The 71,833-nt window shown below is 48.4% G+C and overlaps 1 pseudogene; it reads left to right on the forward strand.

Annotated features, from left to right (window-relative positions):
- The first annotated feature begins 33,384 nt into the window (after window positions 1-33,384).
- On the forward strand, window positions 33,385-39,320 carry LOC113629164 (golgin subfamily A member 7 pseudogene; annotated as a pseudogene).
- The last annotated feature ends 32,513 nt before the right edge of the window (window positions 39,321-71,833 follow it).

The raw sequence follows: 71,833 nt of genomic DNA on the forward strand, positions 1-71,833 counted from the left end.
CTTGCACCCCCTTCACCTGTTCTAAAAAGCAGGATTAGGGCTTCCCTGGTGACGCAGTGGTTGAGAGTCCGCCTGCCGATGCAGGGGACGCGAGTTCGTGTCCCGGTCCGGGAAGATCCCACATGCCGCGGAGCAGCTGGGCGCGTGAGCCATGGCCGCTGAGCCTGCGCGTCCGGAGCCTGTGCTCCGCAACGGGAGAGGCCACAACAGTGAGAGGCCCACGTACCGCAAAAAAAAAAAAAAAAAAAAAAAAAAAAAAAAAATGCAGGATTAGAAAGAATTTGGAGTCAGAAATCTCTGGATTCCAGACCAGGCTCCATGACTTAGTAATTGTGTGAGCTTGGTGAGTGATTTAAACTCTCTGACCCTTGGCCTCTATGTCTGTAAAATGGGGCTGAACATACCTACTGCCTAAATAGCTATGAAAGCTAAGCGTCCACCCACCCCTGACCCTGTGGGTGTGCTCCCAGGTACTTAACCGAGGGAGGCGAATGTGCGTGTCCAAAAAGCACGGGCAGGGTGATCCTGGGGGTTGGTCACAATAGCCCCGAAATGGAATCAACTCTGGCGTCCATCAGCAGAAGAATGGCTAAATGAGGTGTGGTATCGCCCTGCAACGGAATAATACACAACAACATAAAGAAACTGCGGAGAGACGGATGCAGCAACATGAATGAATCTGACATGCCGTTGAGTGAAAGAAGCCAGGCGCAAAGAATAGGTATCTGTTATTCCATTAATAAGAAGTTCAAGGACAGGTAAAGCTAATCTGCGGTGAGAGAGGGTAAGATAGTGGTTGTCCTTAGGGGTTGCGGACTGCAAGGGGGCTTGAGAGAATCTTCTGGCATGTTGGAACTGTGTTTTGTCTTGATCTGGTTGTCACACAGGTTGATACGCGTGTCAAAGTTCATTGAGCTTGAGCTCCATGAACAATTTGAGATTCATGTGCCTCGTGCTATGTATATTTCAAGTAAAAGGTAAAAAGAAAAAAGTGCACTACCTGGAAAACTGGTGAAGAGTAAATGAGATGGAGAATGTAGTTGTGCGTGTCTCAGAATCGGCACCTGCGGACATTCCCTGCATCCCAGTGCCACCCTGAGGGGCAAGGACTGCCTTCCAGCACCCGTGTCCAAGCATTAGCTAGGCTCAAATGACGCCGTGCTGTTAGAATTGAGGGATGGAAGGGGACTGGGTCTTTTTTTTCTGTTGCTTTGCTTTGCGATGAGAAGATTATAGTCTTTATCATTAAATGTGGTAACTCACTGGTGCTCAGGTCCCCAGGGCTGCTGTGCAGTGGAGACGCTGAAGTGGGAAGCGCTTGGCTTTCCTGGTCGGGGGCCGATGAGACGGCATTGAGAGCATCCCCTCTATTTGCAGATGGGCAAGATTCCCCAGAGAGAGCCTTGAGGACCCCAGGTTCACCCAGCAATGGAGTGGCAGAGCCCCACCCTCACCTCTCATTGGCCCACATCCAAAATGCCCTCAGGATCAACTGGCTGGGGACAACTGTACCACTTCCATCCTTCCACCCTGTCCCGAGGTCACTGTCCCAAGCCCAGGGAGGGGAGTGACATCCCCAAGGCCACACAGCAAGTCTGCAGCAAAGCCAGGCAAGGCCACGGGCAGAGGGGAGAGTGAGAGGCTGAAGGCTTGGGCCGCCAACCAAGCTCTTCCCTTATGTCTGTGGGGACATGGCCCCTCCTGAGCAGAGGCTGGGGGTGTGTTCCTTCTGCACTGAAGAAGGAGTGCATCTATAGTATTAATGCGGGGAGTACTTGGCATGAAGGGGGCTTCTCTGCCGGGTACTGTGGAGGGTGAACCTCAGCCCCTCAGCCCTTCCTATCTTGGGGTCGTGATCCAGGATCCACCTCCCCTTGGTGCCACTCCTTTGCCTGCTTCCAGCAGAAATGTCACAGACTGGCCCTGTTTTCAACCTGCATGAACTTGGCCTGACACAGGCACCACGGTAGGTGTGAGGCGGGGGCAGCTGGAGGGAGATTCCAGAGATGAGTGACCCAGCCCAGGACCAGCCCGGGACTCATCTCTCACTTCTCACCTGCCTCCAAGTGTCAGTGTCAGTGTCACCTCCTCAGAAGGGCCTTCCCTCCCTGACCGTATGTCCCGCTTCCTGCCCTCTCTCACAGCCCGTTCTGCTTCTTCACCACCCTTGTCACTCACCTGTAGTTCTCTCTTCAGAGGTCTGTCTCGCCCCACAGGACTGTAAGCTCGTCCGGGGCAGGAGCTGGGTCTGTCTCATTCACCATTAGGCCCTTGTGCCTGGCGTATACGTGTAGCAGTAGATGTTTGAGGGGAGAATAAATGAATGCATGAGGAAGAACCGCCATGGCAGGGATGTAGACACCAGGGGAGGGAGTGCCAGGGAAGGAAGGGTTTGTTCCCGTGTGTGTGTGTGTGTGTGTGTGTGTGTGTGTGTGTGTGTGTGTGTCTGTGTGTGTCTGTGTGTGTCTGTGTGTGTCTGTGTGTTTGTGTGTGGTGGGGAGGGCCGCTTGGGCTGAGCCTGTGTGACTTCAGGGGTTTCAGAGGGAGCTGCCATAGGTGGGGGAGGGCAGGAGGCCTCTCTTGCAACCTCTGGAACTCAGGTCCTTCCTTTATGAGCCAGAGGCCCCCTGCGAAGCTATGCAGAGTCCCTGCATCCGAGAGAGGCAGCGCCTGGGTCCACAGTTGCAGGAAACCTGGGTCCCCTCCCTCCACAGCACTCCAAACTAGTGGAGCTGGAGAGACATTCCTCCTCCTGGGGGAGGGGAGGCAGCCCAGGCCTTCTCCCGCTGGACACACTGGCCCTTGGACAGGGACTCTCCCTTGGGGCTTCTCTCCCTGGGAGGCCTTAGAGGGCCCCTAGCCCAATCCTCAGAGAGGGCCAGAGGCCTGCCCTGGGTCACACAGGGAGGAGAAGCCGAGCTGAGACTCACTTCCGGCCTGGGGTCTCCAGCTCCCACCATCTATGTTGTGTAATGGTCTCATTCAGCTTGGTCAGCACAGAGCAGGCAGCTCTCTGCAGTCAAACTGGGAGCCCAGTGTCCCCACGCAGTCTCGGGGAGCAGGGCCGCTGCCGTCGAGGGGCATCTTCTCTGGCAGTGCCCCCAGCCCACACCTGCTCACCTGTACCGTGCTCAGGACGCAGTGAGGGCTGACTTCAGAAATGCCTGTGCTCTGGGCCTTGTCTTCTGACTCCCAGGGCGGGACCTGTCCCTCCTCCACCAGATCCAAGCCTCAAGGTCCCAATTCTCTGGCCCTTTGGCAGCGAGTCTCACCCAAGGCTGGCTAGGACCCCCTCGCATACCTCCTACTCCAGGCCAGACCCTCTATAGGCTGGGGGTGCAGGCCTGGGTCAGGTCAGGGTGGGGTAGATCTTCCAGCGCCCTCTTCCTGGAAGTTCCTGTACTCGTGGACCATGTCTTATTTGTTCCTGTGCCCCCCGCACCCATCCTAGAGCCCGGCATAGAGTGGGCTCATGTGACATGAAAGAGGTGGCTCGGGATGTCATTTGAGGGGCTCTAGGAAGAGATTCCAGGCCCCCCCAATCCCCCTCCCCCAACTCCCCAGGAGCCACAGTCTGGAATTCCACTGAGAGAGGCGCCTGGCTTGACATTCTCTTCATGGGAGTAAATGAGAAGATTAGTTTATTCTGCTCCTGGGCCCAAAGGCCTCAGGAACTTCTGAGAGCCAGACTGAAGATACGGGTGGGGAGGGGTCTGCCAGCCTGGAAGAGAAGGGCTGAGACCCCAGGGAGGGGCGGACCTGTGGAGACAGGCCTGGGCGGCAGGGGCCCTTGGGGCTGGCGGGAACAGCAGGGCCCGTCTGGGAGGGAGCCTCTGACAGACGCTTTATCAGGCCCTGTCGCCAGCGTTATCTGTGGCTTCTCAGCAAAGAAGGAGCCACAGTCCTCAGCCACCCTCAGACCACTCCAGGCCTGGAACAAAGCAGCCGAGTCAGCTGGCAGCCCCATGGCTCCACTGTTAGACCGTGGGTTCTGCAGACCTGGGGCCCACGTGGGGTGTTCAGGCAGGCGGTTGACCCGGCCTGGCGACGGCCCGTCTACTGGGACTCCCCCGCCAAGTACCGGCTGCTACAGGGACCCCCTCCCTGGAGCCTGTCTGCAGAATGGGGATGGGGCACCGGGTCACCCCAGCCCCTGCAGGGCTCGGCTGAAATGTCAGCCACAAAGGACGGGACACAGAAGGGCCTGTCCAGGAACAAGGGCCAAGTGTTGGCATGGGATGATGGCCGGGGCTGAGCTGGTCAAATGTTTACTTGGAACGGTTCAAGTGGACACCCTCCGGCCACGGGGGCAGCTGGCGTCTGGCATGGGGCCCTTCTACCCACCACCGCAGGGCACTGCAAGGGTTCAGACCCATCCCAGATGGGCTTGACTCCCAAAGCACCCAGAGGGGGCTGCCAGTCTAGGCCTTGGCATGGTCACTCCCCCCCCATCCCTCCCCACTGTGGGGGAGAGAAAGAGCTGGGAGGGCAGGTTCAACCTCCCTCACTCTGGAAGCACCCGCTTCTCTGGCCTCCTGCAGGGCTGCCGTGAATGGCTGGGCAGGTTGTGCTCTGCAACAGGACACCTTTGCCACCGAAGCAAGTGGACCTGAAATCCTTGCAACTGGGAGAGGAGCTGCATCAGCCCACAGGGTGCTTTTTTGCAGCTGTCTGCTAGGAGGGGGCACCTTTGTGTGCCGAGCATTGTGGACTTTAAGATGACAACATGGTTCTTTTGGTAGGACTAGCTCATAGTCTGTTACAGATAGAGTCGCCTGATATAATACGGGATGCCCAGTTGCAACTGAATTTCAGGTACACAGCAAATACTTTTTTAAAGGTATAATTGTGTCCCATGCCATATTGTAATGTCTGAATGTAATGGGTGAGTGAAGTCTGGTCAAATCAGACTTCCCCCCAAATCCCCCTCAGCACATAGGGTTCTAGGGGTCATGAAGGAGACTGTGGGAGGCTGAAGAGAGACCAGTGTGGCTGGAGAGGAGCCTGAGAGGTAGCAGGGGCGAGGTGGCGTGGACTTGGAGGCTGGGGTTCTCTGAGACGAGGATACAGGAGGGTTGGAGCAGGGGACTCACGTTGTAACAGGCTCCCTCTGGTGGTGGTGTTGAGAATCGTCTGGAGGGGCCCGGCCGATGCAGGCTGACCTGTGAGGTGATTGCAGCCATCCAGGCCAGATGACCAGGGCAGTGATCGTGAAGCTGGACAGAAATGGCTGATTCTGGAAACAGGAACTTTTTGTTACGGAAAACAGCAAACATGTACAGAAGTAGTGAGAATAGTACAAGGAATAATACAAGGATGTCCCCATCACCCACTTTAACCATCATCAGCTCACAGCCAATTTTGTTTCATGCAAACCTTTCACCCCTCTTGACAACTGGATTATTTTGAAACAAATCCCAGATATCATATTATTTCATCCATAAATATGTCAGTGTATATCACTGAAACATAAGGCCTGGATATATTTTGAGACAGGAGCCACCAGGAATTTGCCCCAAGACCTCAAGCAGCTATTAAGAGAGAGGAGGCCCCTGACCTCATGAAACCCATTGCTGTGCAGTTAGTTCCCCGGTCTTAAGACCACCTCTCCTAAAGCTTTCTCATGTTTTCCTCCTCAGGCACCCTGTCTCCCATCCTCCTGTCTGCGTGCACTCCTAGCATGATGCTCCTTAGGCTGGGGTCTTGGGACGCTGGCATGGACTCCCTGTTGAAAACTCCTGCCTTTTCCCCAGACCTCACAGCAGCCCGAAGCCTCTCCTCTTTCTGTTGTCTTGATAACAGGACTGTGCAGTGTCTGGAACTGAGGCTCCCTACGAACTCAGGAAATGCAGGCACTCCGGGCGAATGTGAGGGAATCACGGGAAAGTCACAGAGTGAGGGACAAGGACAGAGATTCAGACATCAAGTAAGTTCAGGGAGGCTCTTTGCTTTCAGAAGGCCAGCCCCCAGGAAGAAGCCTGGCTTTACCTGTAATTTACTTGGAGATTTTGGGTGGGTTCCTTCCCCTCTCTGGGCCTGTTCATGCAGGGCTTCTTTTTTTTAAAATTATTATTATTTTTATTTTATTTTATTTACTTTTGGCTGCGTTGGGTCTTCGTTGCTGTACACGGGCTTTCTCTAGTTGTGGTGAGCGGGGGCTACTCTTCGTTGTGGTGCGGAGGCTTCCCATTGCAGTGGCTTCTCTTGTTGTGGAGCACGGGCTCTAGGCACGTGAGCTTCAGTAGTTGTGGCACGCGGGCTCAGTAGTTGTGGTTCGCGGGCTCTAGAGCGCAGGCTCAGTAGTTGTGGCGCACGGGTTTAGTTGCTCCGCAGCATGTGGGATCTTCCTGGACCAGGGCTCGGACACATGTCCCCTGCATTGGCAGGCGGATTCCTAACCACTGCACCACCAGGGAAGCCCCCATGCAGGGCTTCTACCTTCTCCCCTCCTCTCAGATTCTGCTCCCCAAAGTCCCTGGGATAGGAGGAGTTGAGGGGCAAAGCTGGACTTGGGGAGAGGATGCTGGGAACACGCTAACTTTGGACCCAGCCACACACACATTGAACCCTGTGATGCAGGCATAGTAGCCCCACTTTACAGAAGAGGAAAGTGAGGTGCAGAGAAGTAAAGACACTTGACTAGGATCCCCTAGTTTGTAGGCAGCACGACCAGGACTTGGGTCCAAGGCCAAATGCTCAGTGTTGGTGCCCAGGCGCCCCCATGTTTTTTGAGGCCCCACCCCAGGGCAGGGCCCTCCTCAGTAGGCCTAGCTCCTCTAGTGCAATCCAGATTCTGGCCATTCTGCCACCTCTGAGCCTCCTGAAGCCTGGTGCTCCTCCCAGCCTCCTCATGGTGACACTGGGAGGCTGACGCACCTTCCTACTCCGATCATTTTCACTCACTGAGGCCTGCCGAGGGCTGGACTCCATGGACACCAGATACACCAACACATTTCTCTCATTTCATCCTCACAGCAACTGAGTGGGGTGTTATGCCCATTTTACAGATGTGGAAACTGATGCCCAGAGAGGAGCAGAGGCCTGCCCAAAGCCACACAGCCCCACTGTGGTGGAGCCAGGATTGAGACCAGAGTTCTCTGACTCCACGTGCTCCATCCACTGCATTGCAAGGAACTGGCTCAGAACAGTAACCCAGTGCCATTTTGTTGTCCTGGGTTCCGGCAGCCTTTTCTTTTCTTCCCCAGATAACTCCCCTGTCTTAGTTTCCCCTACGTAATCACACTCGATCTTTCTAATAATTGTGGGAGGCGGGTATGATGACTGGGTTTTATAGGTGAAGTGTCACACGTGTCTCCAGGGAGACTGTGTTGTGAAACTTCCTGAAATTTCCCCAAGGCTTGAGTTGCTCCCTTGAGCTGCCCACGGACGCTTATGTTCTTCTAGCGCCGCCTGCAGTCTTTCAACGACATTGACTCACCCTGCTGGGTCATTTAGAAAGCTTTTCCTGCAGTTATCTTTCCCCTTTTAAGGCAATACCTCCCACGGTTGCCACATCTGGGCCTTCCCCTCACAAGTTTGGACCCACCTTGTCCCTCCTTGGTCCCCATATTCAGCAACAGTTAAAACACATGTACTTTCTGTAACTCCGTCTTCAAGAAACTAGGATATTAACAAAGGCTTGAGAATCACAAAAGTGAATCTGCGTTTCCACCTACCTGGGAGCTCTTTGGGGTGAGATCTGTGTTCTCCCATCAGATTAGACTAATTGTCTTCCAGGGAAGGGACGGTGTCTCCCGCAGGGTCCCCATGGCCTGGGTCGAGGCCCTGCAGAGCAATGACTCTGGCTGTGGGTGGAGAGAGGTGTCTCTGGGCTCTGCCCGCCATCAAGCACGTGGGTGGCACTCCATGCCCAAAGGATGAGAGCCCTGTGTTTCCTGAGGCTCAGGCAGGACATAGGAAGGGCAGGAAAGACCTGGTGGGGAGCCACTTTTGGCCCCTCTCTGAGCACCCGCCTGTCTCAGAACTCAGAGGAACTTGAACTTGGGCAGCAGTGGGACTGAATCCTTCCACGCGTGAGCGGGTTTAGATTGAAGCTATTGTTCCTTTAGGTGGCAGCCAGGGACTGGGCATGCACTGTGGGGAAAGGGCAGGGTCAGGAGAGGGGAGGAGGAAAAAGGTCAGCTGATGTCAAAGGCCCGTGGTGTCGGGGACTCCACCCTGCATGTCCTGCTGCCCTTGGTCACCCCCACTCCGGGCTCCCATAGGTCCCCCAACCTCCACCTCAAACAGGCCCATTTCCACTCTCACCTACTGCTCTTTCTGGGTTCTCTTTGTTCACTCATTCATCTGGCATTCAATCAGCATTTAATCCATCATCTACCAAGTGCCCGGTTTTTATCTGTTTGGGGGAGAGTTTATTGAGGTATAATCCACATATTGTATATTCACCCCTTTTTAGCGTATGAGGTTTGGCAAATGTTTCACAGTAGTGTAAACACCACCATAATTAAGCTGTTGGATATATCCACCAATATTTCCTTCCTGCTCCTTTGTTATCAACACCTGCTCCCACCCCTGGTCCCTGACAGCCTCTGATCTATTTTCTGTCGCTATAGTTTTGCCTTTTCCAGAATGCCACGTAAATGGAATCACACAGCAGGTAACCTTTTGCATCTAGCTTCTTGTACTCAGCATAAGTGCTTTTGAGAGTCATTTGTGTTGGTCTGTGTATTCGTAGTTGGCCCCTCTTTTATTGCCCAGTGAGTTGTATTTCCATCGTATAGATGTACGCAGTGTATTTATCTGTTCACCCATTGATGAACGTTTGGATTGTTTCCAGCGTTTGGCAATTATGAATAATGCCACTGTAAACACTCCACATGTAGGTTTTTGTGCAGACGTGAATTTTCATTTTGCGGGGGAAGCTACCTAGAAATGGGATTGCTGAGTCATATATAAGTGTATGTTTTAACTTTAGAGGAATCTGCCCAACTGTTATCTGGAATGGCTGTACTATTTTCAAAGTAATAATAAACTTTTAAAGTCTAAACTCTAACTTGAGTTGTCAAGACTGACAAACGCCAGGAGGAATTCTATTCCTAACTGGAAGCATCCCTTCTGGGGCAAATGTCAGTTTTCCTTTCTCCAGGTAAATACCCAAGAGTGGGGTTGCTGGATCGTAGGTAAAGTGTATCACAAGACACGGCCAGACAGCTTTCCAAGATGCCTGCACCATTCTGCGTTACCACCAGTAATGTATGAGTTTCAATTTTTCCACTTCCTTACCAAGTGCCAGGTTTGGTTTTTTTTTTTTTTAACATTTTATCATGAAAATTTCTAACATCTAAGAAGGTACAATGAATAGTACTTTAATGACCCTGCACTTACTCACCAGCAGCCTTCAGCTACCTCCTCACCAGCCTTAGATCTTGTTTCCTCACCCCTCCCCAACAATGACCAAATTATTTTTAAAGCAAATCCCAGATGTCATTTCATTTTATTCATAAATACTCAATAGTATCTTTCCTGGAGAAAAGGGAACCCTCTCGCACTGTTAGTGGGAATGTGAATTGGTTCAGCCACTATGGAGAACAATATGGAGGTTCCTTATAAAACTACAAATAGAACTACCATATGACCCAGCAATCCCACTACTGGGCATATACCCTGAGAAAACCATAATTCAAAAAGAGTCATGTACCACAGTGTTCATTGCAGCTCTATATACAATAGCCAGGAGAGGGAAGCAACCTAAGTGTCCATCAACAGATGGATGGATAAAGAAGATGTGGCACACATATACAATGGAATACTACTCAGCCATAAAAAGAAACGAAATTGAGTTATTTGTAGTGAGGTGGATGGACCTAGAGTCTGTCATACAGAGTGAAGTAAGTCAGAAAAAGAAAAACAAATACCGTATGATAACACATATATATGGAATCAAAAAAAAAAAACAAGGTTCTGAAGAACCTAAGGGCAGGACAGGAATAAAGACACAGACCTACTAGAGAATGGACTTGAGGACACGGGGAGGGGGAAGGGTAAGCTGGGACGAAGTGAGAGAGTGGCACGGACATATATACACTACCAAACGTAAAATAGATAGCTAGTGGGAAGCAGCCGCATAGCACAGGGAGATCAGCTCGGTGCTTTGTGACCACCTAGAGGGGTGGGATAGGGAGGGTGGGAGGGAGGGAGATGCAAGAGGGAGGAGATATGGGGACATATGTATATGTATAGCTGATTCACTTTGTTATACCGCAGAAACTAACACACCATTGTAAAGCAATTATACTCCATAAAGATGTTAAAAAAAACACATTAACGATGTCCCACCTAGCCAATCATTTTTAAAAAAAATAAATGTATTCATTTATTTAAAAAAATATTATCTTTCCATGGTACCGTTATCACACCTAAAATGTGTGCCATTATCCCAGTTCATATCATCACATGTCTAGTCAGGTCTCCCATTTTCCTGAATGTCATCATTTTTCCTTTTTTTTTTTTATAACTTGGGTGTTTGAATCAGGATACAAATAAGGTTCAGACGTTGTGATTGGTTCATGTGTCTTTAAGTTACTTTGCTTGGAAGTCATTTGGAATCGTTCTTCTCTTTGTGGTTATATCACTAACTTAATGTATAGACTTGGTTGCTTCATTTTACTTGCAGTTTTTATGAATTTATTTAAAACTTTAAAATTTTATTTATGGTTCCAAAGTCTATCGTACAGAATATATTTACAAAGGTCTAACTTTTATTTGTGCCCATCTCCTTCAATCCCCCCTTCCTAGAACTATTAATTTTAAAAACTTATGCTTTATCCTTACATTGATCTATATATATACACACACACACGTGTGTGTGTATGTACATATAACATACACAGATGTCTACACGTATATTTGTATCCCTCCCTCCTTTGCTTTGTTAAGTGTGACCATACAGGCACACTTTCCTCCACCCTGTTTGAGTCATTGTACATCTCGCCCTGCGATCTCACCCACAGTGGTCTGTTGAGGTCTCCCCTGGTCTTTGCCGCCAGAATCTTCCTTTGTGCTGAAAACCACAGTCTCCTGCTGGTGGACATTTTCCTCCTTTCCAGTCCTTTGCTGTTACAAATAGAGTTGCAGTAAAAAGCCTCACGCTTCCATCTTTCGGCGTACTGGTTGGAGTCGATTCCCAGCAGTGGGATACCCGAGTCCCAGCTTGAACACACATAGTGATTTTGCTAGCTTTTGCCCAATTCCTCTGCAAAGGGATCACACCGTTTTACATTCCCGTTAGCTGCACAGGGCTTGTTTCCCCATGGCCTCCCCAACAGAATGTGTTGCCAAACTTTTGGATTTTTGCCCATCTGATAAGTGGGAAATGGTATCTCAGCATAGTTTCAATTTGCATTTCTTTTATTTGATTGAGTTTGATCATCTTTTCATATGGCTAAGGGCCATTTGCATTTCTTTTCCTGTGAACTGTCTGGTAATATTTTTAGCCCATTTTTTCTAGAAGGTTGTTGGTTTATTCCTTCTCTACTTTTATTTATTTGTTTATATATTTTTTATATCTTCTAATTCCTGTACCTTTTTTTAAATATAAATTTATTTATTTTATTTTTGGCTGCGTTGGGTCTTCGTTGGTGCACACGGGCTTCCTCTAGTTGCGGCGAGCGGGGGCTGCTCTTTGTTGCGGTGCGCGGGCTTCTCATTGCAGTGGCTTCTCTTGTTGCGTAGCACGGGCTCTAGGCGTGCGGGCTTCTGTAGTTGTGGTTCGCGGGCTCTAGAGTGCAGGCTTAGTAGTTGTGGCACACGGGCTTAGTTGCTCTGCAGCATGTGGGATCTTCCCAGACCAGGGATCGAACCCATGTCCCCTGAATTGGCAGGCAGATTCTTAACCACTGCGCCATCAGGAAAGCCCTCCTTCTCTACTTTTAGAAGCTGTTTATAAATTAGAGACATTAATCTCTTGTCTATGATAAAGGTTCAGGTATTTTCCCCACTTCCTCATTGGTCTTATTTGTTCATTCATTCATTCATTCACCAATCTCAAGCCACCTGATGCTGGGGATGCAACAGCTGTGAATAGGGTGGTCCTGAGGGACTCCACTGCCATGTGATGCTCAAGCCAGACCCTTGGACTGATCCTGGACAGTCCCTGCCCCTGCCCCTCCCCGTGCTGTCCTTTCCGCCCCCTGACCCCTCTCCTGCCACCCAGTGACCGCCCTTCCTGAGTCCTGCCCTGATCAGGCCCTCAGCACCTCGTAGTCTGTGCTCAGTGGGGGCCAGAAAGGGAACTGAGTATCTCTCTATCTCCCCCAACATGCCTGGCACCTGATGAGTGAGAGAGTGAAGAAAGAGCAAGTCAGTGAATGAATGACTCTTAGGAGGATGAAACAGTCTCTCAGCCCAGGAAGCCAAGTCAGAGGGGAGTTTGGAAAAGCAGCTTTAGGGTCAAGGTTTCTTAACCCCTCACATTCTCTTCAGACCTAATTCAGGTCAGAATTGCTACTCTCAAATTGCTCTCAGCCAATGTATAATACTGCTGCATTTCATGATTTAAAAACATGTCTGCTTATTGTAGAAAATGTGGAAAATACAGAGAGGTACAACAAAGAAAATAGAGATCACCCATCACCCAGAGTAAACCACTGTGGACATTTCGTTCAACTTTCTTTTGTTTCATATTTTATTTTTACATATCTATATTTACATGTTTTACATATTATGTTTTTTTAATTTTTTTTTTTTTTTTTTTGCGGTACGCGGGCCTCTCACTGTTGTGACCTCTCCCGTTGCGGACCACAGGCTCCGGACGCGCAGGCCCAGCGGCCATGGCTCACAGGCCCAGCCGCTCCGCGGCATGTGGGATCTTCCTGGACCGGGGCACGAACCTGCGTCCCCTGCGTCAGCAGGCGGACTCTCAACCACTGCGCCACCAGGGAAGCCCTGTTTTTTACATATTTTATATTTATGTGTACATGCACAGACACACAATACCCCTTAACAGTATAACGTACATATTTCCTCATGGCATTAACCTTCAGCACATCATCATGGTTTTAAGTGATCGTATAATATGCCGTGAAATGAATGTATCATATCCCATCACCATTACTTAACCTCTGTGTCTCAGTTTCCTCATCTATAAAATGGAGATAATAGTTGCTTCCTCGTAAGTTCCTTGTGAGGGTTAATTGTGATTCTATTCATGGTAAGCACTCAGGGGGTGTTAGACAATGCCATTATTATTATTACTATTATTTCCTAATGGTGGACATTTAAATTCTAATTTTATTCTGTTGCAAGTAACACGGTAATGAACCTCTCTGCGCATGGGAGCATGTGAGGGGGTGCTCCACTCCCACCTCCAGACTAAGCACCCCGGTGACAGAGTGTGAGCAAGGCTTGCTGGGGAGACCCCTTGGCTGAAAGTTAGGACAGCAGCCATCTGCCACTGGAAGCCTGGGGACAGGGCAGTCCAAGCAAGGGAACGGCATTGGTAAAGGCTCAGAAGCTTGAGAGAGCGTGGGAGCTCTGACGTGCTTGGTTTGGCCACGGTTCTTGTCCCCGTTTTACTCCTTTCTGGAGTAGCGGGGGTGTGAACGCTGTGTGTGCTGGCCCAGGGGGTGCCTCTTTCTCTGGCTTAATCCTGTTGATTTTCAAACTGAAGTTTATGAGCCGTCTGCTCACATCCAGCTGTTGAGGTGGCCACTTCCTCCTCCTTCCCCTCGACCACATCACTCTGCTCTCTGAGCCTGGGTTTCCTCATAAGTAAAACAAGGCAGGTGGACTGGTTGGTTTCTACCCTCCCTTCTGCCTGGGGTGGGTGCTTGAGCCCACTCTGGGCTCTCTCTTTGCTGGGATGCTGGAGGCGCCCTCTGGTGGCCAATATTGGCCATGCAACCCAGAAATGGGCTTGACGACCTGCCTGGCCCTCTGAGTGGGTTTAAGTGTGCATGTGCGTGTGAGTGTGCCTGTGTATTGGAATGGTACACAGGGGATATGTGACAGCCTCACGATACATAAAATTCAGAGCTTTTATAACTCTCTGATGGCAAAAGATGGCGAAAATTTTCTGGGGCCTGCCAGGGACACCCAGGGTTGCAAAATTCCCTGGGGCACCCATCTCACTAGTACACGTTGAGAACATTACTCCTCTGCTCAAAATCTCATCCTTAAAAAAAAAAAAAACAAAAAAAACCCTCATCCTTGTCCCTCTGATGAGCAGGGTAAATATCAAACTCCTGGCCAGGACATTTAGGGTCCTTCAGAAGCTGACCCCTGCTTGTTACCAATGGCCCCTGTGGCCCCATTTTTCACTCTTGTCTTTCTTTCCTGTCCCACTCCAGGCAAGCTACCTGACCCATTCCCATCTCCTAGTCTCTGCTCGTGCTGGTTCTTTTTCCCAGAGTGTCCTACCCTCTCCTTTAGTCCCCGTAGCATCTTTCAAGACTCAGCTAAATGCAACCTCCTCTAGGAAGACCTCTTGGATTTTTCCACTTGGGTCTGAGCTCTCCTTCCTCTGAACCTCCCAGTAAATACATCTGTCTCCTGGTATACAGAGAACTAGGGCTTACCCAGGTAACTCGGGTTGAAGATATCCAGTTCAATAGACCCTCAGATATGGTGCAGACTCCATGTCTGCTCCATGTCTGAGTCCTTCCAAACATTGGTATCCAGGCTGCCTTCTGCAGAGCCCTGACTCCCATCCTCTCCTCCACCTCCTCTGAGCCCTTGGCTTTAGCCAGGAGGGACAGCTTTCGTGGAAGGAGGTCTGGTGGTAGAGGAGAAAGACACGAACCTTGGGCCAGACTCCTATTGGACACTGCTGTTCAGAAGGCAAATGGCTGCCTAGCACACAGCCTCCAGCTGCTGAGCTGTGTGTGGGAGGCTGGTCTCTGGGTGAATGAAGGGTCAGATCCAGTCACTGCCCAGCTCTTTCCTTCAAGGACAGAAGTCATAACTGCAGCCCTAGCAATAATACTCTTGGTTATTTGTAGAAGTCTGCTATTGTCAGTTTGTTGTGCTCTCTAACATGAAATTCTCATACAACCCATTTGTAGATGAGGAAACAGGGGATCAGAGAGGCTAAGTAACTTGCTCAAGGTCACACAGCTCTGAGTGTGAATGCTCAAACTCAGTCTCTGCTTTCCAAGCATCTCCAAATCCTATGCAGTTCCTGGAATACTCTGCTGTCACTGTGTCTTGCACAGAGTAGGTGATTAATGAATTCCTGGATAACAAAACACGGACATAATGAACATATAGCTATCCCTTTCTGCTTCCAGGCTGCCTCAGGTCCACATGTTCACCTTTGTGTGTGGGAAGAGTCCCAGAACTGGGATTGTCCAAGAGGGGAATGGCTCCAGGGGGCTGAAGGGGTGGTGGTACCTGGATCCCAGGAGGGGTGAATTCCCTGCGTCTGGGTTTTAGGGGCAGTAGGTCTTGGGCATGACGAGGGCTGGCACCTGCTGGCCCACTGGCCCAGCTGGTGTATGGCCCATGGATGTTGCATAACTTCAGAAGCCACAGAATGGTGCTGTGGCCAGGACTGGCCTACAGGGTAAGGACCTGGAATTAATCCAAATTCCCTGAGGAGGGAGATACCAAGACAGACGAGATGTGCAAGAGATTTATTAGGGGACATATTTGTAAGGGGAAATGGGGAGGGAGCCAGGGGAGCCTGGGAAAGCATCCGACCTTGATGCGGATCTGACCCCGATGTGAAGGAGGAAGGGAAGGGAAGAAGGCTGAAAGGAAGCATTTTTGACTGTAGAGGATTCTAAGAAAGTTCTTAAAGCCAATGGGAGTCTTCTAGCCAAGATGCCTGTCAGAGGGGTCCCACCTCTCCTCAAAATGGGTCTCCTTTGTATTCCTGCCACGCGCAGTCACTGGTGTGTGGGAAGCACAGCCTCCGCAGGCACGACTCATGCCTAGTGGTGGAAAGGCAGGCATCATAAGTGATGGTGAGAAAACCCTTTCTGGAGTGGTGCTGGTGTGAATGCTGTGTGTACTGGCCTGGGGCTTCCTCTCTCTCACCCTTAATACTACTGACTTTCAAACTGAAGTTTAAGAGCAATTTGTTCATGTCCAACTGTTGAGGTGGCCCTTCCTCCCCCTGACCACGTCATCCTCTTCTATGAGTCTCGGCTTCCCACATGTAAAATGGTCATTAAGGCCTAGAGCGCAGCTGCTGAAGCCATTGGTCAGTTATGTTCCCAGGTAGAGATCTGAGAGGGGCTTTCTCACAGCCGCCGCACTGGCCTCCCGGGTCCTCCTGTCACCAGCCTGGCCTGGAGAACAGCCACAGGTGACCACAACTGGAGGGAAGGGGAATTGGGGCCCCTGGAAACCCAGGAGAGAAGCTGATTGGCCCAGCCTGGGTCAGGGGTCCGGCTCTGGTGCAATCAGCTATGGCCAGTGGGTGGAGCCACTTGCCAGCCTGCCCATTCTGTAGGGCCTCGGGAGCCTGCTCTGTGAAGTGCAGGTGTCATTCATGGGGCAAGGGCACTGGCAGGGCAGGTGAGGCAGTGCAAGGTGTTGGTGGCATTCTCTTGCTGAATGTGTCAGTGTGACACACCCGGTGGCTCCATGAGGCCAGGAGCTGGACGTTTTTTTTTTTTTTTTTTTTGCGGTACGCGGGCCTCTCACTGTTGTGGCCTCTCCCGTTGCGGAGCACAGGCTCCGGACGCGCAGGCCCAGCGGCCATGGCTCATGGGCCCAGTCACTCCGCGGCATGTGGGATCTTCCCGGACCGGGGCACGAACCCGTGTGCCCTGCATCGGCAGGCGGACTCTCAACCACTGCGCCACCAGGGAAGCCCTTTTTTTTAAAAATTTATTTAATTTATTTTAGGTTATGTTGGGTTCCACATTACTGCGCACGGGCTCTCCCTAGTTACAGTGAGCGGGGGGCCACTCTTTGTTATGGTGCGCGGGCTTCTTACTGCAGTGGCTTCTCTTGTTGTGGAGCACGGGCTCCAAGCATGCGGGCTTCTGTAGTTGTAGCTCACGGGCTCTAGAGCACAGGCTCAGTAGTTGTGGCACACAGGCCTAGTTGCTCCACGGCACGTGGGATCCTCCTGGACCAGGGCTCGAACCTGTGTCCCCTGCATTGGCAGGCGGATTCTTAACCACTGTGCCACCAGGGAAGCCCCAGGAGCTGCACTTCTGTTTGTCGTGGTGCTGGGGCCTGTGCTCTGCCTCCCCCTCAGGATGGTGTGGGCTGGCCTGACCCGCTATTGCCCACCCTGAATGGCTGACCTCTGCTGGCCGGAACAGGCACTATGCCTACCTGATGGCCGCCACCCCAGGGAAGGAACTTCAGGATCTGTCTTCCCATCAACCTGGAAGCCCCGGGTAGGCAGGGAGCACTGAGATTAAACAGCCCAGGCTGTAGTCTTGGGTTTGGGTCTGGCTCTTCTAACTTGAGCAAGTTCCTTCTCTCCTCTGGCCTCAGTTCCCTCATCTGCGAAGTGGGTATCATCACACTGAGCTTGTGGAGAAGAGGCTGTGTGGTGTGGAGGTTTGGGGCCAATGTTCAAGCCAATCTGAATTCAGCTTATCCAGTTGCTTTGTGACCTTGGGCAAATTCATCACTCTCTAGAAGCCTCAGTTTTCCCGTTTATAAAATGGGAATGAAGAATCTCTCTTTTGTTCTTCTAAAGGTAATGTGCTCTGCACCAGCTGGGGGTACATGCACTCATTTCTTATCCTCTCCTCTTCCAGGACCCCAGCCCTCACAGCTCCCTGGCTAATGAGTCAAGCAGTGATCGGTGTCAGGCCCACAGCAGGGACTCAACCATGCAGGAAGAGTGGGAATGTACCGCAGAGCTCCTGCCTGGGTGGCCGCCACCTCATCCGTTCAGGGTTTGTGGAGTACTTCCTGCCTGGCAGGTAAGTCCTGGCCCTGAGGGGTTCCCGGGCACTTCTGCACAGGGCAGGCTGTGTCCTTCTGTGGGAACACTCACTGCAGGCTTGAGAGGAGCCTGTCTTGGATGTCTGGACATCTGGATATCAATCCAGTCTTTGCTACTCAATCCTTGTGTGGCCCCCAAACTAAATAAAGATTACATGAGTTGGGGAGGGAGGAGACTCATGGGAAGCGAGAGGAGAGGATAGATCTCCCCGTTGGGTCTGGGGATCCAAGCATGGAGAGGCCTTGGGCCTCTGGGGCAGCCGAGGAGGTGGGAGGAGCCTGGACCTCCTTGTGCCGTGACAGGTACTGGAGTAGAAGCGGAAGTCATCTGGTGGGCACGCCTAGGCACATGGGCCTGATGTAACCTCACACAGCTCCCAGGAGCAGCAGAAGGCTCCTGTGTGCCCAAGAGGGTTTCCCGCAGCCTGGAGAGGTCTGGATTCAGCAGTGTGTGTCTGATATGCCCAAGAGTGGCACAGACAAGGCACAGAGGGTGGGAGGATCCGGAGAGGCTGAGGTGGAGCCCAGAGGGAGGCCGTTTGTGCTCAGTGGGCACCAATGTCTGATGTCCAGACATCTTGTGGGAGGACAGCAAGGCAGATGCCCAAGAACTGCATCTTCCTCGTGTTCCCCCTCCCCTGCCTCAGCACCACATAATCGCCACCCCAACCCAAGAACCGAGATGTAGTCTTGACTAAGATGAAGAATGTTCCATCCAAGTGAAATGGGGCCTCAAAAAAGAAACACAATCAGCTAGATAAGAAAGTTCTACTTCTCATGTACCTGGGTTTGTAGTCTGAGATTCGTACCTGCCACCCAGGGATAAAGAGGACGGGACGCAGGTTCATACAGATGAGAGAGGCGGCTTTCAAAGATAATCAGGCTAACAGTCTTTACATCTGTGATGCTGGACAACAAAACTTCCACAGATTATTAGGGAAAAGATTTGTGATCCAAGTCTTTGTCCCAGTCAAGATACCATTCATTCTGTCAGGGCATTTGGGGGCTCATGAAGACTGAACAAAATACTCAAAGAAATACTCAAACCAAATGAAACTGGGTTACAAGAGAGATTTCAAGATATGGGATGAAAAAGCGTGTCGGAAATAATAGGAAGAAATGGCTACATATAGTTAAATCTAAATGAATGATGGTGTGATGAATAATTTGTGATTTTTGGGGCTTCCCTGGTGGCGCAGTGGTTGAGAGTCCGCCTGCCGATGCAGGGGACACGGGTTCGTGCCCCGGTCCGGGAAGATCCCACATGCCGCGGAGCGGCTGGGCCCGTGAGCCATGGCTGCTGAGCCCGCGCGTCCGGAGCCTGTGCTCCGCAACGGGAGAGGCCGCAGCGGTGAGAGGCCCGCTTACCGCAAAAAAAAAAAAATAATAATAATAATAATAATTTGTGATTTTTTAAAGTATAGATTCTTGAAACAAAGCCATTCTGTAAGGGAAAACTTATTAAGAGTCAGAAATGAAATAATCGAAGTCCGCAGTATCCAGTGGGGCAGCCACTAGTCACAGGTGGCTCTTTACGTTTAAATTAATTAAAATTAAATACAATCCGATATTCAGTTCTTCAGATGCACTAGCCACTTTTCACGTGTTTAATGGCCACACATGGGTAGTGGTTACTGTATTGGCCATTGGACATAGAACGTTTCTATTATTGCAGAAAATTCTTTTGGACATCGCTGGTCTAAATTATCCAAATAATATAACAAATCCATGGAGGGGAAAGGATGTTTTGGAGAGTAGAGAATAAAAGTATTCTAAAGATCTTTTAAAAGGATAGGGGAGACGTAAACAGGCAAAACCAGCAGCAAAACTGAAAAGCAGAGTCGAAGTTCTAAATAAGCAAGTGGTGATGGTGGTGGTGATGGGATTTGACATAAGGAAGAAAGAGAAACTTGACCAAGCCAGAAAAGGCAAAGGAGAAAGAGGGAGAAAAATATAATCAGTGGTAAATATGAAATTAGGTGGGAGAAATAAAGCTAAGCTCATTAGCTGTCACAATAACTGTGATCTGGATGAATTCCCCTATCGGAAGTCAAAGATGTCATTTCCAATAGATATATAGAGAAAAATCCGCTGGGACAGAACATCTAAAATGCTAGATAATTTATGTCATAGCTTAGATGACAGAACATAAGGGAAGTGTCAAGGTTCGGAAGCATCAGGAAATATTGAGTCCACAGAGGTAAACATGTTTTGGAGCCAGCATTTGCCCAGAGGGTATCTGCCTATCTCTGGTGACTCAAAGTCTGGCTTTAACAGGCTACACAGCTCATGGAACAGAAGATAATTCCTGGGGCCCAATCAACGTGAGAAATAGGGCTCCTGCATAAAGCTAGGATCACAAAGGGCTAGTAAACTAGGAAAAAAAAGTGTCTACAGAGATTTGTCTGTCTCTGTCTTCACTGGGGTTGGAGCAGAGGAAAGAAGGGTCTTCCCTGAGAATCTCGGGACAAGCCCAATTTCAGCTGGGTATGCTGCCGGAATCACACTGCCTATATTTCTCCCCGTGCTCCCCTCCTCCAAAACAATTAACTAAAAATGCAATCTAAAGTGTTCCCCAGATGCCTGATGAAGCAATTGCAAATGCTCCCTGGAGAAACACACTTTAAATCTAGGCTTCAAAGAATTCTCACAGATAAACTTCCAAGGAACAGGAAGTCATAGTGAAAAAAAAAAAATCATTAAACAGAAACTACATGAAATGAGTGTCAGCAGAAACAAACTGCTGAATCAGACCAACAACGATTGAAGATATTGGAATTATCTATTATAAAATATGAAATAATTATGTGTGGTTTGCTTAAAGAAATTAAAGAGGTGATAGGATCTACGACAAAAGAATGACAGTATCAAAACTGATCAGTTGAATTTGAAAAAGAACCAAATAGAACTTCTAGAAATGACAAGTATAACTGAAATTAAAACCCAATGGTTGGGGCTTCCCTGGTGGCGCAGTGGTTGAGAATCCGTTTGCCAATGCAGAGGACAAGGGTTCAAGCCCTGGTTGGGGAAGATCCCACATGCAGCGGAGCAACTAAGCCCGTGAGCCACAACTACTGAGCCCGTGTGCTATAACTACTGAAGCTCGTGTGCCTAGAGCACACGCTCTGCAACAAGAGAAGCCACTGCGATAGGAAGACCGTGCACCGCAACGAAGAGTAGCCCCCTCACGCCGCAACTAAAGAAAGACCATGCAGCTACGAAGACCCAGCACAGCCAAAAATAAATTTATTAAAAAGAAGAAGCCACCGAAGCAAGAAGCATGCACACTGCAACGAAGAGTAGCCCCGCTTCCTGCAACTAGAGAAAGCCCACACACAGCAGCAAACAGCCAAAGCAGCCAAAAATAAATAACATAAATAAATTAATAATAAATTAATAAATTATAAATAAATTTATATTTATATAATTATAAATATAAATAATTTATATATTTTATTTATAAATAAATTATTTATTAATAAATTAATTATTAATAAATTAATTAAAAAATTAACCTGAAGAAAGAAGGAAAGGGGAGATAGAGGAACAAAAAAACAGAGCAAACAGAAAATAAATAATGAAATGACAGAACTAGGTCTAAACATATCAATAATTACATTAAATCTAAACAGACTAAACACACCAACTAAAAGACAGAAATGATCAAAATGGATTTTTTAAAAAAGATAACCATATGCTACATACAATTATATTGATATAATTATAATGATATAGATAGGTTAAAAGACTAACATACATGTACTAAAAATAATTGAACAATACTCTTTAAATTGGTGAATTTATGATATGTGAATTGTAGCTCAATAAAACTGTTAAAAAAAAGATTAAGATACACCATGGCAACACCAATCAAAAGAAAGCTGGAGTGGCTATATTAATATCAAAGTAGACTTCAGAGCAAAGAAAATTACTAGGGATAAAGAGACACATCACATAACAATAAAAGGGCCAGTTCACCAGGAAGACATAACAATCCTAAGTGTGTATGCATATAATAACAGGACTTCAAAATGCATGAAGCAAAAATTAATCAAACTGAAAGGAAGCCCGCGGTGTGCGGGCTTCTCATTGCACTGGCTTCTTTTGTTGTGGAGCATGGGCTTTAGGCGCGCGGGCTTCAGTAGTTGTGGCTCGCAGGCTCTAGAACGCAGGCTCAGTAGTTGTGGCACACGGGCTTAGTTGCTCCACAGCATGTGGGATCTTCCTGGACCAGGGATCGAACCCATGTTCCCTGAATTGGCAGGTGGATTCTTAACTACTGCACCACCAGGGAAGTTCCTGGGTTAAACAATTTTTAGTATTCCATTTTGGTTTATCTGTTGTATTTTTTTTTCTTTTTTTTTTTTTGCGGTATGCGGGCCTCTCACTGTTGTGGCCTCTCCCGTTGCGGAGCACAGGCTCTGGACGCACAGGCTCAGCGGCCATGGCTCACTGGCCTAGCCGCTCCGCGGCATGTGGGATCTTCCTGGACCGGGGCACGAACCCGTGTCCCCTGCATCGGCAGGCGGACTCTCAACCACTGCGCCACCAGGGAAGCCCTATCTGTTGTATTTTTTACCGTATTCTTAATTTTTTTGTGATTGCAATATACATACTTTTCACTGTTTACTTAGGAGAAATACTTTACCACCTTAACTGGAATGTAGAAATCTTACCACTATGTAAGTAAGTCCCTTTACCCTCCTTCCTTTATATTATAGCTGTCATATATTAGATCTACATTGAAAACTTTATCTACCAATGCCATAATTTTTGCTTTCAACTGTCAATCATATTTCATATGACTCAAGAGAAGGCGAACAGTCTGTTTACCCAGCTATTTACCATTTCTGTAATTTATTAAAAAAATTATGTAGCCATTCAGATTGCCTGGTTCAGGAACTTGACCTGACTGTACGCAAAGAACTTGCAGGTGGGAGCAGAACAAAAGGATGTAGACATTGGAGCAACGTTCTGCCACTGGGGGCCTGGTCTTGTCCTGGATTCCTCGTGGTCTCTCAGCAGGCTGGCCCATGGCGCTCCAGCTCAGATCTCCATGAGCTTCCCTCCCAGCTCCCGGTGCAGTCATCCCCACCACCAACTCTCTCCACCTGAGCTAGAGGGTCTCTGCTGCTTGCAACCAAACATAGCAGCCCTCAGCAGTTTTAAATCAAGGTCATCAAGTGCTTCCTACAGAAATTCAGGAGATTTGAATAATGGAATCAAAGTCAAGCTTTTGGGAGTTCTTCCTGGGAAGGGTGAAACATCTGACATTGTTGTAAATATTCTTGCAAATTCATTTAAAAAGTTCAATATCGAACATAGAATTCTTTGTGCTTGCAAGTATAAATATAAATTTTAGTAGAACGCAGCAGCATGGTAAAAACAATATTCATATCCAATTAGGAAATTCATGGAGCAGAAATGAACTTGGAATCGGTGTGGTGCAAATATAATTGAAAATTGGGATAAAACAAGCTGTGATGCCATATCAATTGAAACGGAGACTGTAGTTATCTGTATGTACACACACATATACATAGTGATTACACTACAATATTTTCGTGGCAAAGGTGTTTAATATAAGACATATTTCGTTATGGCCACAGGGCCAGGACTGGGGAGAGGGGAACAAGGCACCTGCCTCAGGGGCAAAGTTTAAGGGGCAGCAAAAAACTCAATAATCAAGGCAAATAGTATTTTAATGCTATATGTATTTTAAAAATCAAAAATAAATGCAAAAACCATGATGAACAAAATATCCAAATTTTAAATAAAGAGAGGATCAATATTATCAATTTTCTTTCTGCCTCAGGCTCCAGCATGACCTGGCAGAGCCCTGCACAACAGTATGTTTTCTCTTTTTGCTGTCTGTCATCAGTCACAATTTTTAAGTGTTTGATCCTTGGAAGAACTTTGTAAATCATTTTAAGTGTTTACAATGGAACTGGACATTTTGTAAATGAATCCTCTAAATTTTGTTCAAAAGCAATAGAAAACCTTTAATCACAGTGTTCAACAAGGGTGTCAAAATAAACTTTAACTTTTGTCAACTTAAGGTACTGTAAGCAAAGCTTTCACCAAATTTCAGTTATTTCACACGAGGACACATTTTCATATATCCTCAAAAGCAAGGGAGTTGCTAAACAAAGTAATGAGAACGCAAACGGTGGCCAAGATTTAATTTAGAGATTCTCGAATTTTTCTTTGGAATGCCTGGATTTTGGGAAGAATATTTTGTTGGAGTTCCTATCTTAAATTGGGAAAATTTATATTTTGTACTTGGATTGAAGGGAAGACAGAGGCTTATGGCTTTGCCACATTTACAACTGGCAAAATATTAAAAAGAATTGTAAAGTCAACTTATATGAGAATTTTATCTTCTCCTAATATTTGTTAAAGAAAGGTATTCTAAATGTAAATACACTGCGTGTGAAAATATTGGGGCTGAGATAGTTAACCATTCCTACCTAAAGAAATCAGAATTGAGAATGTCCTCCATTTGGCAGAATCTGCTCTGAGCTTATCAGGTACCTCTGCGGAAAAACTATATTCTTATTAAGAATATTGTAATCTATAGAGAAGAGTCCATGAAGGGTGTCAACAATTTCCATTTTATTAGTCATAGTCACTTTGAAGATAATTGCATGCAATCGTTGAGGGGGAAAAAAGAGACCATATTTCTTTCTCTTTTTTTGCTTATTTTATTTTTTAACATCTTTATTGGAGTATAATTGCTTTACAATGTTGTGTTAGTTTAGACCATATTTATTAAAAACACATATTCTTTAGAAAAATACCAGTGACAGAATATTAGAAACAGATATGGCTAAGAAATTGATTAAAGTACATGAATGTATAACCACATTTCTTCTTTTTATGTTACTTTTAATGCTCAGATAATAAACACAAAAGTTAAAAAAATTTAATGCACATATTAAGTAACAATTCAATATATGATTTTAAAAATAAACTTTAAACTTTAGTATAGCTTTATAATTACAGAAAAAAATTACAAAGGTGGTACAGAGAGAGTCCATAAGTTCCACACCTAGCTTCTCCTGTTATTAACATCTTACATTAATATGCTACACTTGTTATAATTAATCAACCAATCTTGATACATTCTTATGAACTCAAGTCCATACTTTATTCAGATTTCCTCAGTTTTTACCTACCGTCTTTTTTTCTGTTCCAGGATTAAAGGTACATCCTATCAACGTAATTTACCATGGTTGATGTTGGCCTTGATCACCTGGCTCACATAGCGTCTGTCAGGTGACTCCCCTGTAAAGTTACTCTTTTCCCCGTCCCATCCTGCACTCTTTGGAAGGAAGTCACTATGCACAGCCCACACTTAAGGGTTGGGGGCTTATGTTCTCCTTCCTCGAGGGGGGAGTATCTACCTAAATTATTGGGAAATTTTTCTTCCACCAGAGATTTGTCTTGTCTTCCTTGTTTATTTATTTAGTCAATCATTCATTTATAGCACTATGGACTCATGGATATATGTTTTATACTTTGGGTTATAATGCAGTACTTCTTTATTTGGTTGGTTGCTTACCTTGTTCCAGCTCTGGCCATTCTTGCGGAGCACAGGCTCCGGACGCGCAGGCTCAGCGGCCATGGCTCACGGGCCCAGCCGCTCCGCGGCATGTGGGATCTTCCCGGACCGGGGCACGAACCCGTGTCCCCTGTATCGGCAGGCGGACTCTCAACCACTGCGCCACCAGGGAAGCCCTGGCCATTCTTTTGGTTGGCTCGTGTGTCTTTCTGATATAGTCCTTGTGCGGTTTTCGTGGGAGCATCTGGATTGTAGCATTTTAGACAACTTGGCAATTATATCTTATATACTGATTGATTTTTAAGGAAGGAAAATTAAGTGTAATCCAGTCTAAGATTTTATCCTTATCCTTGAAAGTGGCTGGAGACCAATCCCACCGGGTAGTGCCCTCTCCAAAGTCTGGGGCCCATGACCTGAGGAGGATGATACGTGGGTGTCACCGAGGTTCTGGGACTACCCCAAGGGTTCAGCAAGCCCCCAGCAGCCCTCTGGCTGGCCACAGTCCCTGTGGGAGCCCTGCAGGGCCAGCCCTGGAAAGCCCTGGGAGGTGTTGAGTCCAGCTCCCCAGATCTAGAGATGAGGGGCTGAGGTCCAGAAGGAGCAAGCTCTTTCCTCAGGGTCACAGGGTCCAGGCCAGGCCTTCCCCAAGCCATGCGACACACCGTGAAACTCACACTGAAACTGACAGAGGCATGGCTCCAAACCTGGGCCTCTTTTCCTCCCCTCCCCAGGGCAAGGGGCAGTTTAGAGGAGAAATCCCAGGAGAGCCAGGCCTAGGTTTGCTTGGAGTGGATCTCCAGTCACAGCCTCACCCAGGCACTCCCTTCCCAGGAACCGGGCAGTGTGGGTTACTGTTAGGGCCTGCACCCCAATCCTAGCTCCCCCATTCACTTACTTCAGGACCTTGGGCAAGTCACTTCACCTTTCTGAGCTTCAGACCCCTTATCTGCAAGTACAGGTAGTATTAATACCTCCCTCGTGGGGTCGGCAAGAGGGTTAAAGTCTCTAACGTGCGTAAAGGGTTTAGGATCCTGACATGGAAGGTGAGTGCCACATAAACAATAGTTTGTTGTTACTGCATGTTTTATTATTACTAATAAATGCATTCCAAGGGGCACCTCAGTTTTGAAAGTAAATGATGTGATCATGAAGACAGATGGATTAGCAGTTTGTAAAACCCCCAAACCCAGCCAAACTACGATGGAGGAGGCTGGTGGTGCCCAGAATTGTGACCAAATGGTTCTCTGTGACTTCAGATGATGAACCTGCTGCAGGTTTGCTGGGGGAGCTCGTAAAGAGCATTTGAACGGAGTGACTGCTGAGGGTGGGCTGGGGCCACCTTCCCACCCAGGCCATCCACTGCTGGCACTGCCCGGCCTCCCAGCACGGGGCTCCCCAGCCCTCCCCTCCGCCCTGATCCCAGCTGGGAGGGAAAGGTGACCTTACTGGCTGCAGCTAGGCTGCAAAGGGAGGCTTTGAGGGGACAGCGGCAGGTGGCAGCTGCACGCTTGACTGTGCTGGAATGCTGTGTGCATGGAGACGCCTTAGTTACCAAGCGCCCAGTTCTGCAGGCTCTGCACACACCCACACATGCACTTCCACGTGTGGTGGGAAGAATTATAGCCCCCAAAGAATTATGGTGCAAAAATGTCTACATCCCAATTGCAGAACCTGTGAGTATGTTACCTTACTTGGCAAAAAGGGACTTTGCAGATGTGATTAGGGAACTTGAGATGGGGAGTTGATCCTGGATTATCCAGGTGGACCTAATGTAACCACAGGGTTCTTTACAAAGGAAAGAAGGAGGCAGGAGAGAGAGAGATTTTCTGTTGGCTTTGGAGATGGAGGAAGAGGCCACAAGCTAAGGAGTGCAAGCAGCCTCTGGAACCTGGAAAAGACAAGGAACAGATTCTCCTCTAGTCTCCAGAAGGACACAGCCCTACCAACCCATTGTGGACTTTTGACCTCTAGAACTGTAGAATAATTAATTTGTTGTCGGTTTAAGCCACTATGATTTAAACCACTAAATGTTTTAGTACACCTTTTATATTCAGCATCCAGATTGAGAAACAGAATGTTGCCAGCACCCCCAAAACATCAGCCATTCACAGATCACCTTCCTGATTTTTGCCTCGTCCATGTACCACTACGTGCCACCTTTGGCATTTTTCTTACAATTATTTACTTAACATTTTTCTTTAAATATTTACACCTCTACTTAACCCGATCTATTTGAAAAGAAACTTTCTATCACTTTGTTGAAAGTTAAAAACCATTACAATGACCCATTATTTATGGCAAGTATTCTATTTGAAGGCAAGTATAAAAATAATTGTTACTAAATTCCAGCTAGACCCTCCTACCTGCCGGAGGCTCTGGACCTGCGGGCTGCTCTCTCTTTATTAAAAAGGGCAGTTAGGGACTCCCCTGGTGGTCCAGTGGTTAAGAATACGTCTTGCAATGCAGGGGACACAGGATCCATCCCTGGTTGGGGAACTAAGATCCCACACGCCATGGGGCAGCTAGAGAGCCCACGTGCCGCAACGAAAGATCCCGAGTGCCGCAAGTAAGGCCCAACACAGCCAAAAATAAATAAATTTTAAAGAAGAATTCTTAAAAAAAAGGGCAATTAGCGGAAGGATTTGAGAGGTGTTAAGGACTGACTTGCACCACGCCCAGGCTTTCACTTGTATCTGATCATAAGGATCAAAAGATAAATGAAAAAGAACTTTAGATAATGCCATTTAATGCCAAGTCTGCGTCTGCCCCTCTCACTTATGTCCCAGGCCACCAGCATTTACCCCCAACTTATGAAAAAGCAGAGGGCTTGTTTCTGACTCCTCTCAGAATGACCTGCAACTCACTAGCTGTGCAAGCCCAGATGGGTGACTTAGCCTCTCTGAGCCATAGTTTCTTCACCAGCAAAGAATGAAAAGACAGCTGATTCTCATTATTCGTGGTAGTCATGGTCTGTGAAGTAGTTGGGAACACTGAATACTGAGCCATTGTTCCTAGGGAAAATACACGATTAGGTTTCTTTGAGCCTGTGGTCACATTTTTTCAATTGATCAATACCTAACCTTGTTTTATGTGTATTTCTGTTCAGATACCTTATTTAATACATATTGTTGAAAATGAACATACCTGTTTTCTCTGTAAGGCACATCACAGCCTTCATTCAGTTAGGAATACTAGAAAGCACTCAGCACTACGCTTGGGGCCGTTTAAAATAGCGGATTGGGACTTCTCTGGCGGTCTAGTGGTTAAGACACGCTTCCACTTCAGGGGGCATGGGTTGGATCCCTGGAGGGAGAACGAAGATCCCTCATGCCACACCATGAGGCCAAAAAAAAAAAAAAGAGCGAAATCACCAACGAAAAGCACAAAATTGTGAAGAGCTCAGCACTAAACGGACCGCGGAAAGGACACGTTTAACAGTGAGAGCTGAAACAGGAAGGCGGAGCATCGGTCGGCTTGCTGGACTTCAGCTGGGAACGTGCACGGGGGGCCACTCTGCGCATGTCCGCCAGCGACCCTGAAGGCACAGTGAGTATTGATTGGGGGTTAAAATACATTTCATTGAGCAGGCGCGTTGGCAATTCCGGGATCCGTGAGCAATGAAGATGGCGGGCAGCACCGACTTCCCTGGATCGTCTCGAGCATTAACAAGGTAATAGAGGCCTTCAGCAGCTTCCCCATGGTGGGGCTTCAACCCAGGGGGTCTTATAGCGTGCGTTGTTTGCTGCTAGCTGGTTCTGTGCCTTTAGTGCGTCAGACTCAGGGCGGGGAAGTACCTGCTTTCAAAACGGGGGTGCTCTGAGGCCAAGTGACAGAGTGTCCGGGGAAGCCCAGCACCGAGCTGGCACTCGGAGGCTTTGTTGGACCAGACTTGAATTTTCTGCAGTACCTTTAGTTCAGCCTGAGCAGCCCATGGGTATGCCTGCTCCTGGGCCAGGGATGGTGGAGGATACCCAGTGTAAGTGCTGTGGGCTGGACCCTGAGAGCAAGGGCCTCCTTAAATTTTGCGCTCTGGACATCTCTCCCCTCAAACTGGTGCTGGCCCTGGCAGCTACCTGGACAGGTTTTCTAGAAAGGCTGGTTGAGGCCAGGTGGTGGAGGTGTTAGACCTTCGCGGTCTCCTAGGAGTTTCGACTCGCCCAGGAAACAAGAGTCGGAAGCCGATGCAAAACGCAAGAGGTTTATTGAAGGCCGGTGCACCGAGGTTCCTTGGTCCTCACGCAGGAGGCCGGAGAAGGAACCCCCCCCAGGGCGTGAACATGTATTTTTATAGGTCTCAATTTCCTGTTATGCAAAGTGTGGATTCAATTGTGATTTTTAATGATAGGTTCTTAGCCTCTGTTCGGACCAGAGAGGGAACCTGTCCCAGGCTTCCTGATTGGTTCTTTGACAGATACCTTTTTTACATTTTGTTTATCTCCCTCCTTCTCGGAAGGGGGCCGGACATCCTGGAAATTCACCCATTGTCTAAGAAGCCCCTATTGTCTGGAGAGTTCTTAATCATTAGCTGGAACAATGTCCCTCGAGTCCCACAGAGGGAAGCAGGGTATAGGTGCATTTTATGTTTAGGGTAGTAGGGAGCCATGGAGGTTTGTGGAGCAGGCCTGTGATGGGGATGAAGCCGGTATTCTGAAGGCAGCTTTGAGGAGGGGGGCTGCAAACAAGGCTGGGGGAAGCCTGCCTGGTGGGTGGGAATGACCGAGAGAAGGCAGCTGCTGAGGTCTCCTGGGTCTTTGAAGCCTCATATTTCTCCCTGTGTGGTGGCTCCCGGGAGCCCGTGATGAGGAGAGGAACAGTGAGCACTGTGGGCTCCTCTCCCTGGGGCTTCATCTGCCAAAGCCACCGAGCGTGCAGGCCTCCCCAGTGCTTGACAACCAGTCCTGTTCGCTGAATTTTTCATTAAGAAAACTGGTCACCAAAGAGCAGCGGCTGGGGAAAGTTTCACCAGCACTGCTTGGGGTGTGAACCAGGCAGACCCAGAAGCGTGGGGGTGACCCATTCCAAAGTCTCCCACTGCAGGCATACACTGGCCCACACACACGCATGTGTGCATAGCACCCCCGAGGGCCCATATGTAAGTGCACACTCTCAGATTCGTAGTGTGTAACACAAGAACGCCGTGTGCCACACCCACAGGCTGACAGGACACAGCATAACTCAGGGCTTCGGAGTCAGATCTGCAATTTACTAGGGAGTTATTAATCTTCCCAAGCCTCAGTTTTCTCATCTGTAAAACGGGGATAATAAGAGAACCTCCTTCATATGTCTGTTGCAAGGGTCGAATGAGATCGTCCATGTACAGTGCTAAGCATGGCGGCCTCCCAGATGATAAGCACGCCATCAGTAGTAGCTGTTAGCATTTCTGTTATGATGGTGAGGGCGTACACCACACAGACCAGCACCACAGACATCCTCCTTCTCAAACTCCTTTATATCTGACTCCTGCCCTTTTATAACCTCTGCGTGGGGAAGGGCTTAACGGGAGGGCCTATGGTTCTATAAGCAGCTTTTGACCACTTACTTTTAAACTTACTTTTAAACAGTGGAATGTTCGTTTCTCACTTTGGAAATGGTAGATCTATCGTGTTAGGGGGGTGAGCATAAACTTCGTTATAAAATCCTGCAGAGAGAGGGGAAAGAAGCAGGGCTGAAAGATGAAGGGGAAGACGAGAGGGAGACCCGTTTCTGGTTTCAACCTCCCTGAGGCCAGCTGCCGCTCCTTGGGCCCCTCCTAAACTACATTCATGGCCTTCCAGCAAATTCCCCTTTCTCATTAAGTAGCTTCAGTTGGATTCTGTTATGTGCAGCCAAAACCAGGGCAAGGCCGGGTGAACGAGATGTGGCTCCTCCCTTCCCAGAGCTCAGCCCAGTGCAGGGATAGGAGGCGAACAGGAAGCGGCCGCCTTCGGGAAGTGCTGGGATGGGGGAGGGACTCGGAGCCACGCTTGCCGTTGGGGAGAAGGGGTTTTTCTGTGCAAACGTCCTCTGAGGTGAGGAAGGGAGGAGAGGGCAGCCTCAGCAGGGGGCACAGCTCATCAGACACCCGGAGGGGAGCCTGGCACGGTTTATACAGAACATCCGTATCTCTGTCTTTAACTGGATCACAAACATTAACAATCCCTGCGGTTTCACCGCCCCCTTTACCTCTCCCCTCCTGTGGTCGTGGTGGAAACAGTGTTATTCTCCCATTTCTAGGGGCAGAGCTTAAGGTTCAGACAGCCCTACCTTTTCTTCCAGTAGATTCCTGGAGATACTCAGAACCTAGAACCCCAGGCTGAGGTGGCGCTGAAGCAGCTGTCTGAGGCTGTGGAGAGAAGGGGAGGAGGAGGTGCCTGTGTCCTCGTCAGAGGCAATGGGGACAAGGCGACCCGGTTCCGGAGGCAACAGAAGGCTTCCTGAGTGGGGGTGGGGGTGGGGGGGTGCGTGGCAGGGCTGAGGGGAGGGTTGGAGGCCGGCAGAAGGAGCTGGGACTGCAGGGCACGTTGGGGAGGCTCTGGGGGAGCCTGTCTGGGCACTGAGGGCCTCTGGTCAGAGGCACCGCAAGGAGGGGCCTGGGGGAGATTTGATGGCCTACCGCATGTCCCCAGTGACACACCCCAAGTTGACGCGCCTGAATGTAATTGAAAAATATTTATATCTACATCTTGGAGACAGAAAGAGGGAGAAGCTGAGTGATTACTTCGTGCCCCAGGTGCCTAGCACCATCTCATTTCATTGTTTCAGCCGTCCTGTGAGGCAAGTATTCTTATTCTCAGTTTTCAGATGAAGGAACCAAGACTCAGAGAGGTGATGCTACATGCCAAGGTCACACAAGTGGCCACAGCACCGCCACGTTGTTGCCGAGCAAGGGCTCGTGTGCCTGAGGTGCAGAAAGCCAAACCCTGAGAGCGGGGTTTGCAGCAAAGTGAGGGTTTATTTGCAGGGAGCCAAGCCAGGAGAATGGGCAGCTCATGCTGCAACGACCCGAACTCCTCCATAGCTTTCAGGCAAGGGTTTTTAAAGACAGTGTGAGGGGAGAGGGTCGTAGGAAGCTGATCAGCCCGTGGACCTTCTTCTGATTTTTTGGTGGTGAGGTAACAGGGTGATGTTTTAGGAATCAAAATCTGGTTCCAACCAGCCTGGGGTCTAGTGCTTGTGGTCAGCATGTAGTCACCATCCTCTCTCCACCTGGGTGGGAGTCTTAGTTTCTATAGAACAACTCAAAGATACGCATCAGATTGTTATCTGTATCCCCTGAGGAGGCACTAGGAGGCCTGTGACTCTGTTGTCCTAATAGTTAACTGCTTGAGTCTGCTCTTTGGAACTCAGGGAAGCCGAGGAGACTAAAGCCTTTTTCTACAAACAAGAAACGGGGGATGTGGAGGGGCTTTTGTACCCAGGAGGGCCCCGAAGGGTCCTGCTTCGTTTCAATCCCCGCTTTTCTTTGATACTCTTCAATCCTGAGGGGAATGGGGGCGGGACAAGAAAGGGAATAAAGTTTCGGATGGAGACGTTAATCATAAACTCAGTAAGGGAACTGGGTTTCAAAGTTATGGTAAAACCACTGCAGTCCTGCCCTCATCTTGTCAGCAGGGCGCATAGAGGAGCATGCGCCCTGAGCAGCCAGGAGAAGCCTGTTAAATACACGCCTTCCTCACAAGCTCATCATCCAGGCAACAGCCCCATAGTATTATTATTATTATTAATTTTAATTTTATTTTTGGCCGCGTTGGTTCTTTGTTGGTGCGCACAGGCTTTCTCTAGTTGCGACGAGCGGGGGCTACTCTTCGTTGAGGTGCGCAAGCTTCTCATTGCGGTGGCTTCTCTTGTTGCGGAGTACGGGCTCTAGACATGTGGGCTTCATTAGTTGTGGCTCGTGGGCTCAATGGTTGTGGCTCGCAGGCTCTAGAGTGCAGGCTCAGTAGTTGTGGTGCACAGGCTTAGTTGCTCCGTGGCATGTGGGATCTTCCTGGACCAGGACTGGAACCCGTGTCCCCTGCAGCACTGCGCCACCGGGGAAGCCCGACCCCCTGCATGGTATTACTAGCCTCATGATTCCCCACCTCCTTTCCCAGAACCTATTTACTCTTTGTTTATACATACTTCTAATAAGCCGTGTGGTGGAAAGAGCACAGATCAGTCAGAAGTCCTGAGGCAAGTCTGTTAGCATCTCTCTGTGTCTCCTCCCCCATCTGGAAAATTGAGATAAAAATAAGTGCCTCGGGACTGAGGTTTTCCTTCAGGTCAGAGGATCGTAAGGTCATGGTGTTCCTCATAGACCACTGTGACATTCAAACATACATAATTCCATAATACAAAAGCACATTTATGGAAGAAAGTATAATTATGTATCATGTCTCTAGGATAGTGTATCTTTTTTTTTAAAAGTATACATTGAACCTAAAATCAAGAAAATACCTCTCTTTAAATTAATTTTTTTTTCTCTGTACACTGGGAAAGTCTCACTATATGTTTTAGGCAGGACACCCGGGTCCAGCTCATCCCACAAGTGCCAGTTTGAGAACCCCTGGGCTGGAGGTGGGAGACTAGTCCCTGCCTGACCAGTCACCCTGCTGTGTGACTTTGGACACGCCACTCACCTGTTCTGGGCTTTTGTTTCTCCTGGATGCAGCAAGGGGGTGAGGGTGGCCTAGAGATCATCCGAGGTCCTTTTCAGTTCCAGCCTTCAAGGGTGGAGTCTGTTCCTGCATCTCAGTGTCACATGCAAGATCCCATGGACCAGGGGCAGCTGTGAATCCATCTTTTCCTCTAGTTCCCCATCTGTGCATCTATTCCTGCCCTGTGGGAAACCATACATGGGAGTCTTGGGCCAAGGAAAGGCTGCTCCTTCCCCTCCAGGAGACCCCTAAACAATGTCTGAGGGGGATCCAGGCTATTAAAGTAATTTACATAGTAATTAACAAGGTTCCATTAGTGGATTCCTGGAGCCAGAGCGCTCTGCTTCCATTTCCCTTTAGGGGTACACAGTCCTGGGCTGGGACTGAGGCTTGCTGGGGTTTGGCTGGTGGAGCAGTGAGGGGAAGACTTTTCCATGCTCACGTGTCCCAGCCCCACACCCAGGGAAGAGAAGCAGTGACTGTGCGAGGGCCCCAGCTGGCTGGGTAATGAGGTCTGGGGCGAAGGGGCACCTCGTGAACACTTCGGGCCTGAAACCCCAGGAAGAAAGGCAGCCGTGAGTCTCACAGCCATGTGTCTGTTCTGCAGCCCAGGGCCTAGCGCCTCCAAGAGCTCCTCTTTCAAGATGACACAGAATTTCTCATGTCCTTCTGGGCCTCCGACAAATTATATGTGTGACCACAGTAGGGTGCCAAGCTTCCCTGGTTATCACCCCTTTGAGCCCCTCAGCAACCCTGAAAGGCAGATGTTAACTTTTCCATTGTGGGGTTGAAGAAACCTATGCCCAGAGAGGTGAGGTAACTTGTCCAGAGTCACACAGCCTGAAATAGCAGAGTGGAACTAGAACCTGGGTCCTCCGACACAATCCAGCTCGTGCCACTTGGCTAGTGGTTTCTAAACAGCTCTGTGGAGCCCTAGGGGACTCTCAGAGTGGTTTGCCTCAGGATAAGGGATCGTCGAGAGGACTGGAAACTCCACCCCATGTGTCCCCCGCTTCAACCAGGGCAGTTATTTACATGTTGGACGTCTAGGTGGGATTTTGTTTGCATTCCAGTTAGAAAAGCTTTTAAAATCACTGCACTTTTAGAAAATTGTCCCAGGAAGGGACCTGTCACAGGGCCGCTTCCTTGCTCATCTCTGACAGTGAATGGAGACCCGTGGAGCTGTGTAATGTGGCAGAATTGGCGTTCTGAGGCTCTGGTCTGGGGTCCCAGATCCCTGGCCTTGGTCTCCCCATCAGGCTTCCTGCAGGTGAAGCCCAGTACCCGCTGCCTGCCCAGCCCCTCCGGCTCCCTTCTCCCATCGAGCCCGGCTGGCCTGCTGCTCCCCTGCCCCACCAGCAGCCTTCTCACTGCTCTGTAACAGCTTCTCCAAGGCTCCGTTGTTTCCATGACCAACCAAGGAAAAAGACAACAAAGATGGGGAGAGGACAACGTTTCTGGGGTCTCCACAAGTTTTGAATGATTTCCCTACACTTCTTCACTCAGCAAACATTTCTAGAGCTGTAAGAGCCAGCATCTGAGGATAAAAATGTCCCTGAAGGCGGTGCGACAGCCGCTGGAGGGCAGCGGAGGCGGCGTGGCCCGTCCTGTCCTCGCCACGAGGCCGCAGCAGACGCCAGCGTCCGGGAAGGTTTTCATTCGGCGAGACTACAGCAGTGGCATCCGCTGCCAGTTCCAGACCAAGTTCCCCGCGGAGCTGGAGAACCGGATTGACAGGCAACAATTTGAAGAAACAGTTCGAACTCTAAATATCCTTTATGCTGAAGCAGAGAAGCTCGGGGGCCAGTCCTATCTTGAAGGCCGCCTGGCTTGTCTAACAGCGTACGCCAACTTCCTGTGCATGGAAACTCACTACGAGAAGGTTCTGAAGAAAGTCTCCAAATACATTCAAGGGCAGAACGAGAAGATCTATGCTCCCCAAGGCCTCCTCCTGACAGATCCCATCGAGAGAGGACTCCGAGTTATTGAAATTACTATTTATGAAGACAGAGGCATGAGCAGTGGAAGATAAACCGTAGAATTAAAGGCCCACCTCCAGCTGGGACCCTCATCTGTGCACCGGCCGACCGCAGAGTGTCCCCCACCTCCTCTCCAGAGCATCATTCCTTTGAATCTGCTGTCAGAGCCACGGTGCCCTTCGCTCCAAGGACTGACTTTCTAGAATTCCACACCTGGAGTGACCGCTAGTCGCTCAGCATCCACTTTGTGTCTCCAAATGGTGGAGGACTCTGTAATGTTTGGATTCGTTTTTGAGAAAACGCAGTGAAGCATTTCACTTTTTAAATTCAAAGCCATGAATAAAATATGCAGTTGGTCAGCCCAACACAGTTTATTTCTTACCTGCCAGCAGTGCCAGTGGCTCTCGTCATTCCCTGGGCTTCACTAAGTCGTAAACTAGCCAGTGCTCAGTCTTACTCCCCCAGATTCATAAAACGCTTTTCTCCAGGATTTTGGTGAAGAGTGGGCTGTGTCTGGTTTTGCTAATGCATCTCCCAGATTTCAGAGAATTACTAGTTTTGCCATGACTCAAAGCTTAAAGATCAAGTTCTGCTGTTCAGATTCTCAAACTGAAGCTCATTGGAAAAATAATGTATAACGTTACTTGTTTTATTATAGCAATTCCTGATTAAAGCAGTATTTAATGCAATTTCCAGGTTTTTGTTTTTTGGGGTTTTTTTTTTTTTGAGAATTCTGTTATTAACTGCATTACCTTGAACACTGGGAAGATGTGGTATGTGTTGCTTGTTCCTTATAAAAATAAGTAAGCACAATAAAGTGGGTGCTGAACCATCAAACACAGATGTCCCTGCTGTGTCCCTGAATGAGCAAGTGTTAATAAATAGTTTAATTATCGTTTTGTTATAAATATAACTTAAGAGAAAAAAATTTGATAGGAATAATACTATATATTGCTAATTTTTAACTATCCCTACTGGCAAACCGTATGATTCCTAGACTTTCCTCAGATACGGTATTCAGTGCGCAGAAATACTATGATTGGTTCAAGTTCAGTAAGTCAAGTGGTTTCCAGCTAAAACTCTCAAGCCTGGGTCACTGTTTCTAGTTCTTCTTTTTGTCTGTGTGTTCTTAGTATTGGGACTTCCTGTGCCCTTCATCTTTAGGGTTTGAGAGCCCTGTATTTGGGAGAAAGTTAGGACATGTACTAGGAGAGAATGAAACAGTTAAACGTTTTACTTTCAGAGATATTGTAGGTGCTAATGCTGGATTTAACCTTTCAGATTTAATTTCTTTTATGGGTCTGTTAGTTATTCAGTAAACCCCATAGCTCTTTGTAATATTTCAATTGTATGAAACTTGTTACTTTATAACCTATAATAGGGTGTCTGTCTGCCTTTTAAACCCGTTGCAATAACTTTGCTGAAATATTAACACTGAGTAAAACTTTTCTTAAACAAACAAAAAAAACAGAAATGTCCCTGAGCCCGAGTCTGGCCCTTGGAGAGCTAATGGGAAGACATAGTACAGACTCATCACAGTGGTTCCCCAGGGACGACTCGCTGGGTGCAGTGCTGGAGGGTCTTCCAGACCCCATGGAGGGGCAGGGGGAGTGGGTGACTGCTGATGGTGAGAGCGTGGCAGATGTCAGGGAAGGCTACGCGGAGCTGGAGAAGCCTGAACCCCTTGGAAGGCAGAGGAAGAGTTGGCCTGGGGTGGGGGGCCCTGAAGCACTGTCTTGCTAGAGGGAGCGGCACGTTTGGGGGCTCGAGGCCGGAGAGCAGAGGGTGTTTCGTGTGGTTTCACCTACGCGTAGGAGGCAGAGTGGAGGAGTGGGGCCTGGGGAGATGGGTGGCCGCCAGGTGAAGGTGCCGAGGAAGGGGGCCGAGGCCCCCAGGCCTTCTGTTGCCCACTCCCCTCTGCAGTTCCCTCCACGGGGCCCCTGTCCTCAGGGCATCCCGAGGGGCCACTTAGGCTGTGGGTAGCGGTCAACAGGGGATTCATAACCCAGGGGCACCCCGACATCGGTGCCCGACTGCCCCTGTACCCTGGGCCTTACCTCCTGAGACCTGGGGAAGAGGCGAGGAAGGTCACAGCTAGTGAGGTGGCAGCTCCTCCTTTTCAGGCCTCAGTCACTCTCTATGTACAGCAAGGGGGTTGTCACAGATGATGGCTAAAGCCCCTTCTGGCCTGGATTCCTTCTTTACAGACAAGGAAGGTATTTCATTTTGGCTCCCCCCAGGAAACGGAGCCCGAAACCAGATTTGAGTGCTAGTAGTTTATTTGGGAGGTGATCTCAGGACGCGCCAGTGGGGATGTGAGAGGGCGAAGGAAAGGAGAGAACACAGGGTGCTTGATGTGCAGAGGACCCTGCAGGTGACCGGGGCTCCGTGTAACGCACCCCTTCAGAGTTGTCCTGTTCGAGGAGACAGGAAGCCGGGTGTTCGCCCCCCAACTCCTGTCTGTCTTTTGTCGAGGGCTGCTCCTGGGGGCCTGAACTCCCGGCACTTCTGGCCTGCCCCACCTGTAGGCACAGCATCTGCCTGCAACCCCAGGAGGCCTACAGGCAGAGAGTGGCAGAGGCTGCAGTAGGAAGCCGGTGGCGTGATGACAACGGTGTGTAGCAAACAGCACTTACAAAAGGAGGTTGTGCGCTCATGGACAGCATGTTCTTCAGAAAGCTAGACCCAAAGGGACTGAAATGACTTCCCCTGGGTCACGCTGTGAGTTAGCGGCAGGCTGGACCGAGACTTGTCACCCAGGGCTCTTTCTGCCACCCATCCCTCCCCTCCCCCACCTCTGTTGTCAGGTCTGTCAATCATCCTTGTCCCTCCTCCTTCACACGGTTTAATAAGAAAACTTTGGTAGTAGATGCAGAGATACCTTGAAAAACATCAATTGGTTTACATCTATGAAACTTTTGAGCCCTTCTCTGAAAAAGGCCTTATCATCTCCATCTCTGCATTGCCATCTTTGCACATGGCAGCCCCTTTATACACAAAGGATGAGCTGATGTTTCGGCCATTTGTGTGGATGGGGTGATGCCTGTGTCTTTATGGCTCCCAGTTTCCTTGTTTGAAAAATAGGCATGTGATACCAGCGTGCTAACGTCCTAGGCTTGTATCAGATGGTCAGCGTGATGCATGGCACGTGGTAGGTGCTCGACAGCAGTTTGGACTGCCGAAGGACGTTCAGGAAACCACATCGGCTGCCACGCCAGGGGGAGGGGTGGTCACAGTGGTGAGCCGGCAAGAACCATCCTGAGTCAAAGGATCGCGTCCCTCCCCCACCCTTCCCACCAACCATGGCCCCCTCCACAGGTCTGAGGTCGGGTCGGGTTGCCCCCGCCCCGCGCACTTTCCCCGCATCCCTGAAGCTCTGAGTCAGGTTTCCCACCTCCTGCGATTTCACAGCTCCCCGCCAGCCAAGCTGTTTTGCAGACCCAAGTTGGTAATGACAGATTCTTCTCTCCTGGCCCTCCACTGGCGAAACCACGGAAAGTATTTGAAACACGCAGCCTGGGAATGTGCAAGCTTCCATTGGCCGGGCTTGGCAGGGGCCAGCGATTTCTCAGCCAGCGCTTTTGACTAAGACTTGTACGGCTCAGGTTTCCCAGGAGCTCGTCAGCTCAGTTTTTCAACAGCATTTATACTTTATTTTTTTCCACCCTTCAGAACATTAACCCTAAAGTAGGTTCTGAATCACACGATCCCTGGAAGCATGGCTCTCTCTCTCTGTTAGAGGCACGGTTTTGGGTGGGCCTCAGGAGAGCTGGCCTCAGCCTGGGACGGGGATCTCCTGCCCATCAGGGCTCCTCGGGCCCAGGCGGCGTGAACCAGAGGATTCTCTGCTGAAAGGGATCCCCAGAGGACTTCCAGGTCTTCCGCCTCTAGAGAGATCTGGTTAACCCACTCCAGGCCTCTGCAACTTTGATTTTAAAATGTCCTCTGATAGGGTTGAAGGAAGGGAGAGAAGATGCAAAGACCACAGACTCTGGACCTAGGTACACCTACACGTCAATTAGGCCTCTGCTCCCACTGGGTTTCATCGTCTGTAAAATGGCAATAATATTGTAATACCCACCTCCAGGTTATCGTGAGGTTTAAATGGCAGCACAGAAAATTACCTAGTACAATTCCTGCACGTGGTAGGTGCGCAGAGTAGTTTCCTCTCTTCCTTATTTCTTGGTCACTGATGCTACGGTCTCATCACAGAGTTGTTTGGTGAATGGATGAAGGTCTTGACCTAAACACCCCCTTCTTCTCCTCTCAAGGCAAAACCATGGAACAGGTATTTCCTGAGCATCAGTTCTGTGCAAAGAGCAGAACTAGGCCTTGCGGTGACACCCCTGATGCCAGAGTCCCTGTTGTAAAGGAATTTCTGGTCTCGTGAGGGCGCAGGCACCACGGGAAAACGGCAGGTGGATAAAATGTCCACAGGAGAGACAGTCACAATGATTTTGCTCACTTGCTTACATACATTCACTCATTCCTGCAACAGGCATTACTGCAGGGGGAGGGCCTGGCCACCCCTTGCCCCTGGTGGTGATTCTGGGGGCCACTAAGGCAAACTCTTTCCACTTTACATCCCTGGTTCTGTTCGCTGTGACGTGATACTTGGAAGTGCTTTGGAAATTCAAGGGCTTGCTGTTCCCTCTGCCTAGAACACCCTTCCCAGCTCACTCACCCCTTCTCTGACTCTCTGAGGCACATTCAGCTGTCCTCTGTCTGAGCCCCCCAGCACTTTAGTCATAACAGGGGTACTGCCCCCTGTGCACTGTGTTGTGATAGGCTGTTTCCAAGTCTGCCTTTGAGGAGACAGCACACAGGCACCAGGTACTGAAAGGGAAAATGGGGTGCCTAGGTTGGGCTCCCTAAGAGCAGAGCCTGAGATGGAGATTTGGACACACGCGGCTTATTTTTTTTACATTCTTAAGAAAAAGCATTTATTATTTGTCATCATTCTTATTTTCAGAACTAGAAAAAAAGTTGGCAAATGATTAAAGGAAGTATGTTGTATACATCTGTGTGGTGTAGGAAAATGCATTGCCCACAATACGCAGCTATTTTTATCTACTTAGGGCAATCATTTAAAATCTTTCTTTTAAATTTTAATTTTATTGGAGTAGAGTTGATTTACAATGTTGTGTTAGTTTCAAGTGTACAGCAAAGTGATTTGGTTATACGTATACATATATTCATTCTTTTTTAGATTCTTTTCTCATATAGGTTATCATAGAATACTGAGTACAGTTCCCTGTGCTAGACAGTAGGTCCTTGTTGGTTATCTGTTTTATATATAGCAGTGTGTATATGTTCATCCCAAACTCCTGATTGATCCCTCCCCACTACGTTTCCCCTTTGGTAACCATAAGTTTGTTTTCTACATCTGTGACTCTTATTTCTGTTTTGTAAGTAGGTTCATTTGTACCATTTTTTTAGATTCCACACATAAGCGATATCATATGATATTTGTCTTTGTCTGACTTACTTCACTCAGTATGACAATCTCTAGGTCCATTCATGTTGCTGCAAATGGCATTATTGTTATTATTATTATTTTTATTTTATGGCCAATATTCCATCGTATATGTGTACCACATCTTCTTTATCCATTCCTCTGTCGGTGGACATTTAGGTTGCTTCCATGTCCTGGCTATTGTAAATAGTGCTGCAATGAACATTGGGGTACATTTATCTTTTCAAATTATGGTTTTCTCCAGATATATGCCCAGGAGTGGGATTGCTGGATCATACGGTGGCTCTGTTTTTAGTTTTTTAAGGAACCTTCCTACTGTTCTCCGCAGTGGCTGTATCAATTTACATTCCCCCCAACAGTGCAGGAGGGTTCCCTTTTCTCCACACCCTCTCCAGCATTTATTGTTCGTAGACTTTTTGATGATGGCCATTCTGACCGGTGTAAGGTGGTACCTCATTGTAGCTTTGATTTGCATTTCTCTGATAATTAGTGATGTTGAGCATCTTTTCATGTGCTTTTGGGCCATCTGTACGTCTTCTTTGGAGAAACATCTGTTTAGATCTTCTGCCCATTTTACTGATTGGGTTGTTTGGACACACACAGCTTATTAAGGGGCAAGTTCTCCAGAGAAATGAGAGAGGGAAGCAAGATGGGGCAGCAAGCATGCGGGTGCAGCTGGAGTCCAGCCTCAGCCTGGTCCATGGGGAGCTCTGGAGCAGGAGCTGCCCCCCAGACCGTGACCCCCAACCCCTTCAGTCCATGCAGCCAGACTCTGTACCCGAGTCACTTAGTCTGACGTCAGAGGGGCAGGTGGAGGTGATCTCCCAGGTGAGGTGGCTGCTCTTCGGCCAAAGGCAATTCTCTGTGGAAGAGGGTGGCTGTCAGCTGTGGCTGCCAACGCTCGTAGCAGGCGGGATGGGTGGGGCACTCACAGCATGGTTCTGGGAGGGGAGGATCAGGAAGGAGCGTCAACATCTCCACCACATCTTTTCCACAATGGTGTACAAGTTGTGTGCATGTGTCCCCCATCCTCGTCGTTTGCTAAAAGGACTCACAGGCAAGGACGGAGGTGCACACCTATGGGTGGGGGCAGGACCCGTGTCCCTGAGAGCTTTGGGGATGGGGAGGGCACTGAGAGGGGCAGCAAGGAGAGGGCGGGTCCCGGCTTGTCACCATTCACCTGACCGAGTGCCCCGCTGTCCTTTATGTACCAGTGGCCCTGACCTTTCCCACCATACACAGGCCCACCATGTCTTTCCATCCTCTGAGTACCCTCCGCACTTGACCACAGACCAAGCAGGCAGTGAGCACTTGCATTGCTTCCCTAAGGCAAAGCAAATTCTTCAAAGCAAAGCCTTCATCTTATTTTGATTTTCCAAGTGCCTATCTCAGTGCCTTGGCACTTACTAGGTGGACAGTAAGTATTATTGAGTAAATAGGCTAACAGATGCCTTAATTTTCCTATGAGGTCGTGAAAAGGGCCAAGAGCCCTTCTGACGGCAGCATTTGCCAAGGGTTCCCTAGTGCTCAGGCAGGGCCTGGGCTGTCCTTGCTTTTCCCACTCCAACACCCCCAGCGCCAGGCAGGGCTGAAGCCTCCGCATGGCCCTACGCGCATCCTGGGGGGCAGCCTTGGGCGAGGGTGGCCAGTGGGACAGGGAGCTCCCGCTGGCCTGGTGCACAGACTCCTCGGTCTTCATTTATATGAAATGTGACTCCATCACTCAAAGCCTGCGCCTGGCCTTGGTCGGTGCAGGTAATGATGATACAGGCTCATTTATGCAAGATTATCCTTTTATCACATTTCCAGACTCATTTGTGAGGCTCATGTTTCCCCCCCCCCCCGAGGGCGTCATCAAGCAAGTTAAGTTGTACTATTTCCCTCCCGCAGAGAACTGGCGGGGGCCTCCCTCCTTGACGGATGAGGCCCGCTGCCTTTGCCAAATAGGGTCCGCGTGATGGATCTTTTCCTTGTGAATATTATAGCCGGAAATTAGCATGTTTATTGAGGTAGAATGTGTTTGTTTACCTTCCACTACCCATGGCACTACCTCTCAGGACCTGACTTATTTAGTTGAGGATAAGCGCAAATGATCTGCATGTGGGCACCCACAAAATAATTAATGAACTTCCAGATACAGAATTCAGCCTTAAGTAAACACACCAGCGAGGTGAGTGGGGGCAGAGGGGCTGGGAAGGGCTCTGGGGTTTTGGGTGGTGAGCAAGGTGGAGTGTCTGGTACTCGAGGGATGGAGACAGGGCGGGGATGTGGGTTCAGGCGTCCTGTGAGGGGCACAGGGTGGGTGCCCAGCCTGGCTGTCGAGTGGAGGTGACTTCTGTCAGTGGAGGAGGGAGAGGACAGGCAGAGGACCAGGATTGTGAGCCGCTTTCCCAGGGATTCTCTTGGGCTCCCTCTTGATTGTCTCGATGCAGGAGTGAGAAGGACGGCCCAAGTGTGCGGACTAAGGGTGGGGAGGGACCATGCTTGGGCAAGGATGATGGAGACCCAGGTGAGTGACGATGGGTCCCAAGAGGCCAAGTGACCACCTGGAGTCCGCTCCCCTCCTAACACTTTCACCTGTAACAGCTTTGAAACCTAGCTTCTCTTTCCATCCCCCGGCTTGCCAGTAGGCCATACAACCTGGGATGCAAACGCTCACTAACCCAACATCCTCTTGTTTTAGAAGAAGAATCTGAGGTTCAGAGAAGTGGAAGGACTTAGCCGAGGTCTTGGAGGCAGAGGGACAACCGCCACTGCCTCCCTGTGGCTTTAAGCCTGATGCCTGCCTTGTAAGAAGTCGCAGAGAGTGTATCCTCTAGGGTGTTTCTTCAGGGACCCAGGAAAGCTTTGCGCCCTGTGCCTGGCCAGCAGAGGCCTCAAATTTCACCCTTAAAACCAGCTACCTTTGTAGTTTAATCCCCTGTAAAGAGCAGATGCTCCTGGGAAGGGCCTTGTTCTTGGTGCTTGCCTCCCCAGGGTGCTGAAGTGACCTGTGAGAGACTGAGGGAAGCAGGAGAGCTCATGGTTGAGGGTCAAAGCCCCCCAAACAGCATGACCGAGAGACCCAGGAACAAACTTTTCCCCCTGCATAAATTTTTCCAAGTGAGCAAAGCCATTCTCATTGTCCCCCAGCTCCGAACCCTGAACGTAAAGATGGGAGGGGTGTCCTGTCTGGACGTCAGAAGCAGACAGACCTGGGTTGTAATTCTGGCTCTACCTCTTCCTAGTTCTGTGAACTCTGTGACCTTGAATGAGTCATTCGAACCCTGTGGTCTCCATTTCCCCAGCTAGAAAACAGGGAGGGGAATTATAACACCCACCTGTCAGTGTCACTGTAAGATTAAAAGAAGAAAGTATCTACCATGCTTAGCACATGGTAGCACTTGGTAACTGTCCTTGAATTAGTGGTCATTAGTATCATTATTTTCCTTCCCAAACAAGGTGCTGTAACCTATCCTGGCTTTCCCATAAGTGGGAATTGATGGACGGGAATGAAAGAGACAGAGGGAGAGGGAGAACGAATCCCTCCATAATCCTCATCCCTTTCCCCCTGTTGTGTCCTGATGTGGGTGTGTGGGCCCTTCCCATGGAGCCTGCAGAGTTCCCACGTGGTGGAGTGGGACAGAGCGAGGTGCCAGACTGGAGTTTGGTCCATTTCAGCCACATATCTCTCAGGGATCAAGGGAAGCACGGTGGTTCCAGACCTCAGTCTCCTCATCTGCGAAATGGGGCCAGCCTCACTGCTAACCTGGGAAGCAGGCGGGTCCACAGCTAATTTGTCTCCGAATCACCAGCACCCAGCAGTGTCAGGCATGCAAGAGGTGTTCAGTGGTGGCAAATAGACTGGAAGCTATAGATCAGGTTTCAGAAAACTTTTTCTGTAAAGGGCCAGGGAGTAAATATTTTAAGGTTTGCAAGCCATACAACCTCTGTTGCATCTACCCAACTCCGTCCCTGTAATGCAAAAGCAGCCTTAGACAAGGTGTAAACCAGTGAGTGTGTCTGTGGTCCAGTAAGGCTTTATTTATAAAATCAGCTGGTGGCTGGATTTGGCCATAGCTCTTGACCTCTGTGTAGAGAGGCCATGGCAGTCTTTGGATTCAGACAGCTAGGCTCAAATCCCAGTACCTCCACTCTTTAGCTTTGTGGCCTTAGGCAAGTGACTTACCCTCTCTGAGCCTCCATTTCCTCCCCTGTAAAATGGAGGACACTGGCTTGTGCTTTTTGGTATTCCCTTCACCATACCTACTAGGGCTGGGCTCAGAGAAGGAGCTCAGGAAAGACATACAGATTGGCTAAAAAAATGATCTCTGACAATAATCACACCTCTTGATGAGTGTACTGCACTTTCAACTTACAGTACATTTCACATCCATCTCGTTTCCTCCCCCCATCCCCTACAGAATGGATACAGTATTGTTATTAGTATTATGCTCATTTTACAGGTGAGAAAACCAAGGTCCAGAGAGACTTAGAGAGTCACCGTCCAAAGGTCACTTTCCAGAGGTCACTGTCTTTGTTTGGGCTGCCATAACAAAATGCCATAGACTAGGTCGCTTATAAACAACAGAAATTCATTTCTCACAGTTCTAGAGGCTGGAAAGTCGAGATCAGGGTGCTGGCGGATTAGGCGTTTGGTAAGAGCTCGCCTCCTCATAGATGGCTGTCTTTTCACTGTAACCTCACATGACAGAAGAGGCTAGAGCGTTTTCTGGGGCCTCTTTCCTGAGGGCACTAATCCCATTTATGAGAGCTCTGCCCTCATGACCTAATCACCTCCTAAAAGCCCCATCTCCTAATACCGAAACATTGGCCCTTAGGTTTCAACATGTGAATTCTGGGGGGACACAAACATTCAGTCTAGAGAGTCAAACAATCAGTAAGGAACAGAACAGGGATTCAAACCAGATATTTCAGCAGCAAATCCTTGAGTTTTCCACTCTACCAGAGCTGTCATAAATAAACCTCCTCCCCAGTCTGTCTCCTCCTACCGTGGACAATCAACAGATGGACTCCTGTACAGACACTTGGAAAGTATGTAGACCAGGGGCCTCTCTCTCTCTCTGTGAGAAGGGGCTACTGCTTATCTCCTCAGGTTCTGAGACTTACAGGCTAGAAATATGGGGTTCTTGGTTCTGTAGGGAAGATCCTGAGCTGAGTGAGCCGACTGGGGCTGGAGTCAGGGTGAGGGTAATGTGACATCGTCACAGTCTGAGGGGTCTCTCCTGGTGCAGAAAGGTAGTGAGCAGGCAGTTTTGACTCACTCAGAGATCAAGCTTTTACAATTCTGATAGAGAAGGGAACGCTGTATTAGTGAGGAGTAGCATTTGGTGTCAAGTAACCAAGACCACCGAAAACTAAGGCTTAACAAAAACAAAAACGAAACAAAAGATAAGGCTTATTTTTTTCTCACGTGCTGCAAAATCCAGGTTGGTCAGGGCTGGAGCAACAACTCCACAATGGCATCTTCTATCTTTCTGCTCGGCCAGGTGGCTCTGCAAGTGGCTTCCACCCTTAAGGTCACCTCATGGTCACAAGATGGCTGCTGGAGCTCCAACCATCAGGGTCACATTCTAGGTGAGAAGGAGAAGGGTGGAAGAGGTGCTTGCCAGATGAATCAGCTCCCTTTTAAAGGAGACTTCCTGGGAACCCCATCCAAGAAGAGAACAACTTTGGCTTTCATCTCATTGACCAGAATTGGTCATGGGGCTAGCCGTACCTATAAGGGAAGTTGGGAAATATGGATGTAGTACATTGCTGCTCCAATCAGGACTGTGCTAGCAAAGAAGGGGAGAATGGATATAGGGTGGCTAAACCTCAGTCGCTGCCTCCTTCCCCTAATTTGCCATCTGTGTAAAGACCAGGGAAGGAAGGAAGTTGCCCAAGACCACACAGAAAGCTAGGGGCATGCCTGAGACCAGACCCCAAAGTTTCTGACTCTGAGTCAGATGCTTCTTCCACTGTCTCCATTGCTTCACTCTGTAGCCACACCTGTTCACAAATAATGTTATTATTATTTATCAGGCATTAACTACGTGCCAGGTACTATGCTAAAGGCTTTCCAGGCATGTTCCATTCAATCTGCTACCAATCATTTGAGGTGGGCATTACTATTATTCCCATTTTACAGAGGAAGAAGCTGAGGCTCAGGCAAGTGAGGTGACTGCTCCAGGTCCCAGAGCTCATAAGGGTTGGCGTGGGCTTGAAACCCAGGTTCCCAGTCCTGGCTGTGAGCAATTCAGTGCATGCGATTGAAGTGAACCAGGGACATCCCCAGTAGGCTGTTGAGTCAAGGTGGCTCTCTCAGTGACCCTGTACCATCAGGAACACCCGCAGCCGGCCCCAGTAGTCAGGCAGCAAGACACGCACCAACCGAGGGGGCTCCCGACTCCCCATCCACCTGGCCAGCCTCTGTCTCTGCAGCTCCTCATTCCAGCCAATTACCCCTAATGGAGTGATATGAAATGTAACTAACTTGGGGAAATATCTGTATATTTTAATTAAATCAGTTCACAATTAGCCATCTGAGTAATGAGGCTAAGGTGTTTTATCTCCCTGTGAGCCAGCGGGCCGGGGGAGCCAAAGGCAGGGGGATTTTGTGCCTATAGCATGGTCCTAGTGACAAACTCCTTATGGAGGCAGGTGCTGGAAGCCCCAGGAGAGGATTTGGCCCAAATCTACTATGATTAAATAAATATAAGCACCTCAGAGAGGAGCTACTAATTTGTGGGACTAAATTTTTAATGGCTACAGCCGGTTTTTCATACTAAAGAAATACCAGGGCCTTTGATCCAAACACCTCATGGCAAAAGGCTAAAAATTACACATGTGCACTGTGTGGCCCCGAAGTCCCCAGACGTGGTAAATGCTTGGCTAAGCAGGTTGGCCACTGTCCAGCAAGGGCTCCCTAAAGGCCTCCAGGGGCAGGGTCGGGACCAGGGTGGGGCGGGTGAGGCCTTTGCATTGGGTGCAAAATTTAAATGGGTGCCAGAGTACTCCGCCATGAAATGATATTTTAATGCAACATATTTTATTTTATTTTTTATTATTATTTTTTGTTTTGGGGTTTTTTATTGTTACGTATAACAATATAATGCTTGTCACTGTCAAAGAGTAAGGAACAAGATAAAATCATCTGAAATTACACCACACAGAGATAACCATTGTTTACATTTTCCTTATTAAATTCCTTTTTAAATCAGTATTTCAGTTTCATTTTATTATTTTTATTTTTAAATATTTATTTATTTATTTTTGGCTGCGTTGGGTCTTCGTTGCTGTGCAAGGGCTTTCTCTAGTTGCAGTGAGAAGGGGCTACTCTTCGTTGCGCGGGCTTCTCATTGTGGTGGCTTCTCTTGTTGTGGAGCACGGGCTCTAGCCGCGCAAGCTTTAGTAGTTGTGGCTTTAGTAGTTGTGCTTTAGTAGTTGTGGCACGTGGGCTGTGGAGTGCAGGTTCAGTAGTTGTGGCTCACGGGCGTAGTTGCTCCGCGGCATGTGGGATCTTCCCAGACCAAGGCTCGAACCTGTGTCCCCTGCATTGGCAGGCGGGTTCTTAACCACTGGGCCACCAGGGAAGCCCTAAATACATTTAAATAAAACAAAAATAAGATCAAATTAGTTACTGTTGAAAATCTACTTTTCATTTAGCTATAAATCTTTAAAAAATCTTTCAAGGAATGTATTATGTATTCTCTCATTTCATTTTTAAAAGATACACAATATCACATTGTATTTATTTTTTTTTAAATAAATTTATTTATTTTATTTATTTTTGGCTGCATTGGGTCTTTGTTGCAGCACACAGGCTTTTCATTGCGGTGGCTTCTCTTGTTGCGGAGCACGGGCTCTAGGCACACGGGCTTCAGTAGTTGTGGCACATGGGCTCAGTAGTTGTGGTTCGCGGGCTCTAGAGCACAGGCAGTAGTTGTGGTGCACAGGCTTAGTTGCTCCGCGGCATGTGGGATCTTCCCGGACCAGGGCTTGAACCCGTGTCCACTGCATTGGCAGGCGGATTCTTAGCCACTGCACCACCAGGCAAGTCCCTGTATGGACTTCTTTATCCAATCCTCTGTGTATAATGCAACATATTTTTAAAAAATGAAAATTAATGTAAAAAAATGATAAACAAAATTACAAAATTTAAATAAAGATGGGGTTAGTATCAATGCCATGCCATGCTGAGCCATATCTGAGTCTGGAGCCAAGGGGACAGTCAGTAATACTGATACTGTCTTTATTTAAAAGTTTGAGATTTTGTTCATTATGGACTTTTTTGCATTGATTTTGATTTTTTAAAATATTACATTAAAATACCGTGTATCTTGATTATTGTGGTTTTCGAGGCCTCCTTAAATTGTGTTCCTGGAGGTGAGGGCCTCAGTCTCCTAACCCTAGTCCCAGCCCTACCAGCTGGGTTGTCCCTCAGGGTTTGTGTCTTATCTGGTAAAATGGCCATTCTGTGTGCCACTCCAGGACCCAGCTGGGTTCTTAGGGCCTCTAAGTTGCAGACTTTATGGGCAGCTGAGACAGGGGTGACACTTAGAATCCTAGACCATTAAAGCAAATTGCAGCCTCATGATTGCTCCAGCAAGACCCGGAGACCGGAAGCAACTGGCCTGAAGCTACCCAGCAGCTTTGTGGTAGAGCTGGAAATCCGTTTCCTGGTTCCCTACAGGGCTTTTCTACTCGTCAGAGGAGAGAAGAGCCTTTAAGATGACCCAGGGTGAAAGCCATTGCAAGCTACCCTTCACATTGGGAGATCCTAATAACATGACCCAGGGGGGATGGTGCTGACTGGCTAACCCAGTCCCCACACACAACCCCTTCTCTCTCCCAGTGACTGGTGCAGAGATGACCATGTGACCCAGTTCTGGCCATTAAGACACAGAAGTCATTGGGTGGGGCTAAGGGGGACAGACCCAGCTGATGTCCCTTTGGCCTTTTTGCCTGTTCCTCTTCCCCCTTCATGTCTTGAGCTGGCCCTCTGTGTCTGGAGGTGAACAGCTGCCCCGTGACCTTGAGGACAATAGCCAGACGCTAAGGATGGCAGAACAGAAAGAGAAGAGGAGCCTGGGTCCCTGAGGCCCCTTTAACCCTCTGTTCCAGCCCTAGGCTGCCTACTGTATCTCTTTTACAGTGTGTTGAAATTAATGCTCTCTGCTCAAGCCACAATTAGCTGGATTTTCCGATGCTCACAGCTTGAATGCAATCCTAGCAGCTCTATCACCCATGGTGACAAGAGCAGCTTTTGGTGAAATTCATTTGATATTCACATGGCTCACTCCCTGCTAGTTGAGGTCCTTGCTCCCTGTCCCCTCCTCAGAGAAACCTTCCCTGACCACCCTGTCTAACACAGCAGCTCCCATCACTCTCCGTTCTTTTGCCCTGATATTTTTTATGAGCCGTATCAGTCATTACCTGACATTACATTATGTAATTTTTTGTTTTTTGCCTCCTCCAACTGGAATTAGTTCTGTGCAGGCCAGGCTCTTCTGCCTTGTGTCATGGCTGTATCCCCAGTGCCTAGAACAGTAGTTGGCATGTAGTAGGTCCTCAATCAATATTGTTGAATGAATGGACATATTCTGAGCCAGTCGGGCCCTGAGCCTTTGCCTCTGACGTCTGCCGGCTCTTGGTGGTGGCAAGTCAGCTTGGTCTCTGGAATTAGGATTTCCGCTTCCTCTCTGGCTCAGCCTCTCAGAACCAATGTGAATTCCCTCTGCTCCCCTGCCGTGACACCCCTGGACACCCCAGATCCCAACCATCTTGACCCTGGGCTCTGCCACTGCCAGCCGTGTCTTACGGGACACCCATGCCGCCCATATCCAGTGATGGCTGGGCACCCTCTTCCCCATCCTTCTTCATCCTCATTCTCAATGTCATTGTCCTTGTGGGATCCCAGGCAGTGACGACATTGCGTGAGAATTTCTGGCTCTCCTGTTGACAGTACATCAAAAACCATTACCTCCTGGGGCTTCCCTGGTAGCGCAGTGGTAGAGAATCTGCCTGCTAATGCAGGGGACACGGGTTCGAGCCCTGGTCTGGGAGGATCCCACATGCCGTGGAGCAACTAGTCCCGTGAGCCACAACTACTGAGCCTGTACATCTGGAGCCTGTGCTCCGCAACAAGAGAGGCCGCGATAGTGAGAGGCCTGCGCACTGCGATGAAGAGTGGCCCCCACTTGCCACAACTAGAGAAAGCCCTCGCATAGAAACGAAGACCCAACACAGCCATAAATTAAAAAAAAAAAAAAAAAGCCATTACCTCCTGGTTCGGATTTCCAAGATGGAGCCTGCCTTGAAGAAAACAAAATGAATGGGTTTGGTGTGCCAGACCCCATTAACTGGCTACCCAGACTAATCAACGGCAGAAATTGCTAGAGCAAATTTAGATGTCAGATTATTTGGGTCTCTTGATTGAGATTGGAAGAATAATTGAGGGTTCCATTTAATAAGCTTTGTTTAGTAACCCCAGATCCTGTTTTGATATCTCTGCCTCAGTTACTTGGGCTGGGGCCACCCTGAAAGAATAACTTTGACATTGTTGCTGATAGGAACCTCAGAGCATCTCCACCCGAATCCTTTCATTTTATAGGTGGAGAAAATGAGGCCTGGAGAGGGAAAGGAGCCTCCCAAGGTCCCCAGAAATTAGAGACTCAAAGCCAGGGCGCTTCTACTTCTGAGAAAACCAGCAGGAGATTCAAGGAGCCTCAGAGGACATCCTTCTGACGTGGGACATCAGTGCATGCTGAAGGGATTTAAAGAACTGATCTCCTCATTTGTTAAGAAAATATGTGGACAAATGTGATGGGTGGGCGGGGGGGCAGCGTGTCACTGACTCCAAGTACCTGAGTCTTCTTTGGAAGGTAAAGATGGCGCCCACATAGGTACCCACTTCTGCCAAGGACCCGTCTTTACCTGTAGTTACAGAGAACACCACGGAGCCAGAGTATTCCAGGGAATCACCACGTGTGAGGGGCAGTCTGGAGAACCTTTCGTGAGACCTGGAGTGGAGACTGGAATTGCCCAATTCTCCAGCAGCCAGGGCTAGAGTCCCGGTCTCCTGAGTCCCCAGTCAGGATCCTGTTCCCGACGCCACTCTACCCAGACTCAGACGGTCGTCCCTGCAGTTGCCCCCCAGTTCCCAGCGGAGTCAGGGAACAGGGTGTGGAACAGATAGTGAGTTGGGGAACCAGAAGAGGCAAGGAGAGTCATGGTTGCATGTGGTCAGGGAGATTTCCTCATGGATAAGGCGAGGCTCTGCCTGTGAAGAAAGAGCAGAGTTTATGGGCAGAGGGGTCTTTGTTATTCATGGAAACCAGTGGGTGCATGAGAGGTGTTCAGAGGAAATTCATTCATTCTGCACAGTTTGGGGGGAGCCTTTATTGTGTGCCAGGTTCTTCACATAATCCGTTTCTTCTAATCCTCACAACAACCCTCTGAAAGAGGCAGTAGTTTTACTTCCATTTGGGAGTTACGGAAAGAGGTACAGAGAAGTTAACGTGCCCAGGCTTACATAGGAAGTGATAGAGTTTAAACGCAGGAGTGGATGTCTCCATCCACTATAAAATATGCAAATTACTTATCATTGGATTCCTGGGAATGGACTGTCACAGATGGGTTTGTGGGTGGGCTTACAAGAAAGGGGGCCCTGGTATCCCTGGGCCCCCATCATAGTTGGGCCCTGACTTCCTTTTTCCTGTGCAAGTCCTTCCAGTATTCAAAGAAAGCCTTCTGACTCCTCCAATCATTCATGCATTCATTCTTTTGACAAATATAACCACACCTTCTTGTCTCTCAGGTACTTTAGTGGATATTGGGGAAGAAAAAGTGAAAAGGATGTGGTCCTTTCCCTCAAAGTTGTCCACCAGGGACTAGATCTGTCCCAGTTTCCTTCTGTAGCTCAAGCTAGAAGGTTACTCATAGCAAATGACTGCAGCATCCTGACCATCTTGGTCACTCATCCCAGAGTACTTAGTGGGTCCAGCACCACCACCATCTTTACCACACTTGCACTAATACCACCTAAGCTGGCACTAGTTCCTTTAGCAGCTATATACAATCTTTAGTAATGAATCAGCTTATGTATTATTAAAACCACAGAGAGGGACTTCCCTGGTAGCACAGTGGTTAAGAATCTGCCTGCCAATGCAGGGGACATGGGTTTGAGCCCTGGTCCGGGAAGATCCCACATGCTGCGGAGCAACTAAGCCTGTGCACCACAACTACAGAGCCTGCGCTCTAGAGCTGGTGAGCCACAACTACTGAGCCCATGCGCCACAACTACTGAAGCCTGCGTGCCTAGAGCCCATGCTCAGCAACAAGAGAAGCCACCGCAGCGAGAAGCCCGCGCATCACAACAAAGAAGCCCCCACTCGCCACAAGTAGAGAAAAGCCCGTGTGCAGCAATGAAGACCCAATGCAGCCAAAAATAAAGTAATTTTAAAAGAAAAATAAATAAAAATAAAACCACGGAGAATTTCAACAAGAACCTGCTGTCAAACCAAGTATTTCCCATCCTATGCTTAGCCAATTGACTGAACTTAAATGGAAAACTTTACATTTTTGTCTGTTAAATGTCAACATAATGCATTCAGCGTATTTTTCATAGGCTGTTAAATATTTTTCCAGTCTATATATATCTATATCTATCTATCTATACATTTTTTTTTTTTGTGGTACGCGGGCCTCTCACTGTTGTGGCCTCTCCTGTTGTGGAGCACAGGCTCCGGACACGCAGGCTCAGCCGCTCCGCGGCAGGTGGGATCTTCCTGGACCGGGGCACGAACCCGTGTCCCCTGCATTGGCAGGCGGACTCTCAACTACTGTGCCACCAGGGAAGCCCTCCAGCCTCTATTTTGTCACTCAAGTGTTTCTGCCATGCCCGGAAATGTGGAAAGTCTGCTTTTAAGAGTCTTCATTCAAGGCAGTAAAATGTAGAGTAGAACAGAGTTAAGGATGGGCCCTACGACATTTCACCAGAGGACTCCTCCCAATCAATTGCGCCGTATTCTTTGTGTGGGGTTTATTAACCAGCTGTGAATCTGTATATCTAAACTGTCATCTTGCCCCATCTCTCCATTGTGTCCAAAGGCTAACAAGAAAGACAAAATGCAGGAATCAAAATGCATTATGTGTAAAGCATCCCCTCAGAAGGGAAATCAGGTGCGCTTGGCATGGCTTTGCCTAGTGAATCCCCGCTCATTCCTAGTGGTCTCCAATTCTGTTTTTCTAACTGCCTGTAAACTAGAGGAATATCATCAGTTGCAAAAGGAAGTTCTATAAAGGGAAGCAGCAACTTTGCAGACCAAGGATGACATGATTCCATTGCAGCAGGAGACCCAGCTTCCCCCACGAGCGGCAGGAGGAAGTACAGACACGGTCGATGCTGGCAAAGGAAGCTACGTCAGGGACAGTGTGCCAACAACAAAACCACAAGAGGTTTTCCACGAGAGCACAATTTAAAAACCGAAGCTGCAAAAGATGGTAGAAACAGAATGAGCTGGAACATTTGCTCTCATCTCGGGATCCAGCCCATGCAAGGCTGCTAGGACTGAAGTGTGCAGCCCTGCACCAAAGGCAGGTTATGTACAAGAAGATGTCATGCAGCACTGGTTCTTCTGGGAGCTAAGGGTACCAGAGGGAACATGACAGCAGCCAGAGCTGTGGAGTGTCTTCAGGAGCAGCTCTCCTTGCTGTCACTGAACGGAGCTGGCTTTTGAATACAGCTGTGTCCCCTCAAGTCCTGGTTAATTGCCACCTAGGCATCCTACCTGCAGATCTCACTACAACTGCCAGAGGCGGTATTTGCCATAATTGATAAAGGTTGGGTTTTCCAAAACACACCACCTGGTGGCTGCTGTTGGAATCAGAGGACCAGTGTTAACATAAGCATTGGTAAGGATTGCAATGCAAAGGATGAAACATTCCAATTACAAGCGAGCATGCCAACTTGCTGTAGTGTTTGTAGAGTCACAGTAGCCATAAACAATTCCAGGTGGTGAGAAAAACCACTTGTGGAGGGGAAACAAAAAAAGACCAATGGAAAGACATGTTACTAGGAGTGTTTGTGTGTGTTGGGGATGGGTGGAGGGGTTGTCCAGACAAGACAGAAGCCAAGAGGGAGAAATTTAGAAGGAAAGGAAAATGGGCCAACTTAAGGAGATTGGAGGAGTTCCCGATCTGTGTTAGACCTCAGTTAATTCTGTGACTCTTAAGGGTCTCCCTCACTTTACCACTTAATTTAATTCAGCTTAATTGAATTCAACAAGCCTGTATTGAACGCAGAAGTGCTTCACAAGAGCTGGGCGGTCCTGAGCCATCAGGAAGAGGTGTCCTCAGTTCTTCCTCAGGCTACTCAGAGAGTTTAGCTCCTGAATTCTGTGACATGCTTGGGGTCTTGGGGAAGATGTCTTCCTACCTCATGCATTAAAAAAAACATTTTTTTAATTGGGTAAAATACATATAACGTAAAATTTACTACCTTCACCGTTTTTAAGTGCACGGTTCAGTAATTTTAAGTACATTCACATTGTTGGGCAGCCATCACCACCATCCATCTTCAGAACTCCACTCATCTTCCCAAACTGAACCTCAGTAACTGTTAAATAGTAACTCCGCATTCCCTCCTCCTCCCTGCCCCTGATGGCCACCATTCAGCTTTCTCTCTCTATGATTTTGACTATTCTAGGTACGTCATATAAGTGGAATCATACAATGGTTTTGTGTGTGTGTGTGTGACTGACTTACAGTCACAATGTCTCCAAGGTTCATTTATGTTATAATTTGTGTCAGAATTTCCTCCCTTTTTAAGGCTGAATAATATTCCATTGTACGGATATATCACATTCTGTTTATCTGTTCATCCCTCGATGGACACTTGGGTTGTTTCCACCATTTGGCTATTGTAAGCAATGCTGCTATGAACATGGGTGTGCAAATATCTGTGTGAGGCCCTGCTTTCAGTTCTTTTAGGTATATACCCAGAAATTAAATCACTGGATCATGTGGTAATTCTATTTTTAACTTTTTGAGAAACCACCATTACTGTTTCCACCACAACCTCATGCATTTTTGTGAGGAAATGCCAACCCTACTCAAGCCAAACACAAAGTCCCCCAAGGAATGAGAGTTGGAGAATTCCTGAGGTGGAACTCCATCTCCAGGCGGGAAGGAAGGGCTTATGTTTTTCCAAATTCACCTCTTGCTTCTCTCCCTCGTAACGCCCACCTTGGACATGGCTAGCACCCGTATATTTAAGCCAAACTTCAAATCCACGAAGGCTGGCTTGGAGAAGAACCTTGGCTTTCTTGGTGGACTGGAAGGGTTAGGGACCCAGTTAGTTGGTGATGCCCTCTGTCCACATGAAGCCTAATCCTCTTGACCCTGGGGAATTTGGGGTCCATACTGAGGACTCAGCAGAAGCAGAAGGAAAATCAAGCCTTAGTGTTGAAGGAAAGACCCACGAAACTATTATCTCCTACCCTCACAGCACCTGCCTTGTTGGTAAGGAGGACAGCTCCTCTTGGAACAACAACAAAAAAAAACCCAAAGAGCTCATTCCTGCCATTGCTCAATGTCCCCTGCAGAGGGCAGCCTGGCACAAAGGAAAGTCCAGCTTTGGAATCAGAGACCTGAGTTTGAATCCTTCCTCTGGTGCTTACTGGTCATATTACCTTAGACGTGTTTCTCAGTTTCACCAAGACTCATTTCAGGGTGCACAAGACCAGCGATGATCGTGTCGACTTTTTCACCATTGTTGTAAAGATGACATGACACGGCAGGTGTCGAGTGCCAAGTGCAGCCCCCAGAACATAGGGGTTCCATGATGTTACTTTTCCTCCTTCCTTCCTCACCAGTCTTTTCTCAATTATTGACTTTGTTCACGTTCCTCCAGAGTTTTCACCTCTCCAGGCTACCAGGGCCAGTCTTTGGGGGCTGTTCTCACCACCAGTGGCTCCCCCTTCGATTATTTCCAGTTGAATTCTTGGTCCAGCTGGTCTTCTCCAGATTAGCTCAGACACATCCCTCTCAGGCCTCCCAATTCAGTGACTGACTGGGGCGTGGGGAGGGGCACCACCCCCTGTTGGGCCTAATTCCAAGATAAGGCAAGTGTTCTTTGCTCCACCATCTCCTCTGGCTGCTGGCTCTGTGTGAGGGGAGGTTGCCCAACCCAGGCGAGCACAACCAGCCCAGCCCCGACCTTGTCTGGCTTTTGTTAGATTGTGTTACAATCTTAACGTTACTTAACCGTAGAGGACTTTGGGGTGTGTGTGTGTGAGTCTGTGTGTTAATAGCAATTTGTGATAGATGCCATTGGCTCCCGCACATTCAATAACGCCCACACTCACAAAAAAAGGAAGGGGGGAGGGGAGTCATTTTTATGGGAGATAACATAACTGCTTGCAATTTGGCTATCCATTGTATCTTTGGCATTTTATGTACTGCATTAGCAGAGGCAATTTCATGCATATGGATATAATGCATTAAGTGGAGGCATTTAAATATAGTGAAACTAATTTTATGATGATTAGTTGAAGGAAAACATTGCATTCGTATCATCTATATAGAAGCCAATTTGCATGAAAATGCCCAAAGTTGCTATGCCAACATTTTCTGTGCTGCTGGTCGGGGTCGTCTCCGAGTCAAGACTTTGTATTAAAAATCGGTCTCCAGTGCCCATGTCTTTTAATTCATTGCAAGCTGTAGGCCATTTGCTCACAAAGCGCTCGCAGTAAAACAAATGAATAGCTAAAATACTCATTTGCATGATTCCCGTTTGAAAACGATTCCCCTGAAATTAAAAAAGCGTGTTACTCAGTTGTGAAGATGGATGGGCCAGTGAGGCAGGCAATTAATATTTTCGGCGTTCTGTTTAAAGCCCTCCCAAGACTGAGAACAGCACATGCCAGACGAATTGGGCCCCAGAACAGTTTTAGGGCCTCAGCGGCAGCAGCCTGCTTCCACTGTCTCCCCTTTATTGTCTCACTTACATTATGCAGTAATTAAAACTATTTACCATTCCTACTTATCCGCCATCTGCTACCTCGGGAGGTTCCTCTTCTTTAGAAAGCTTCTTAAGAGCGGCAAGAGGAAGGGGAAGGCTTGGCCCTGACTGCGGAAAGGGGCTTCGGGGGTCTTTCCTCTCCTCCCGGCCGTGTCCACCTGTCCCTCCGTGAGAGGAATGAAGGAATGATGGAAGAGGTCGTGTAGTGATGCTGAGTTTCTGAGTGAGTTGGTCTTCGGTGGTGGAAGGGCTAGAGCACAGCTTTCTTCCTCTTTTGGGGGGAGTCCTGGCTTAGATCTGGGGTGATCTAGGGGGAGCAGAGGCCTGGATCTTCTCACCAATAACTGCAAAGGTCTGGGGGTTTTGGCCATGTGGTTGGGGTCTGGGGCAAAGTCACCCACTACAGTTGTTCAAGTTGTTCACTGCACAAGTGTGCCCAGCCCAGGGGGCTATAAAGGCTGCAGTCTCTCCTGTGATCCATGCACCAGTCTGAGGTCCTGCGGGGCCGTGTCTGCCCCAAGGGGGTGCCTTCTCTGGATTCACACAAAGGTACTCTATAACCTCACTGTGGCCTCGTCTGAGAGAAGCCATTTTGAAAGCAACCAAGTTGCTGCCTCTGTTCTGTGGTGACTGATGCCTCCCAGACTGGTTCGAGCCTGGGACCCGGCCCTGCACAGGCTTAACGTTTGTTTGCCGAGGCTGAGCTAGGATTGTCCAAAGAGCAGCGTCTTCTGCGAACATTTCCATTTCCTCCTGGGCCCAGCCCCCAGAGCCAGCACAGACAGAGGAACCAAAGTCGGCAGGAAATGGGGACTGACCCTCTCAGCAGGACAAAGGGTGGGCCCGGAGCTTGCAGACTTGTGGCCAGTGGCTGCCCCGGGAGGACCGCGTCTGCGTGGAGAACGCCTGCTGCTTCCTCTTCTCTCCAGAGCCTGCCTGGTGCTGGGCACATAGCACGTTCTCCAAAGTACTTGTTGAGTTAAGCCAACAGTGAAGCTTTCAGTCTCGACGTCACTGCCCAGTCACGAAGCCTCCTCTGCAGCTTCATCCCGGCTCACATCTTGCCTTCTTGGTAGTGTTTTTCTGGAACTTAACCAGAGGGTTTGGATTTGCCTAGAACTCGGCCCCTTGGCTGGGACTTTTCTGAATCCACTCCTCACGGGAGGCCTCGGGGCCATGCACGCGGCACATGCGTCTGCCCGAGGTCTGGAACCCCCTCCCATGTCTTCTCTCCTGTAACTTCACCTCTGCTTTTCCCCGTTCCTAGGACATGGGACCTTACTTGCCTAGGTCCATAGAGACAGCTCTCTTGGCCTCAGCTAACTTTCATGGGTTGACGCTTGGCCTGGCTGTCACAGTCTCCCTCTCCAGGTGACTCTGGAAGCTCTTGGCATTGGGCAGATCAAGAGCGCATGCCTGCCATTCATAAGGGAGTGATAACGCTTTATGGACAGTGTTGGTTTGGGTTCCACCAGGAAAGGTCAATTTCAGACCAGAGCTTTGTCGAGCCATGGTGTGGACTGTCTCTGAAGTTAGTGAGTTCCATGTCCTTGTCACTAAAGATACGATGGCATCTGGGAGTCACACATTGGAGTCTCCACCTCCAACACAAAGACCCCTTCCAGGCACTGGGAGCTCTCCCGCTGTCTAGACTAACCAGAAACTCATGCTCACTAATGGGCCAGAGAAGGACCGTTGGTGAATGGTGTGGGTTAGATAATTAAAATAAACAAACACATATGTGGGGAAAAGGACAGACTTAACCTAAAGGACACTTCTCTTTAAGGCTTGGCCACAGTCAGGAAGGGAACCAGGGGTGCTTTCTGGGGCCTCTTAAATGCTGTCACATCAGCAGCCGTTTATACCACCAACAGGAAACCTGCTTCCTGCCCAAGCCTCAGCCACGATCTCCCTGGGCTCCTATGGACCGGCCAGGAAGCCCAAGGCGGCCAGTGTGCTAGAAAGGGCACTGACCTTGGAGTCCATAGTCCTGGCTTGGAATCTCTCCTTGGCCATCAGCTGTCTGACCTGAGAGCAGTCATCCAAACTCACTACCAGTCTCGGTTTTCTCTATTAAATGGGGTTTCACGCCTGTCTTTTGACAGGTTGCCTTTTTTTTATAATCTTTTTTTAAAATTAATTAATTAACTTTTGGCTGCGTTGGGTCTTCATTGCTGCGTGCGGGCCTTCTCTAGTTGCGGCGAGCGCGGGCTACTCTTCGTTGTGATGCGCGGGCTTCTCGTTGCAGTTGCTTCTCTTGTTGCGGAGCACGGGCTCTAGGCACTCGGGCTTCAGTAGTTGTGGCGTGTGGGCTCAGTAGTTGTGGCTCGCAGGCTCTAGAGTGCAGGCTCAGTAGCTATGGCTCATGGGCTTAGTGGCTCCGCCGCATGTGGGATCTTCCTGGACCAGGGCTCGAACCCGTGTCCTCTGCATTGGCAGGGAGATTCGTAACCACTGTGCCACCAGGGAAGCCCTGACACGTTGTCTTGAGTCCATCAGTTAACACTGTATATCAGTGCCTAGTCTGTATCCTCAGAGCAGGTGTGTGCCTTCTTGGAGCGGGTGGACTCATCTTTGTACACTGGAGTAGCTCTGCAGGCATAGGCATGTGAGATGTCAGCTGCCCTTAGCTTATGCCTGAGCATCATCGAGCTCTGCAATTCAGAGCCAGGCACTTGAAAGACAGGACCTGGGGTGGAGGAAGGACAGTACAGCTATACCCGTATCTGACATTGCTGAGGACCCCCTGTGTGCCAGGCCGTGTGCTAGGCCCTTCATGTGAGTGACCGTCTTGAATTCTTAGGGTCTTTATTCTATTAATGGAAAAATTGGGGCTCAGAGGATCCAGGTTGAGTCCCAGAGTCCAGTGCGCTTCCTAACTTGCTGTGTGACTTTGCTCATGTTACTTGCCCTCTCTGAGCCTCCATCTCCCCATTTCTACCCCGCAAGTGCTGCAGTTCTCCATCCCACACTGCCATTCAAATCCTCCACTGGCTGTTATGCTGTATCTCCTGGCAAATCATTATAATTATTACTGTGAAGCTTTGTTATTTTAATTAATTAATTAGTTTATTTATTTATTTATTTATGGTGGCGTTGGGTCTTTGTTGCTGCACACAGGCTTTCTCTAGTTGTGGCGAGTGGAGGCTTCTCTTCGTTGCTGTGCACGGGCTTCTCATTGCGGTGGCTTCTCTTATTGTGGAGCATGGGCTCTAGGCATGCGGGCTTCAGTACTTGTGGCACGTGGGCTCAGTAGTTGTGGCTCACAGGCTCTAGAGTGCAGGCTCAGTTGTTGTGGCGCACAGGTTTAGTTGCTCCACGGCATGTGGGATCTTCCCGGACCAGGGCTCGAACCTGTGTCCCCTGCATTGGCAGGTGGATTCTTAACCACTGCGACACCAGGGAAGCCCCCTGTGAAGCTTTGTTATTAAGATGTGAGCAAGAGAGAAGCATTCCTAGTCGCTGAAGCAGACATCAGTGAGAGTAAACCGGGAAGCAGGAATCAGGAAACAAGATGGGGGAAGGGCAGAAAATGCAAAATCAAACCCAGGGAAACCTTCACCTGCTTCAAATTTGGAGGGATTGGCCAGAGGCAAAGGAGGAAAAGCCAGCCCCACTTAGTAACCACCACTAAAGATCAATACTGGACCAAAATAGAATCCCACGTAGGAAAGGATCTTGCTTCACAGCCCCAGGAAAAAAAAAAATTTAACATAGAGAAGCCATTTAAAGCAGAAAAAATATTTGTATGTAAAAGGAAATATTTTAGGTAGGAGTTGAATACCAAATGATTTTGGGTCTCTGTGGGGAGTAATGAGGCATAGCAAACACACAATTCTATATGCATGTAATATTATCATCGCACGCCTTGGAAAGCTGTTAAATCACAGAAATGCAGTTAGGGACCATTGTACAAAATAAACATCCCACTTGGTGTGTTGCCTACCCTAAGTTCCTTGATCTAGAGCGGGACTGCCAGATTTTTACAGCCCCATAAATTAACGTGGTGCTGATTTGATTGAGCTAAATTAATAAGACTTGTGCTTCGTTGCGAAATAACCATTACAGTCTGTTGTGGGGGTGCACTGCCGATAAGGAAATTGCCGCCTTTAACAGTCCCGCTGAAGTTTCATGGAGGATTTCAAAACTGATTTTAATTAAAACAAAAGCCGATGTGTGGCAATAACGTGGGCGTTAAGGAGAGAAAATGCAAAATGTCTTTTTAAATCCATTTTAATATGTCTTAAGGACTGGATGATCGATGTGGCGAGAGCCGGAGGCTGACACCGCGCTGGGACCCAGCCTGTGCTGCCTGCTTCAGCGACGGTGGCACCTCGGGCCCAGCCTCGGGCCTCTGTGCTGGCTCTCCACTTCTGGCTGAGAGCTCATCTCCTGAGTTGGGGCTCCAGGGAGAGGACTCCTTTTGCAGGTGCTTTCTCAGACCTTAGCAGAGTCCTGTTCTCCTGGCCACTCCAAGCTGGAGTCAAGGCTGGCAGGGCCGTAGCCCCCAGGCCTGGCTCTGGCCTTGAAGACCAGGCTCCCTCCTGTTCCTTGCTCGCCTGTGACCGGCTGCCAGGGCGCTGCCGATGCTGAAGGTAGCCTCTGGAAACCCTGAGGAGCAAGGGTTTTAAATAAGAAAGAGCTGGAGTATGGTAGCAAGAGGTAGGGCAAGTGCTTGAGGAAACCGGGGCAGAGCAGTCAGGCCAGGCACCTGCAGACAGGGCAGCTAGGGCCAGCCCAGGAGGACTTTCTGACAAACAGCCACCACCCTACCACCCAGTCACCCCACCACCCACTGGACTGGACCATCCCATTTCTTGTGTTGGTTTCTTCGATCGAGAAAACACCTGCTAATGGCAGGTTGGGTTATTTAGAGCAACCCTCCTGGTAGAAACAACTAGAAATGCTGAATAAAATGAAAAATATTTTCTTAAAAGCATTAAAGAGCTGACAAGATGATAAGAAGGTACAAGGCCAACAGCTAAGTGAGAGTGGAAACTCCGAAAGCACTGAAGCCATAATACTTATACCCTGTGGGCATTTGCCCAACCAACAAACTTTAGTTTCGGTCTTGACGTGGCTGAGGGTATCTGGGGAGAGAAGATAAAACTCAGGGCTCACCAGAGCTGCAGAATCTAATATTGACAGGTTGTCCTCCTTCATAAAGGTGAGACTCCAAAGGGAAACCCTCAGGGTTAAGTGTGAATCAGAAGAAAGACTGCCTTACCCCTTGCACACCCAGGGACTGTAAGAAGGGTTGCCTTAATTCTGAGCAGGGCAGGCGGGAAAAGAGCCATTCCTGAAAAGTGGATTTGCAGCCTGAGTCTATATTGCCTGAATGGTCAGAATAACTATAGCCATGAACTTAATTCAAAGTGTCTGGGCTTCCCTGGTGGCACAGTGGTTAAGAATCTGCCTGCCAATGCAGGGGACACGGGTTTGAGCCCTGGTCCGGGAAGATCCCACATGCCACAGAGCAACTAAGCCCATGCACCACAACTACTGAGCCCGCGTTCTAGAGCCCACGTGCCACAACTACTGAGCCTGTGTGCTACAACTACTGAAGCCTGCATGCCACAACTACTGAAGCCCACACGCCTAGAGCCCGTGTTCTGCAACAAGAGAAACCACTGCAATGAGAAGCTGGCACACCGCAATGAAGAGTAGCCCCCGCTCACCACAACTAGAGAAAGCCCACGCGCAACAATGAAGACCCAATGCAGCCATAAATAAATAAATAAACAAATCTATCTGTCTATTAAAAAACAAACAAAACAAACTGTCTTGGATTGGTAATGTCTTTATGGTACCTGGCAGAAGTAAATACAGATCTTCTCATCCCAGACCTCAAAAAATTACCAAAAATAATTTTCTAAGGAAAATGAACAAAAAAATAACTGAGTACACAAGGAAGCAAGGCTCCAGAAATGAGAACCTGAGGAAACAGCAGAAACAGATCTACATGATTTCAGATATTGGAATAATCAGATACAAAATATAAAACAATGGTGCTTACTATTTGAAAGGAGTAAAAAGACAATATCTTCAGGGAACAGAAAAATGTTAAAAAAGAGAAAGAGAAACTTAGATTCTAAAAAGAAGGAAATGTTATATTTAGAAATAAAATCATAATAATTGAAGTAAACACTCAATGGATGTGTATAATAGCAGATTAGACATAGCAGAAGAGAGAATCAGTGAACTAGATGAATGCAACAGAGAGAAGAGGAGATGGGGAATAGGAAAGAGGAATTAAGAGATATGGGAGATAAAATGAAAAGATCTAATATACACGAAATCAGAGTTCCAAATGGAAAAGAGTAAGAGAATGGGGAAGAGGCAATTATTCAGGAAATAATGGCTAAGAATTTCCAGACCTGAAGAAAGATATTGATTGATAGCTTTAGAAGCTGAATGAATCCCGTGAAGGTCAAATAAATGAAATTCACGTGTAGATTAATCATAGTGAAACTGGAAAACACCAAGGACAAAGAAAAGCTTTCTAAAGCTGCCAGAGAAGGGAAAAAACAGGTTACAATCTATTCAAAAGAAATATCTAGATTAGCAGCTGACTTTCAGCAGCAACTGTGGGAGCCAGAATAATAGAATAGCTTAGCATACGTTGATTTAAAACAACCACAGACATATAATTCTGTAGTCAGTGAAAATTTCTTTTGAGGATAAAGTAACATTAGGGCTTTTCAGATAAAAAAGAAGAAAAAAACTTGCCATTAGCAGTGCTGCTTCTAAAGGCAAAGCCAGAGGTTGTACTGAGGGGAGAAAGAAAGTGATCCCAGCAGGAGGAACTAAAGTGTATAAAGAAATGAAGAGCACAGAAACTGGTAACTGTGTAGATAAGACTCAATGAACATCAACTGCCTTAAGCTATAATAATAGTGTTGTGTGAGATTTTAAAATATAGACTTTAAAATATAAAAACACATAAATCAGAGGTAAAATGGATTTAAAGTGTTTTAAGATGCTTGTAGAGTCTAGGAGGAGGGTAAAGGTATTGATTAATAGCAGCTATTGATAAATTTTGAACACATGTTCTTGTAATTTCTAGGTTAACTATTGAAAGAATAGAAACAGAATATACCTTTTGAACTAATAAAAAGAGCAGTTCTGAATGGTCAGAAATATTCCATTAATCCAAAAAAACATAAGAAAGGAAAGTAAAAGAAGTATAGAAAAAGTGGAGTAAATAGAAAGCACAAAATAATGTAGTAGAAATAAATCCAGATATATCAGGAATTACATTAAATGTAGGTGGAGTAAATGTTCCAGTTAAAAAACTGAAGAATCTCAGGCTACTTAAAGAATACTAGAAGAACATATAAAGTGCAAGAATACATCCAAATGGATGAAAAAAATCATATCGTGCAAATGCTTACTGAAAGAAAGCTGGTACGGCTATATTAATGTCAAACAGCATAGTCTTTAAGGCAAGAAGTATTATTAAAGATAAAGAGGGCCTTTGAACAACCAAAAAAAATGAACAAAATACAGCTACATGCCAAAGCATGTACGAAACTCACACATGTAATGAGTGAAAGAAGCAAGACACCAAAGAATCATTACAGTACAGTTCCATTTACATGAAGCTCAAAAAACAGAAAACATTAAACTGTATTGTTCAGTGGCTCACAATTGGTAAAATGATAAAGAAAGGCAAGAAACTAAAAAGCATAAAAGTCAGCCTAGTGGTTACATCTTGGGGGAAAAGCAGTTGTAATCACAAAGGGGCACACAGGAGTTCGGGGTGCTGATGAAGTTCTAGGTCTAGTAATCTGGATGGTGATCGCTCAGGTATTCATTTTATAATTACACTGCTTTACACTGTATATGTGTATTTAATGTATGTTTGCATGATTTATTTCCCAATTGAAAAAAATTGGGCAATCTGAGTTCTAGACCCTGTTCTATCATGTGATGTCCATGGATTCTTTGGTATTCCTCCCTTCAAGAGATGGAACCAAATTCTCCTCCCCTTGAATGTGAACTGGACTTAGTGACTTGTTTCTTACAAATCAAATAAAATGGATGTGATGATATGTGACTTCAGTGACCAGGCCATAAAAGGTACTGTAAATTCCTCATTGTTTGTTTACTCTTGGATCTCTTCTTCTGGGGGAAGCCATGTCATGAGGAGACTCAATCAGCCTATGGAAAGGTTCATGTGATGAGGAACTTGGGCTGTCAGCCAACAGCTAAGTGAGTGAGCTTCCTTGGAAGCAGATCTTCCAGCACCAGTCAAGACTTAGATGACTCCATCCCCTGCCAACATCCTGATTGCAATTACATGGGAGACCCTGAGTCAGACCAACCAGCTGAGCTGTTCCCAAATTCACGTCACACAGAAACTATGAGTCAATAAATATCTGCTGTTTCAAGGTGTTGAGTTTGGGGATAATTTGTTACGCAGCAAGAGATAACTAATACACATCACTAACTTGCAGTGTAGCCAAGTTGCATTTCCTTTCTGGGTCTCAGTTTTCTCACCAGCATGGTGGAGAAATTGGACTAGATTATGAATGGCAAATGTATTTCATCCTGCCATAGAAATGCCAATCAGTTGGTGCAGTGTGAAGGATTCTGAGACTTGCCCTACATCAGGGTGTCCAAGTGCAGTAGTTGACTGGAGGAGAGCAGGAGAGTAGCAGCTAGTTTACCGTGTGTATTCTGCGCTAGACTAAAGGAGCACTAAGTCCACAGAAGGGAAATCATCTCAATTTTTCCCCCTTACTAGATACAACTCTGTTGGAAGTCCGAAATCCTTAGCATAGCAGTGATAAAAGAAGTCCGTTTCCTTCTAACACAGGTGCTTTGTCCTCCCAAGTCCTCATGTCTGAAATCACTCAACTAAGAAACATTGGCCAGGGCTCTGGAAATGAACCTAGGATCAAATCTTCTCTGTCACTTAATAGCTATGTGACCTTCGGTGACTTACTTCATCTCTCTTAAGCCTCAACTTCCTCACCTGTAAAATGGAGATTTCATCAAGGATTGAATGAAACTCATGGTAACCAGCCCATCTGTTCATCAGGAGTCATTGGCTCAAACACCATGAGCCCATCCTTGAGCTAGGGATGTCTCGAGGGATATAAAGAAGTAGCCCAGGGCTTCCCTGGTGGTGCAGTGGTTGAGAGTCTGCCTCCCGATGCAGGGGACATGGGTTCGTGCCCTGGTCCTGGAGGATCCCACATGCCGTGAGCCATGGCCCGTGAGCCATGGCCGCTGAGCCTGCGTGTCCGGAGCCTGTGCTCTGCAACGGGAGAGGCCACAACAGTGAGAGGCCCACGTACCGCAAAAAAAAAGAAGTTGCCCAGAGTCCCTGCCTTCAAAGAACCTGCTGTCTATTTGAGGAGACAAATCCTGGCTACATGCTACTATCAGAGAACCTTTCAAGCCAGTACAAGCACAGTGCCTAATTGGCTGCATATGCTCTAGTAGTTCTCAAAGTGTGGTCCCCAGATCACCAGCATCAGCATCACCTGGGGACTTGTTAGAAATGCAGGTTCTCAGACCCCACCCAGACCTATGGAATCAAAAACTCTAGGGGTGGGGGCCAGCAATCTGTGTTGTAACAAGCCCCCTCGGTTATTCTGATGCATGTTCAAGTTTGAGAACCCCTGTTCTAGGAGTTCAGGAGACAGAGGGACCAGGAGAGGACTAATGGAGGAAGTGGAATTTGCATGCTTAGGAATGATTAGAATTTGGATAGACGGAAGAAAGGATGAATGTGGTTTCAGGTAAGGGCAACAGCTGAGCAAAGGCAAGGAGATGGGACAACTTGGCATGTTCTGGGCCCAGTGGGGAAAGCAGCTGGATGGTACAGAGTACAGATGTTGGAAAGAGCAAGAGCTAGGGTCGGATAAGGGGGGCCTAAAGTGCCAAGCAAGGAGCTTGGCCTGGACTGAGCAGGCCACAGGGAGTCCTTGCAGGTTTTTGAGCCGGAGAATGACCGCAGTTTGGCACCCTATTTAGACCCACCAGCCAGAGTCCTTCCCTAAGTCTCACTGGGCTCCTGATGCAGAGCAATGCCTCCGTCCATCAGCATCCTCTAAAGCCGAGGAAACCCTGCTGCTAGGAAGCAGTGAGGAGGCTGTAAGGGAGGAGGTGGCCCAACAGCAGCTACATGGCTCCCACCTGCAGAGGACCTCCCAAGCCCCAGCCTAACATGGGCCTTTGCAGGTATTGAATTATGGATGCAAATTGCCCAGAAATAATTGCAAACATTATCACCTCCCACACGTGTGTCCTCTGCGAGGCTGCAGCAATAGATTTTGTTGCTTCAACTCTCCAGGGTCGATATAAATCAGAGCTCTCACATTAACAGTGGGGCACGGAACCCGCGGAGAGGGAGAATCCCACCTGCAAGGCCTAAAAGTGACAGACCCCTCAACTGTGTGCCTTGGTTACCCTCAACCTTTCCTTTTGCTTGATCTATTCCACCCGTCCCTATTAAATAACTAATTATTTAACATCTTCTAAAGCTTTGTTATATATTAGAACAGGCAGGACACAAATGAGTGCTTTTAATAATATAAAAGCCCATTAGCTTCATTTACTGTTAATGTTAAAATAAACATGAGGCAATTTAGATATACTATTCCAATTTCACGGAAACTTTGATGTTTTTCTTCTCTAGTCACATAATTAAGGGAAAAACTACTAATGATATTAAGTTTGTACAGTGTTAATGACAGAAACAGGCACAAGCTGAAATTGCAGCCATTAATATGAAAAAATAAAATATTTAACAGGGGAGATAGATGAGTGCAATTTTAATAAACTAAAATGAGGAAAATTCATTTTAGTGAGTTCCACAGTCTTTCACGTGCTACCATTACACAAGCTGTTTAACGTATTATTTTTGTGGTCTGGATTATTTGTCGATGGTCCAGAGGAATGCCCTGGTTTTTGCGTATTGTTTTGTGGACGATGAAGATTTTGCCTTTGTTTAATTCTTTTCCTTTTCCCTTTGCTCTGCCACCAGGCCCCAGATGGAAAAGGCTTTATTTACGGTGTGTGCTTTGACAGACAGACCCTACCAGCGACCTGTAGGTGAGATGCAAGGGGGGCATCATGCAGCCTCCCGAGAGGGCCTAGCAGTGGCCGCTGACCGCCAGGGCCTGGGTGGTTACAGGGGCTGAAATGTTGGGGTTGCCTCACAGGTGACAGTTGTCTCCAGAAGGAGCCCTTTTATCTGGGCGGGGCAGATGCTGCTCCGTCTTCAGCTTTCCTCTCTGGATGTGGACCTTGCCACTTGTAGTGGGTTGCGTAGTGTCCTCCCCAAATTCTTATCCACCTGGGACCTCAGAATGTGACCTATTCAGAAATGGGGTCTTTGTAGAAGTGTGATTAAGGTGAGGACTGAGATTGAGGTGGGCCCTAAATCCAGCGGGAGAACAGACACACAGAGACACAGAGGCGAAGGCCAGGAGAAGACAGAGTGGAGATTGAACAGCTGCTGTCAGAAGCCAAGGAATGACTGGGGCCACCAGGTCCAGAAGAGACAAGGGTTCTCCCCTAGGACCTTCAGAGGGGGCGCGGCCCTCCTGACACCTTGATCTCAGACTGGCCACCAGAACTGTGAGAGAATACGTGTCTGGTGGTGTTTTTTTTTTTTTGCGGTATGCGGGCCTCTCACTGTTGTGGCCTCTCCTGTTGCGGAGCACAGGCTCCGGACGCGCAGGCTCAGCGGCCATGGCTCACGGGCCCAGCCGCTCCGCGGCATGTGGGATCTTCCCGGACTGGGGCACGAACCCGTGTCCCCTGCATCGGCAGGCGGACTCTCAACCACTGTGCCACCAGGGAAGCCCGTGTCTGGTGTTTTAAGCTGCCAGGTTGGTGGTTATTTGTCACAAGAGCCCTAGGAAATCAATACACTGCTGAAGAGCAGTAAGCACCCTGATCCATCTTATGGAGGCCATGGAGGGTCCAGGGACGGGGAGAGGAGAAGCTGCTGGGAGGGCAGCAGAAGGCAGAGCAGGACCACATGCGGCTGCAAGGAGAGGAAGACCAGGCTGACAGCAGACATGGCATCTGCAGGTCATGTAGCACGTGTGACAGAGCCGTGGCAACAAGAAGGTGTCTCTCTGACCCGGAGACACAGGGAGGGGGCCTGGGGGCAGGCACGAGGCAGGTTATGGAGCCAGTGACGGGAGGGAGGCCAGGGAGGTACGGCACAGAGCCCGGCTCTACCTGTGAGGCGTGGGGTGGAACTGGGTTCTTTGAGAGCCAGTTCGAAGCCCATTTGTCAGAATAGCAGCATGTGAGCTGATGACTGATAACAGTAGCCAACAGAGGGCTTAGTGTACGTGAGGGGGTCGCGCATCAGCACCGACACAGACCCTCTGGCTAAGTCTGCACCAGGATCCAATGAGACACCTGCTCTTAATGCCCTCATTGTGTAGATGAGGAAATGTAGGCTGGCAGCGGTGAAAGTGGGCCTGAAATGGCATAGGGAGAGCAGAGATTGAACCCAGGAGTCAGAGTCCCGGCCCCTGGGCACCGCACTGGCTGCACGGGCCTTCAGTTGAACCTCATCAATGTTTTCAGTCGGCAGGGCCCGCACTAGGCCCTGTAGGGGACCAGAGCTAAGGCAGCGCTGTGGCTGTACACATGCTGGGTCAGTTACAGGACCAGGAGCAGCTTATGCCCAGGGATGTGATTTTCTCTCACGACAGGAAATCTGAGGTAGGGCAGCTCCCTGGTTTTTTTTTTTTTTTTCTTTTTCTTTTTAATTAATTAATTTATTTCTGGCTGCGTTGGGTCTTCGTTGCTGCACACGGGCTTTCTCTAGTTGCGGCAAGCAGGGGCTTCTCTTGTTGCAGAGCACAGGCTCTAGGCGCGCGGGCTTCAGTAGTTGTGGCTCACGGGCTTCAGTAGTTGTGGCTCGCGGGCTCAGTAGTTGTGGCTCGCGGGCTTTAGAGCACAGGCTCAGTAGTTGTGGTGCATGGGCTTAGTTGCTCCGTGGCATGTGGGATCTTCCCGGACCAGGGCTTGAACCCGTGTCCCCTGCATTGGCAGGCGGATTCTTAACCACTGCACCACCAGGGAAGCCCCTCCCTGGTTGTTTACGTCAGTGTCTTAGCGCTGTCTTCCAGGATTCAGGCCCTCTCCGTTTGTATCAGTTCTTAGGCTGTTGTCTCAGCTCTGGACACATCCTCCTACACTCCGCTTTGTGACTCAGAGACTGGAATGCCACCAACTCCATTTTTGCTTTGCCAGCTGCTCCCTGTCAAGTCCATCAATACTGGGCGCTGGAGGGAGCCTGCAAGGCTGGAGGAAGGACTTCCTGTTACCTTCCCG

The sequence above is a fragment of the Aethalodelphis obliquidens genome, unplaced genomic scaffold (assembly GCF_003676395.1).
Source record: "Aethalodelphis obliquidens isolate GAN/ISIS:26980383/991018 unplaced genomic scaffold, ASM367639v1 scaffold26, whole genome shotgun sequence".
Lineage (NCBI taxonomy): Eukaryota > Metazoa > Chordata > Mammalia > Artiodactyla > Delphinidae > Aethalodelphis > Aethalodelphis obliquidens.